Raw genomic sequence first — 56450 nt, 5'->3', positions numbered from 1 at the left:
ATTTGGGTTAGGTTTGCTTGCGAACTCAAGTATTACCTTAGGGTTACTTGCGAACTCAAGTATTTCCTATAAGTTTCCTAGGTTGGACGCAAACTAAGAACTGATAAATTATGGCTAGGTTAGGTGCAAACCATGTATCCTTATTCAGGCTGGGTGCAAACAAGGCACCCTTGCTTTCGTCAAATGTTTCTTATTGTTGACCCGTAAGCTGTAAAAAAAAAAAAAAAAATCAAATCCCATATGTACATAAATAATTTTAAGAAGAATGTCCTTAAATTTTTAATCTGAGTAATGTGCAAGGTGGACTTACCATAGTTTCAGACTTCGGGTTTTGGAGTGGCAACCTGTTAATAATTTTACATAATTGATTCAAAGAAGAGTTAGTTACCGGCTCTCTGTTTCATTTGTAAATTTTCACTTATAAGCGGCTTGGATCAATTCTCTTTTGAGTATTTTTTGATTTAATGAATGAACCTGGTGACTTCTCATTGCTTATTAAGCAAATTAAGGTCAGAAAATCACTTTGCCAAACTTTCGTCAGTAGGACAGATTGTTAGGTCCAGCCGGTCCGCACGGGATCGGCATTTTCGCAAAGACTGCGGGATCTCCGCCTCCCGCGGAGATCGGTGGCCCGACCGCTCAAGAAGAGCATTTTAGGAAGCTTTTTTGAGGGTTTTGAGAAGGAAATTTGAATGTAGGGACTGTTTAGGGATTTCCTTTTGATTTGTATGCATTAAATAGTTGGTTTTCCTAGGGTTTGAGCATCTTGAATTTGGCTGAAATTTGAGATCTCTTAGATTTAGGTTTTCTTTGGGCTCTAGCGGCGTCTAGAGATCTGGGAGAGATCGATCCTCCTCTCGAATTGAGGATCAATTGTATCTTGCTATTTTATTCATCGTCTAGTGAAATATAAGTTGTGCTTTGAGTTTTCCTTCAGTTTTCCTCTAAATTTCTGCTGTTTGACTGCTGTACACAGCAGATTGCTATGTTTTTCCTGCTGTGGACAGCCATTTGGCTGCTGTTTGTCCACCAATTTGGGTTAGGTTTGCTTGCGAACTCAAGTATTTCCTATCAATATGCATCCACAACCTTTAAAAAAAAAATTGAAAAACTTATTTGTTTGAATTGTCCTTTGGATAATTTTTTCTAGGAAAAAATTTCTTTCATTTTTAAATATTTTAATTATACCTGATTTTAAGAAGAGCCAAGAAGTAGGCAATTTTAACCCAAGGGATTATTTGTTTTCAATTTTATATGATTAAGAAAGAAGCTTTTTCCTAGAATTTTGATTTTTACAATCTGAAGGTTACAATCATATTTGTCAAAGGCAAATGGCACACTATGGCGTAAAGTTCCGCATGGAGCTACAAGGCATAGCGCACAACATGGCCCAAGTCATTTTAAACATGACGCATAATATTAAATAATTATAAATAAAATATATATTAATATTTAATACTATTAAATAAATTATAATTTTAAATTTCAAACCCTAAAAAATGGTTCATGCTATTTGGCCTTGCACCATGTGCTATTGCTCATGTGTGACGTAAATAGTGTGCACATTTTTAAACTAATATACAACGCCACACAAATGACGCCGTAGGTGCGCCACGCCACGCTGTGCATCATGGTGCATGCCATTTTGTGTCATTGACATGCATGGTTATAATTAATTGATATTATTTTATTTTATTTTTGTTGAAGTTTGTGGATGACCCATTATCAAATGTTTATAGTAAATGTTTACTTTAAAAAAGAACATTGGTTTTGAATTTATTAATGGGCTTTCGGTGTTTCTATATAAATATAAATTTCATGTGTGATGAGATTGATCTTTGCTTCTGTGCCTACCTCTTTTATGGTTGGCAAATGTTACTAATAATATTTCTGTAATCTTTTTTCATGGTTGTCAAATGTTACTAATAATTTTTCAGTAATCTTAATAATAAATGCATCCTCATTTTGAAATGACTACGGAATAATTGCTAAGACGACCCTAGTAATAAGGATACGATGGTGCTACCCCTGATTCTCAAGTTAACTTGTCCTCGTTTTCTATTAATCTTTTTGAAACTTTGGGTTTTTGCTTCCATATTGTTAATGTTGAATTTTGGAATGCCTGAATTTTAAAGTTCATGTATATTCCCTTTTTTTTTTAATAAAAAGCTGGGACCTTCTCATTAAAATGATAGATAAAAAGGATACAAGAGGATATTACAATTTATAAAAAGTACGTGAAAGACTGATAATATTAGGGAGGAAAATATAAATTTAAACATGTATATATCTAATAAAAGGCTTCTTGGGATTATATGTAAAGCCTAAATTCTTCATATTGTCCTTTGATAACTTAAGCTTTTTTTCCCTTGCAAGTATGGATCCAAAGTAGGCTAGAGGAATGGTGTTAGACCTTCTCTCATTAGTTCACAATATTGCTGAAAGAAAAATGTTTTTGAAGTAGATCTAAAGAGAAGCTTGAACATAGTTATCTTTAAGAAGTGAAGATGACATTAATAAAATCAGCTAAATTCTTGATGTCGAAAAACAGTATATTATAAATATTTGTCTGAATGAAGAATTAGTGGTTCATCCTAGTAATAAGGAGGCTTGACCGCTCTAATATTGCAGTCGTCTTTATCATCATTGCTAGCATTTTTCCATCTAATATGTTTTGGCCGTAGAAATCTTTCGCAATTTGATGTGAAGTTCATATATATTGGCTCCTTTGGAAATCAAATATTTTTGGAGTGCTGGCATCTCATTTTCTTCCACTGACTTCATCATGTATTGTCAGATTTAAGATAAGTGCAATTTTGTTTCTTTTTTTTGGTTTTTTTTCCTTCTTTGGTCAATGTCGAAGTAATTAGATTGAGGAATTTGATTTAAAAACCTTGTAATGTGCCCCATTACATTTGATTCACATGGAATTTTGCCCTAAGGTTTTACATTTACAGTAATATTATTACCATGAATTTTTTGCTGATTATCTTTTAATGAAGGAATTTTACTGTACATATTTAGCATGCAGATAATCATTATATTTGTTAGGTAACATTTTTTTCCTGATTATTTTATCATGCAAAAGAATGCCTGTTTGTCTTGTAACAGGCATGTATTGGTACAAGGGTGGTTGCTAGTGAGAGTCTATCAGCAATTAGGAAAGATGTCCTATCAAAGTGTTACGGTATAGTACAATACCTTGAGATATTCTGATGTCATTTTGCAATTTCGAATAATATATGGCCAATGTGTCTGGATGTTCGATTTAGATTTTCAATTATACGTCTTTTTGTTTGTAGGGGGCGACATTACTAGGAAAAAGAAGCTGCTTAAGAAGCAGGTCATTTGCTTTTCATGCTCAAATTACCACCTCATTCCATGCTAGTCTTATTAAATTGGTATAATCTTTGAACAGATTATCTCCAAGCTCATTGAAGTATGCAGTACTAAAAACCTTGAATCTATCTTTTCATTTTGCATTTGGAATTTAAATTAATTATAACGTCTCATTTGCAGTTTATTCTTTTGGTCACATATGGATTTTGTCCACGGTAAATTTTTTTTTTCTTTATAAGTTTATCAAATACAAGAATACTTTGTTGAAATAGTAATGACTGTCCGAGAAATAATCTATATAGTGAAATTTTCTCAGCCCCACAAAAAGGATTTATTTCATGGATTTGTCGGAGGGAGTAAGTCTTAAATTTTAATCAGTAAAGGAATAAAATCTCCAGCAGTGATAGAGAGGTGGTGGCCAAAATAAATAGTTTGGTCAATAACAGTGATAACTAAACAAATACTAAATCCGAGGACATAGAGCACAAGTCAACATAACTCTGGGACAGCACAACACTTGAATATGAGCCAAAAAAAAGAGGAAGCAAGGCAGGCGAGGACAAATCTCTAAACGGAAAGTACCATTTGCAAAGGAAATCATCATTGGCAGATGCCTGAACAATTCCCCATGCAGTGAAGGGCTCATGGGAGAGTGAAGAAAATGATTTCGACTGGAAATTTCTGTTATCAAAATTAGTTAATTGATTGCGAGCACATTTTATTGTAAAAAAAAAAGATCCATGCACTTGAATAATTGACTCTTGTGACATTTTCATAACTAAAAAAAATTTCACTTTGCAAATCCAGGTTAGTAAATTCTAAAATATTAACTAGTTAACTTGAATGAACTTATCGAATCATAAGTCATGTAATTGGAACAGAAGTATTTTCATTCGTGTTTGGAATGGAAATTATTTACAACGCTGAGGTGCTTGCAGTGTTTTTTGAAGGCTAGTTGATCAGTTTCTGTGGCATTTGGACAAGGAGAGGTGATGTAGTGTGGTCATGGCTTGACGATTAGTTTATGATGCTTTTACATTTTGGTCATGTATTAGGATAAGGTTGTCTTTTTTATTATGTTCAGTAAGCCTCTTATTATTAATAGAGTTGCCATTGGGATGAGATGGAAAATAATGATGGAATGATGATGATTTTCTCCCAAGTCTCCCTTTTTCTTTCTCTTTCCTCCATTTCCCTTTCCTCTCCTCTACAACCCAACCCCTTTCTCTTTCATTACAAGAAAATGGCTGTTTACCAGCTGAATTTCTGGGGTGGCATCCTAACCAGTGTAAATTACGCTGGAAAATAAGCGGTGGCATATCCGGCGAAAAACCGCCGTAAAATTACCAGCGGAAAAAAACGGTCAGTTTAACCACCGGAATATATGAAACCGGCGTGAAGCATCGGTGAAAAATACACCGAAGATTACCAGCGTAATTTCTAGCGAATATTTCGCTGGCTTACTTAAACCTGACGAAATGTATATGGCGTAATCCTTTAAAGTGCATAATGTTGGTCATTAAAAGAGAAGCATAAAGTTAAGTGTTAAAGAAATGAGAATTCTTAGATAAAATGGCGGCAATGACCTAATTAGAATGAGTGAATGTTTTAGAATTCTCTAGTCAATTGTTCTAAGCTTATTTAAAATGATGGGGATATTATTAGAAGAATTCAAGTTGGATGGTTGAAGTGGATGAATCCATCGTGCATATTGTGTGATAGAAAAGTATTCCTCAAACTTAAATAAAAATTGGCATTAAAAAAGTAGAGGTATTATATTTCACTTATGTTAAGAAAGGTGTAGAGGTATTAGATTTGGCTTATGTCGATTAATTCGTCGGAATATCTTTGGCGCAAACAATGTTATCATTTAGGCACCCCCTTTAAGACATATACACGTCTTTCTTGGCGTGGTAGGATTAAAGGCCATGGTCGCGGTGTCACCCGACACCAACTGTACACGCCTTTCTTGACGTGGCGGACAGGCTAAGACTCTTTGTATTTTCTCTAAACGGGGGAGACGTCGGGAGGCTGCTAGATTTTTTTTGACAGGGTACCTGTATGAAATAACACCATTCGATTTACAAATAAAATTAAAATCCATCTATTTTCCTTCAACATATTTTACAAAAATATCGAATATCTTTATATTATATATAGGTTATATTATAGATATTAAAAATCGAACAAGTTGGGTGTATAACCGATCAACGTAAGGACGAAAGACGTTAAGTCGTTAACATATGAGTTTGTTTATGGGGTAAATTTGTTCATTCAAACAGTTTGTCAACTACCCAGCTTCATCTCAGATGAAAAGTTTTGATGTCCATGTTCTAAACATAAAAATCAATTGCACTTTAGACTAGATGATGTAATTGTTGATCTATACTGCAGAGGGTTTATACCAGAATATTAGTATTGGAGTTCTCTTAGTGAGTTCGAGCTACATTTTGACTCTCGATGCAACCCATCTACAAGTTCAAATATAGCTGATAAAAAAAATATCCGACTAGATCTTGAAGACTTAGTTCATGATGCAACTGGAGCACCATTTAAACAATATACATAATATATCAAATAAGGAGACACGAATATTATATCCCCCGTGAATGTTTTAATCAATTTGTTGAGCTGCTTAAGGAAACCAACCCAGCAGATACCATAATTCCTAAGATTTATATCGAACAAAAAAGGGGTGCACCAAGGTTTCTGAAGGATTGTCGGCGGATTATCCGCCGGAAGCAGCCACACGATGAAATGGAATCGAGTTTCCGGCAAAAACTTTCCGCCGGTATTTCCGACGGATAATACGCCGGATGTTTTCGTCGTTAACTATCCGTTGAAACCATCCAGTAGATTATCCGCCAGCATTTATGGCGGAAAGTTTATGCTGAAAATTCCCGTGCAGAATACCCCGGAATTCCTTCCAAGAAAACGACGTCTTGATTTCGGTTTTTCTGCCGGTAAGTCTGCCAAAAATATTTCCGGCGGATTTTTTTCGACGGAATAAATTTTCTGACGCACAAATTATCGTCGGACAACTTTTGGCCAGAAATTTACCAGGGGGATTTTATCGGCGAAATTTCATGTTAACTGGCAAATTTATATTGTTTCCTATCCATTTATATTATTTCCTTTTCATCTCCTATCTCCTTCCTCTACTATCTCTCTATATCTCCTGGCCAATCTCTTCTTTTTCTCCTCTCATCATCAGTGCCACCACCTCATCATCACGACCACCACTCCAAGGAAAGCTCATGGGCATCCATGGGCATCCATGGGCATCCATCATCAACCAAGTGCAAGCTCACGACAAACTCCCCCTTCTCCATGTCTCCTCCATCCATTGAAGAACTTTGGTTAGGCATTAGAGCATAGGAACCCATTTGATGTGATTCCAAATCCAAACTCATGGATTATGATGGTTTCAAGAGGTTAGGCCATAACACCTTCCACAACTCACAGGCGAGTGACCTTAATAAGGTGTTTCCTAAGTGAGATAATTTCATCTAGTGCTAAGAAATTAGACTAGTGACTAGTGTATTTCCTTAATTGGAGGGGTACTTCTATATAGGATGATTAGTTATTTTTTTGTGATAATATATAAAGTGCACAGTAGTTGGAGATATAAGCAATGCATATTAGCAAACAAGTTAGATCACGGTGAAAGATGCAAGTTTGAGAGTAGTAAAACTTTGAGAAAGGAGGGTGATAAATCCAACTATGAGGAAAGAGCATAGATAATGTTGAGGATAGAATAGGAAGTAGTGAAATTAGATTGTTTCGAGGTTACCTATACTACAAACTCAAATAGTTTAATTATATATTTTTAAAATACTTTATGGGTATTTATTTGAGACAGATCTATATAGCAAGTTCTTAAATGCAATGAAATTTGAAAAAATCCAATAGATATTAACTTTTCATCATAAGCAAATAGAAGACTATTTCCTAACCCATGGCCATTTCTTGCATAAATGGATCCAAGTTCTTTTTTGGTTAATAATTATCTACTTGCAAAAATTCTGAGCATTGAAATGATATCCTCATCATTCCTAATTTACAAAAAACTTGTATCTTTGTCATCCCTCTCTCATTTCCTACTGGCATATCTTCTAAGTTAACGCAGAAGTTCTTTGAGTATATGCATGTACAAAATGCTGGAAATTCTATTAAGGCTTCATTTAGGACGGCTTTGTTTCTGCTTTGTAAAGTTGCTTTCTTGTACGAGAAAACTGCTTTTCAAAGCATAAAAAAGTCGTCCCAAACGAAGCCTAATTCTCTCATTGACAATTAAGTTGTTAAGAATTCATATTGCATTTACAAGGCTCCAAAATTTTGATCAGGCCGAAGGCAAGAAGAGAATGAAAGCAATTGGCAAGGTCGAAGTGCCCCAAGAAGCCTTCATGGCTGTCCTGAAACTTGAGAAGGAGGTGATATGATAACTGTGATCGTATTTAATCCATGGAGTTGCTTCGTTTGGTCACCGTGGAACTTCCGTTCAGGGTTTGGCTCTCTCATCATTTCACATGAAATCCTCTTCATTGATCTCCCTGTGGAAACTCACCACCATATTTTATTGACATAAGCAGTCCTATGGTGAGCATTATTTCACATTTTGTTCCCTTTTGCAAGAGTTTCTTTAGGAAACTTCTAATTATGTACTATTATTATCTTGTATTGATTGTATAAAATTTGATGGATCCACAAAAAAAAAATGTACCCAAACATTCTAATGAAACAAATTATGGGTATCTCAAACTCTTAGATTTATATTGAGATTAGTGTTCGATACTAATAAGTGTTTTGAGATTTATTCTGATGTATTTTGTATTTGAGTATGTTATAATTTTTTCTTTCAAAAAATTAAAGGGTAAGTTTTTTTTTTTTCTTAAGTTGTATAGTTTTAGTTTTAGTTGGTTAGTCTTAGGTGGTAGTTTTAGCTAATGTTAACTGCAAATCTCAAGTTTTTTTTTTTGTTTGTTTTGAGTTTTTGTGAAACAATTTTTTCGTTCATGAAAGTGGTGTTTGTTCGGTCGAGATAATGTTACTTACAAAGAAAATATGAGATTTTGTGAAAATATGGTGATTGAGTTTGTGATAAAATTTTTGGGAGGATTATATGATGTTATTTAAAAAATGTGAAGTTTTGTAAAAAGTTTGTTTTAATTTTCTTTTATTGCAAATGCACTTAAATTTAAAAAAATTTGGGTGCACGCAAGTTTTATTATTTTTAGAGAAATCAAATCTAGTCTTTGTTTAATCACTAGATGTCATTGGATGTTTTGTCAATTAGTAGAATGCAAGCATGAGCTCTGGAAGTTCTTGGATTGTTCTGATGTATGGTGGTCAGTTATGCATGGATGCTAAGTATGCACCGATGTATATTGGGGGTAGTTATTTCCCTATGCATATATCAAGTAACTCGAAGGTATAACAGCTTAAGTTGATTGTTCTCAAAAGGGCTTTAGAATGACACGTCAAAGTATATTGTAACGTTAGTGTGTCGTTGCCAGTAGGAATGAGTTTATTGCTTGTAATGTTGAGGATGATGATGTTTGCGATATGGTGCTATTGCATGCTGTTAGTCAAATTCTTATACTTTATGTGGAGGTTGCAGAGCAACCCGATTCCAATAAGTAATCTTGAGCAGAATTTGAAATCCCAATTTCTTCATTCATTTTATTCGAAGGATCATGATATGGATGGTTCTTTATTTGCATTATGTCAAGGAGGCATATTATGTTCAGTGGCGGAACCACTTTAGGTTTAGGGTGGGCAATTGCCCCCCTCAAAAAAAAAAAATTTTTATAGAGAAAAAAAATTTTTGCTCCTCCTAAAAAACTCTTTTGTTCTAATTTGTCCTAAAATGTCTATATATTTCTTTAAATTTAATTCTAATATTTTATTTTGTGTTTTTCATGACAATTTAATTATACTTTTTTTCTTTATTTTTCTTGTTTAATTTTTTTAAATAATTTATGTATTGTACTTGGCCCTCCTCAAAATTGAAGCTGGTTCCGCCCCTGATTATGTTGTAGAGGAAGGAGCAGGACCTTCTAGTCGGCAACCTTTAAGTTTGGATGAAGTGTATGAAACAATGAATAGTGGATCTAGCAAGTATAAATCAGACGATGATGATAATGAATTTATCCCTCCTTAATATGATTGAAGCAAATTTAGATGTAAATGGTGATATACATGTGGTCGTTCAAAGTTATTGTTATATGATCATTGACACTGAGGAAGGCATAATTGCGAAGAATGATTTCGTACGTATATGTAGAAGTACCCATGAATGGGATCAAGAAATAACTTTTGATGTTGGGGACTCGCAAAAATAAATAGAAGAGAATTTTCAATTTCAAAAGAATTAGTAGATGGGGATGCATTTTTAGTAAGAAAGCAAACTTAAAATTTACATTGCAAGGATAGACTATCATCAATAACATAGAGTAAACTGTTTTTTCCTCAAACAAGCAGAAGCTTATAGTTTTTTTTTTTTTTTTTTTTTTTTTGCAACATACAAGTCCAATCCTTATCGCGGATCACTGTCGGAGCACTCTATCTAGAAGGTGTCACCCCACTCTCTTCCAACTGATCAATGGAACTCGTGACATCATATTTCCTCAGTTAAAAGATAAATCGGGGCAACCTGAGTTCGAAATCTTTGCGGTGTACGGAACCCAAGTCACTTATGTTGTGGCAATGAAGTGAGGAAATAACGATTAGTATTTCAAATAAAAAACCTAATGCAATAATAAAATATAAATGAATATTAATCAATCTGTCAAGCACATCTCTATATGTGGCAATATTTTTAATCAGTAAGTGCCTTAAGCGGTCCTTGTTCCATCTGTGGACAATCTAATATTAATTTCTACAACAACCTTATAAAGTATAAATGTTATAGTTACATGGGAAAGTTTTCATACCTGGCACCTACACTTAGACCGTCAAGCTGAGATGGGTATGGAACATGAAGTGAAGGTTTGCCCACATGAACATGCTCCCACGCCCATATTTACAATAACTAAATGCTAGGGCTGCAAGCGAACCAAACGTTCGACAAGCTACTCGTTGTTCGGTTCGATTAAAGCTCGTTTAATTAGCTAAACAACCAAACTTGAATAATATTTTAAATACTCGATTCTTAAATAAACAAACTTGAACACTAACGTATTCGGCTCATTTATGTTCGCAAACAACATCATTTGAAGTTCGTGAATAAGCTTGACATTAAGCTCGATAAAAGTTTGATTCGTGTTCGATTTTAAACTCGTGAATAAGCTAGATAAAAATAATTAATATTTGACTATAAAATTAATAAATATAAATAATCATTGCCTTTATTACATAGACAATTGCTTTCATTATAAATGTGTTTGTTCATAGATATGTTCATGAAAGTATTTGTTTGATAGTTAAAAAAAATTCATTAAATATGTTCGCGAGCAAGTTAGATAAGCACTAAACGAACGAACATGAACTAAACATGAACCGAATATGAACACTCATTAATTTAAATGAACCCAACATGAACACAAACAATAAAGCTCGAACAAACATGAACCAAACTTGAACAAGCTGATATTAAATGAACACAAACATGAACACTCACATACTCGACTCGGCTCGGTTCGTTGGCAGCCCTACTAAATGCGGTATGTTATATTTTTCCTTTTGGGCCTAGTGGCTTCAATCAACTCCCTGTATAAATGGGCTAAGACAGCACCTCCAAGTAAGCAGGTCTTGAAAATTAGAATACCCTCCAGTAACAATAAGTATTGTAAATAAATCTCAGATCCTAAAGTGTCAAGTCAAAGGTGGAATCCAACCATGAATAAAATATATGCTCACAAAATTCTCAAGAAATCTATCTCTAATAGGTCAAGATATGAATCCCTCTAGAAAGTCCAGCACAGCCATCTAAGTGGAACACACGTCTGAGCATGAGCTTGACCCATTTTGAATTTTGAACTTATGTGTGTATCAATGGGGTCATAGTAAATAATATCTGGATTTATGAGAAGACCTAATAAGTCATCACAGTAGTCAGGACATGTGCTCCACCATCTACATGTACCAATCATGTTGTATCCAACAAGAGTTGGGCCGTCTAGCTGAATACCCAAAATCATAGAGACATCCTGCAATGTGATTGTCATCTCTCCAACTGGCAAGAGGAATGTGTTGGCCTACGGTGATCATCTTTCTACCAAAGTTGTCCATGAATGGTGATCCATTTGTACGTACCTCATCTGACTGATGCAATCTACTCCAACAACTCGTAATGCATTCATGAATCTTGGACAGTTAACTAGCTAATTTAGCACAATATGTAGATAGGAAGTGGCATCAAGTATCGTGCCATGGAATTCATATTTTAACTTAGCAGTCAGAACAAATAAATATATTGACTAAAGTAAAAATCATTTCTTCCATGCCTCATATGGATGAGAAACTTGGTGGCTACCACGGAGTGAAGCGATATTCGGATGTATGTTATGTATAATTGGTTGTGTGAGCTATTTCACATGAGTTTTGCACCTTCTGAGGCGTCGTGATGCTCTATCAAGAGTGGTTGTTATGATGCCTGAGAGAAAATAAGGTTAAGCATTTAATAATATTGTAATTATGGAATACTAAAAAATAAAAAAAATGAAATATATGATATGATGAAACAAACGAAAATAAATAATACACAATAGTGCATAATTTGACACATTTAATGTTATGCAAGAAAAGAAGTTATCTAATCAAACACGTAGAGTTGTTGTGTCCCACTGAGTTGCACAAACCACATTTTTAGCTGCTTGTTTCTATAGCGATTAACTCGTGGTCTACCAGATCATCTCCTGAAATTTGGTGGGAGCAATGGGTGAACCCCAAGGTACAGGTTGTGAGATGTCCATGTATCTCGATCAGAAATGTTGTGAAATTCACCACTATAAGTTTTTTTGTAGTTAGTTAAGGTACAATACTCTACATCCATAAACAAATTGAATGTTTTATATGACTCCTACCAACTACCAAAGATAGCCTTAACATCCTTACGTCTTGCATCTCATGCTTTCATGTAAAACACTTTGATATTAAACTTAGCTTCAAAACGACTTATAATCAAGGTTTTATGTCCATCAAATTTCTAAAACTTGATAGTATAAAGTAGCTTAAGAAGTGAGAATTAGTCGTCATATCATATAGACTTGTTATTTCCCACTGAGTTGCACAAACCACATTTCATACCGCTTATTTTACTTGATTCATCCATAGTATTCTTATAGCGATTAACTCGTGGTCTACTAGATTCTCCTGAAATTTGGTGGAGCAATTGGTGTACCCCAAGGTACGTGTTGTGAGACGTCCATGTATCTCGATTAGGAATGTTGTGAAATTCACCACTATAAGTTTTTTTGTAGTTAGTTAAGGTCTTATACTCTGCATCTATAAACAATTTGACCGTTCGATATGACTCCTCCCAGCTACCAAAGATAGCCTTAATAGCCTTACGTCTTGCATCCCATGCTTTCATGTAAAACACTTTCATATTAAACTTAACTTCAATACGACTTATAATCTCTTTAGGTTTTATGTCCATCTGATTTCTAAAACTTGATAGTATAAAGTAGCTTAAGAAGTGAGAATTAGTTGCCATATCATATAGACTTGTAATTTCCCACTGAGTTGCACAAACCACATTTCATATTACTTGTTTTACTTGATTAATCCATAGTATTTTTATAGCGATTAACTCGTGGTCTACTCGACTGTCTCCTGAAATTTGGTGGAGCAATGGGTGTACCCCAAGGTACGTGTTGTGAGACATCCATGTATCTCGATTAGGAATGTTGTGAAATTCACCACAACAAGTTTTTTTGTAGTTAGTTAAGGTCATATACTCTACATCTATAAACAAATTGACCGTTCGATATGACTCCTCCCAGCTATCAAAGACAGCCTTAATAGCCTTACGTCTTGCATCCCATGCTTTCATGTAGAACACTTCCATATTAAACTTAACTTCAATACGACTTATAATCTCTTTAGGTTTTATGTCCATCTGATTTCTAAAACTTGATATTGATGATTTTAGAATCATTTTTATTTAAATTGATGCGAAATTTTTTATTTTTGTTATTATTTTTTGTTTTGGTGTTTTTAATAATTTTAGTGGTAACTCGAAGGTTTTGGTGAAAATTTAGATGAGATTTAAAGAGATTCAACCTAAATTGTAATTTGAATGAGATTGTATTAAAATTTGAGGGATCTTACAAATTTTAGAATTTTATTATTGATAGTGTACCAATTTGTTTATTTTTTATTTGCGTTAATGTCATTTAGATAATTTGTTTTGTTCATGGTAATAATGTGTATCTTCAAGAGGAAAATAAACTTTATGGAAATATAATATTATTTTAGGATGGATTTTAAGTTTAATTTGCATTAAAATTGATTTTTTTTAATTTTTAAACATAATTAATAATTTTAAATCCCATCTTTGGCCATTGGTGCAAGAAACATCACATCTATCTATTATCATCATCTTAGGATCTATTTGAGATGAATGTAATACATTGTAAATGTAATTGTGAAGTGTTTCAATAATTTTTTTTTTTTTTAACTATTGTGATATTATAAATATATTCCTTTTGAAAAAAAATGTATGATGGCTATATTCTTATAGGTATCACATATTAACAGATTTGATTGTAAAAAGTTATTTGCAAGAGTGAATAAGCTGTTGGACCTAATGATATTCCAATAGAAGTGTGGAAATGCTTAGGAGATGAAGGAACTTATTGGCATACTAAACTTTTTAATATTATTTTTGAAGACTAAAAAGATGTGAGATGAGTGTGTTGATTCATATTTTTAAAAATAAAGTTGATGCACAAAATTGTGCGAATTATAGAGGAATTAAGTTAATGTATTAGATATGGAGAGAGTTATGGAGCATATGTTGCAGCGTGACATTAATGTTTCTCAAAATTAATTTGGATTTATGCCAAGCAGGTCTACTATGGAAGCTATACATTTTTTAAGAGGTTTGATGGAGAAGTATAGAGTAAATAATGAGGATAAACATATGATTTTAATTGATTTAGAGAAAGCATATGATAAAGTTCATAGAGAAGTGCTATGGAGAGTTCTGCATAAGAAAGTGGTTAATAATGCTTATATTCAAGTCATTAAGGATATGTATGCATAAGCTATTACTTGTGTTCAAACACAAGGTGGTTTGACCAAGTATTTTCCTATTTAGTTGGATTACATCAAGGATCATTCTTAATCCCATATCTTTTTGGTTTAGCCATGGATGTTCTACCTAGGCATGCAAGAGGTTGTACCCTGGTGTATGCTTTTTGTTGATGATTATCTTCTTATTGATAAGACTGGAGAGGGAGTTGAAGGTAAACTTGAATTATGGAGGTCAACCTTAGAGTCTAAAGGCTTTCGTTTGAGTATATCTAAAATTAAATATATGTAGTGTAATTTTAGTCATAATAAATCTAGTAGAGGGATTGTGACTTTGGGCAACCAAATTATTAATAAAAGCACATGTTTTAAATATCTTGGGTCAATTGTTCAGGTGATGGTGAAATAGATTAAAATACTATTAGTATAATTCAAGTTGGATGGTTGAAGTGGAGGAATGCATCGGGCTTGTTATGCGATAGAAAAGTTTCTCTCAAAATTAAGGGAAAATTCCATAATATGGTAGTGAGACCTACAATGCTTTATGGTGCAGAATGTTGTCCATTAAAAGAGAGGAATAATATTTAAGTTAAGTGTGCAGAGATGAGGATGCTTGGGTGGATGAGTGGCTTTACTCTTAAAGACAGGATATGAAATGAGCATGTACGTAAAAAGGTTGGAGTAGCTCAAGATGGTTTGGCCACATAAAACGACAGCCTTTCGATGAACCGATTAGGAAAGTAGATGTATTAGATTTGACTTATATTAAGAAAGGTTGAGGTAGACCTACAAAAACTTGGTTAGAAAATATTAGATATGACCTTTCTTTATTAAATTTAGATGAGAATTTTATCATTAACATGACACAATGGTAAAAAAAGATTCATGTAGCCAACCCCATAGTGGGATAAAGGCTTTTTGTTGTCGTTGTATCAAATAAAATGATTCATGAAACACAAAATTGTAATCAGAAGCAAAGTGTTGTGGCATTATAAGAATTAGTGGATGATATTGATTTCTCAGTATATGAGTTTTAAGCTATTTGATGATTTTCACAACAATAAGTGAAGCCAATACATTGTTTGTTTCATTAATATTTCAAGCGACTCTTGTTCTATCAGTGCCTGAGCCGCACTCACTTGATGAGCACTAGCCCATGCATATTCATGTTAAGTCAATTTTAGGCATATACGAACCCGATTCACCAACCCGAATTGACTCCTCTAGGGTCAAATCATAATATGAATATTGCACAAATTTTATTTCAACTATGCATGAGCTTGTATTAGAATAAAAATGTATGTTTCAAATAAAATTCAAACTTCAAACAATATTATAATATGGCTCAAAATTGTCTCATATTATCTCTATCTAATTTGTTTGAGCTTTATTAAAATCATGTTTAAATAAATTTAGGTAATGTCTGATTTTAATAAGTACTTCAAAGCTGGATTATTTAATAAAAAAGAAACTTTCCGATAGATAGGTATATAATAATAATAATAATAATAATAATAATAATAATAATAATAAGAGGAAGGTATATTTATTCGAATTTATATATTATTTGGAATATTTTAATATTAAAAAAAATCAAACCAAATTGAATCAGTAGACGAGAACGTACACGGAGTTTCGAGAGAGGGTTAAATCCTCTTCGTTTTCCTTTTCTGCCTGTTCTGCTTCGCGTAAAATTATATATAAAGTTATATTAATTAAGCTAATTATATTAATATTAATTACTAATTATACAATTAAGTTAAATCTAGATAATTAATTTATGCAATAACTATACAATTAGTTATTTAATTAATTTACTTAATTATTAATAATTTAAATTATGTTAATTAAATTAAGTTAATCAATAATAACACAAGGCGTCTAGGTTTGCCTTTCATCCTCTGTTTTCGTCCTTGCTGCTCGGCTTCGTTGCTTTGCAGGAGGTGTATAGATTGCACGCGTCGCTTCTTCGGCTCCTTCCTTGCTATTCGACTTCGCTCCTTCTACGACTTTCCCTCCTGTCCGATCGGAAGTTACGACATTTTGATCGGAAGCAAGAACAGGAGCTCGCTAGCTGTGAAGGTAACTTTCTCTCTTTCGCGCGCTTATTCGGCTAAATCCCGTTAAATCCACCGAACCGAGGGATTTAGTAAATCCGGGATTTAAGCCGTAAATCCCTAAATTCGGGATTTCTGAAATCCCGAGATTTAACGCGCGCACAAAAACCGTTTGGCTGGATTTAGCGTAAATCCGACTTAAATCCCAACATAAATCCGATACCAAACAGCCCCTTTAACTTTGTATTTTTTGGCGTTTGGCAGGATTTAGTTCAAATATTGCCTAAATCTGGCCTAAATCCCGCATCCAAACAGACCCTAAGTCCGTCATCCATTGCTTCGTTCTTCCGAAATCCGCACCTTGATCGGTTTATTCTAATGGCGGACGACAGCAGCTCATCGGCCCCTACGAAGACCGAGAAGAAGTCCTGGGCTGACGAGGAATCCGACGAAGAAGTCACATCACCTGCCGATCCGCCCCTAGGCGGCAGTAAAGATGTGGAGCAGTTGGAGCTCAACAAGATCGCCCTAGGCGGCAGTAAAGATGTGGAGCAGTCGGAGCTCAACAAGATCGCCCTAGGCAGTAGTAAAGATGTGGAGCAGTCGGAGCTCAACAAGATCGAGTCCCTCTCCATATCCGAGGATAAGGGCAAAGAAAAGGATGAGGATAGGGATGGCGGGGATGGGCTGCTTGACAACCCGGAGGATTCAAACATCAAAGCTGTAACAAGAAAATTAAATTCAAGATAGCTTCTCTTATTGCTTGATTTTATGGTTTTGATTCAAACTTATTGGCCTTTAAAATTTTCATACAGGTTACGACTGGGGATTCAGTTTATTCATCGGCCACGCGTTTTGAAGATCTGAATCTGTCAAAGGACTTGCTTAAGGGAATATATACGGAGATGAGATTTCACAGGCCTAGCAAGATTCAGGCCATAAGCCTTCCAATGATCCTCACCCCACCGTATAAGGATTTAGTTGCTCAGGCTCATAATGGTTCAGGAAAGACTACATGTTTTGTGCTTGGTATGTTGAGTCGGGTTGATCCCAACAAAAAATTGCCTCAGGCTATGTGTATTTGTCCTACGAGGGAACTAGCCCAGCAGGTTTGAGTATAATAGATTTTGATTTTTGTGTTTCATTCATATTAGCGAGTTTTTTTTTTTCCTAACTTGTTTGCAATGTCGAGCAGAATCAAGCTGTTCTTTTAAAGATGGGAAGGTTCACAGGCATAACATCTTTTCTGGCTATCCCTGCTGATTCTGCTAATTATGTCCCAATCTCTAAATTGCCACCTGTGACTGATCAAGTGGTGATTGGCACTCCGGGTACCATCAAGAAGTGGACATCGGCTAAAAAGCTGAGCACTAGAGAAATTAAGATTCTTGTTTTTGATGAGGCAGATCACATGCTAGCTGAGGTATCAATTTCATCCTGCTATCTTTTCCTAACATACCAGCATGTTCATCACAGAACTTAATATAATTAAAAAGGTTCATCACAGGTCTCCTTATTTATTTTCTTGGTTATTGTGGGAATTGCATGATTGGTCCGGTGTAACAGTACCTTAACACTACTTTATTTTTTTGGCCCAATCACAACTTGTTTGTTAGTTCTGTAGGAACTATTCGTTGGACGTGCCACTTTGAAGTTCTAGGACCTTTAATTGATTAGGAAAAATATCCCTTTTTATAGCTTTTCCATTGCATTTTGTATGAGATAGTTTCTTGTTAGGATGAGGATTCTTATTATATCTGAATTTTATGATGTTTTTTATGTGTTACTATTAGTTTTTTAATAAGTTTTGTTATTTTCAATGAAGTTTTCTTATGGTCTTTAATAGTTTTATTATTTCCCTTCTAAGGAACTAGCATTTTAAAGTTTTAGACCAAATTATGGGAGCATCACTCATTTTGCATTGCCAGTTAATCTCACTTTCATGTGGCTTTTCTCTTGGTTTGCTTATAGTTTGGCTAATCCCGTTTACAAGATCAAAAAAGTTGTGGTTATGATTACAAGGAAGGCTAGTAGTTGTAGTGAGGAAGTGAACAAATTACCATTGTAGTTTTAGGCATGCTTGGATAGAGTTTTTTATTAGGATAGATGCATCCAAGATAGAGTTTTTTATCTGTTGTTTTTCAAATTTTATGCATATGACGTGAATTCTTATTGTTCACTTCACAGTTTTTTAAAAAATATTCTACGCTGAATTTATTTTTGAGTCAGGTGTTTGCCAAAATCATAGTCTTGGTATTTAATGGTTCAAAGTCAGATTTTAGCTCTTTTCTTTGGCTACTATAATTGCTGTTTTTTCAATACTTAGTTGGGCTTTCCAAGGAATATAATTAAGTGTTAACCTGCTTTTAGGATTATACATTTAGCACCTGAAGAAGAACAGTTCATGCTAATCCATTCAACCGCACTACAGTATTTAATGCATATTATTCACTCAGTTTCTTAACATCGATATTTTTTCATTCCGATACAATCACTAAGGTCCATTTTGCAATGTGTTGAGCTCTGTTGTGCTTTTTTGTATGGGGTTGCACTGTGATGTTAGCTAAAGTAGATGAATGTTTAATAAAACCACATTTAAGATTTAGAATTAAATTGTTGTTAGAGCTTAAGCTGTTTGGTAAATGGTGCTATACTATCTGAGTTGTTTAAATGATCAAAATGAGTATGATTAATTATTGTATATATTATTGACCTGTTTAATTTATATTATCATTATTTACCTGGCTGATTAAATACCTTAAAGTACTACTTAATACCTATAAAAATATTTTCATCAATTAATTAATGTATGCTTGATTATAATAATCTATTATTATAAAGATTATCCTAATAAATTCTTAATTTAATTTATAAATCTGCTGTCATATTTATGAATTAGTACTCAATTAGTTTGGCTATTTATTTTTCTGTTAATTAATTTGGAAATAATAAGGGATTCTTTTGATCTTAATAATTATATAATAATTAATTTGACTAAATTATCCTTAAGTACCTTAATTAATTAAATAATAATTGTCAGCTGGGACATTTTCATAAAAAGCAATAAAAGATGAAATCAGAATGACATTTTTTATGAAGCCAATCTAACATCGTTTCAAAGAGGGCTGTTCTTGGCTTCATAAAGCTAGGATTTTTATTGAAACAATTGGTCAAACACCCAAAAACGGCTTTTGATGTTCTAAATAGCATAAGAAGAAATATAAAAAGCATAAACAATCAGTTCCCATGTCTATCGGGTTATTTCTCTCTAAGCATTCATAATATTTTCCTTGAAACACTGATTTTAAAGATGGTAGAAGCTTAAATGCACTTTGTACGGAGTTATACACTTAAAATTTTCTTTCTTGCATAAACCTACATGTATTCTTAATACATTTTTGTTGTTGTAGTTTCTCTATAAGTCTAAATTGATACAGTTCTATTAGTTATAGTGGACATTTGGCTTTTCTTTAGGGGAATTTACATAAATAAACACCTTTTTTTCTCTATTTACTTAATACATAATGATTAATACTTACTAATATAATACTCATTTCTTTTAAGTAACATAGAAACATTGCTTTTACTCACCATCATCACTAAACCGTTTTTCTAGCCTAAGCAACTCACAGTTTTAAGAAACAAAAGCTCCTCTCATTCTAGTCCCACTTCTGGCTCTTTGCCATTACCATCCAGGCATCCTCTGTTCCATTCCATTCTCTTCCTGTCACTGTGATAGGAAGTACTTGAGTTCGCAAGTAATCCTATCGGATTTACTTGAGTTCGCAAACAAACCTAATCAATAATTAGTAAAACAGTGAGAAAAACAAAAGAAACGTGGTGGAAGAACAAACAAACGATAGCAAACTCTTATAACAATCAACGGGAAACAAAAACAAAGCAAGATACAAGAGATCCTCAATTCGAGAGGAGGATCGTCTCTCCCAAATCTCTAGACAAGGTTGTCTAGAGCCCAAGCCTCCAAGAAACCCTAATTGCAATCAATCAAAACATACCCCCTCCATAATTCCCTCATGCACTTTAATACCCAAACCTTCCTAAACTGAATTCCCTCCTAAACTCCTAAACTCCTAGCCGCTCACCCTCTATTCCAATTTCAAAATTATTTAGATGGGGCGGGCCCCACCTGTTTGGCGGAACCCAGGGAGGAGGCGGAACAATTCCGCCTCCTATAGTAATATTGAGCCGGCCAATGGGTCTGCTGGGCCGGCTCTATGTGAAACAGCGTAACACACTGTATGCAATTGGGACTTGGGAGATAGTTGTGAGGTCGGTGCTGCATCCAACATTTCTTGCTGCATACCAATTAGAAAATTATTATAGGAGGAAAATATTTTGTTTTTTAAACTTGAAAATAATTATTATTTCTTATAGGAGTGTCAATAGAAGCCAGCACTTCATGCTGGAGGTACTGTAACTTGCATACCGCTCTGTTAATAAAATAAACAATGAATTAGTTTGCAATCTAAAATTAGAAAGATGCAAAACTGCGGACAAAGATCTGGTGGCACCTATTGCATTCTACTCTGCTATCTAGAAAGAATGAAACCACAGAGATGCTATAACATAGGGGAAGAAGAGAAAGAAGTGAGAGGAAATAAGTTTTTAGTTCATTAATTTAAGCTCGAGCGTGAAGAATGGGACAAGAAGAAATAGTGGTGGATGGATGGACAATGAATATTGGTTTGTTTTAGCCATGGTGGTTAGGAAGAATGGTAATTTTTATGTTATTTTACTAATTGAGTGACCCTCAAGTAAATATGAAGTAATCGGTTTTAGATTTATATATTAATTGTTAGTCACTAAAAATAATTTTATACCATTCACATTATCCTAATCAGAATTTTTTAGTGTCTGCATCATTGCAGTACAAAATATAATTAATATCCTAGTGGTGACAAAAGAAATCACAAGAAAGGTGTTTTTAGTTATTTTGTTTCTTTTTGAGTGCTTACAGCTAATGCTATTTGGTTTATGCCTGCTTGAGATTATTTTGATAATATATATGGGGGGATGCATTAAAACTTTTTGCGAACTCCAGCAATTGTTGAAACTTATTTTTTGCTTAAGACAAAGGAAAGTTTTTTAAGGACATTTATTTGAATGAGTTTTCTTGATGTAGGATGGTTTCAGGGATGATTCTTTGAGGATTATGAAAGAGATACAAAGTAGCAGCACAGCAGGCTGTCAGGTATGTCTTATTAGCCAAGGCTTCCTTCCCTTTCAAGTTCAATCTTCATTTGCCTAAGGAAGTTGATTTCATTACACTTTGTTAGCTAAGGTTCCTTCACTTTGAAGAATCACAAGTTGATTTCCTTCACTTTATTAGCTAAGGTTTTAATAGGCCACAATAAGCACCAATTCTGAACCAGATTTCCAATATTTGTTACCCGTCCCATGGTTTGTACCAAATCTCAATTTAATTTCTATCAATTACAAGCTTGTAAGTACTAGTAGCATTGGTAACTACTAACTATGCTTCAATTATAGCTGTATTGGTTGTTCATTTCTACAACTTTGAAGTTTTCAAATCATAATTTCATTTATCTTGTTAGGGTTTTTGTTGGGAAGCAATTTCCAAATAGTTGAAGTGTCAACTTGTAATTGGCAGATTATTAGGTTCGATACTTGTTGGAGGCTAGTCGATAGTGAAATTGAGTTTTTTAAGTTTTGCTTAGGTTTCATATGTGTTGGAAATAGAGAAAAAGCTAAAATAAAATCCCTTGGCTATTTGTTTGATTATACAAAATGAATCTCAAAATGATCTCTTATGTAGAAATTGATGGAAAATGAGATACAAAGTTTATCCCTATTTAGTTTCCGATTATGCAAAATTGATCCCAATTTATTTCATGAGGGATCATTTGAGATCAGTTTTGTATAGTCGATGGATTAAATTGGAAAAATATGATACTTTGAAACTAAATTGACAACATATGAATACTTAGACATATTTTGAGCTTTTTTCCCATTGGAATATTAGGATTATGAAGTATTACTTATCGCACTAGTTTCAGGAGCTTTCAGTAGTCATTGCCACCTGTCATCTCTAGAGTTGGATGTGGTATTGTTCTTATGTATCTAACTAATCTACAAACATAACCCCTCTTTCTGGTTTTTGTTCCCATATGTGTGATTTGATGAGTTTGAACTAAACATTTTTGTCCCTCTTCTGCTAATCATCATCAGGTACTTCTGTTTTCTGCCACATTTAATGATGCAGTCAAGGAATTTGCATTAAGGGTTGTTAAGAATGGAAATCAGTTGTTTGTGAAGAAAGAAGAGCTCACACTTGATAAAGTGAAGCAATATAAAGTTTACTGTCCTGATGAACTTGCCAAAATTGATGTCATAAAAGATAAGATATTTGAGTTTGGGCAAAAGGTGGGGCAAACTATAATATTTGCGCATACAAGGAATAGTGCCAGAATGTTACATCAGACATTATCCAAAGATGGGTACGAGTGTACAGCAGTTCAGGGCGCCTTGAGTCAAGAACTTAGGGACAAGATTGTCAAGGAATTCAAAGATGGATTGACAAAAGTCCTCATAACAACAGATCTCCTTGCTCGAGGCTTTGATCAAGCACAGGTATCCATCTCATACTCTTTTTTTTATAATAATCTGGTTAATTTTTGCACGGTTATTTTATGATCCACGCTGCCTACTCCAGGTTAATTTGGTTATCAACTTTGATCTTCCTGTTAAGCATGATTTCCCGTCAGAGCCTGATTATGAAGTTTATTTGCATAGAATTGGTAGAGCTGGACGTTTTGGACGCAAAGGTAATCTTCATACCCTGTTTCCTTCTTTACAGCTTGTTTTGTTGCCATATTTGCAAACTTTTTGCTTGCAATATATGAATTTAATGTATCCCTTTATTCTGTTTACTGCATATTTCATTACGTAGCCTGCAATAATACCTTCCGTAAAGTCGCCATTGATTTCTTGTTGCTCTGCATCCATTGTACTGCAGAAATGTGATATATTTATACATTGCGTGAATTTGCTGTGGATATATTTTTATTATGTTCATTTTTTACTGTCATTATTTTATTTTCTTAAATTGAATTGAATAAATGTTGGAGATATCTGCTAAATTTGTGTTTTCCTATAGTTGGCAACTTGGCATCAAATTTGTGTGTTCTCATTGTTAAACCAGACTTTAAGGCTCCTATATTGTACACAGTGAAGTGACCTGAAAATAGTTACCAACAAAATTTCAATTAGTAATGCGAGAGATCCTATGCATTGTGAAGATAACTAATATATACGTAAATAAAATCAAGAATTTGAGTCCAAATTTTCTCTTCATTGTTCCTGCCTTGTCTTATTGTCCACAAAAGAGTACACAATATGTATTTCTTTTTGCGAACTAGAATTTTTTTTTTAGGTTCCAAATTGCAAACATTAAAGTTAAAAAAGAATAACATGGGCACCACATTACTAAGTAAAATCTATTTTCTAATCATTTGAATGTTAAATAATATGGGCACCACATAAACTTCAAAATAAGTATTTAAACAAGAATACAAGAAGTTTGTGGCTACAAAGCTCGTTGTAGTAGAGTAAAAGTAATGTGATCTATAGCTATAGAAGCCAACTATGGGGCAAGAATTAGTAGCTCGATAACCTCAAGTGCTAAGGGGAATTCCAAAGTGCCCTCTTCTTTTGACTGATAGAAAATTTTTTGGTTATAGTAGAAAGTGGGGAGTGAAAACACCTATCTAGAAGAGAAAGCATATTACATCATGAATGGTTGAAAAGAGAATTTAATCTTCTGAATTGACTTAAAATTTAGCAAATAAGAACAAAAGAATATATGGAAAGATGGAAATGACAATTGGGAAAGATGATAATAAGAGTAGAATCCGATGAGGTTGGATTCTACTGGCTCCTGGTCATGCTTCGAAGTTGTAACAAGTGAGGACTTCTCGTCTAAAGGTCTTTTTTTTTATGAATAAAAATTTAAAGAGTATTCCAATAACTACGCATCTTTTTATTATAACATGGATGAGCATAAAAATAATAAAATGCCCTACTAGTCTAGAATTAAACTAAAATTTTTAATTTTCAAACCAGCTAGAACATACCTCTTAAGTTCATAGCAACATAATATAATGGGAACTCCATCATACCTTGTATTATGATATTAAGTGGAAGGCTCATTTTAGGAGTCTTAGCTTGTGTTATTCAATTTCGAATCTTACATTAAACCTGTTTTAAGGTAGCTCAAGCATACTCAAGATGAAGATCTGGGGCTGCAAGTGTGTGATATGTGGAGGTTTGTTGTAAGATATATCATCAAATGATGATACCCAAGTCCAATACAAGTCTAACTTTGTCCTTTGTTCTTTATGTAAAGATGCATAGAACAAAACAATGGGTACTAATGCATTAAATTTATGATGAGTCATGTGTTAATCTTAATAGATTTAGCTTGAATGTTTATTGCTCAACAATGAACATTAATGTCTATCTTTGAAATTCAATTAAATTAAAATTACTCAAAACATATAGAAACCTGATGTGAAACAAACATGCGAATGTAGTTACTTTAAGAAATTAAAGAGAGCAATTTTAACAAAATAATCCAAAATAAAATTATCACTTATAACAAAGATTGATCCTTGGAGTTCTCAGTTTTTAACTTGCTTAGGCAAAGAAGAGCGGAGACTAACTATTACATGAGAAAATGGCCTTAAAAATAGGCCTCAAAATGACAAAGAAGCAAAAGACTAAAATGCCCCTTGGGCTACAATAGCTACCAAATACCCATGAGGGCAAAAACGGAAAAACATAAAATAAAAATAAACTACATAAAATGATGAAAATACAGATCATGATCGTGGTCGTCGATCTCCGACATCTCCTGAAGGTACATGTGTCGAAATCGCTGCTGATGTCCCCGTCAAAACCTCTCTATAAAGCAGTTAAATAAAGTAGGGATGCAATGCGAATATATTGAATTTGATCATTTAGACTTTAAGCTTCACATTGATTCTACTTGGCTTGAAAGAATCCGGCTATATTCTAAGGTAGGTTAGACTTTCTCAAATAAAAATCTGGGATTGCAACAAAATATGTGATATATGGAGTTTTGTTGTAAGGTATATCTTCAAACTATGATACCCAAGTTCAATCCAAGTCTAATTTTATCCTTTGTTCTTTACGTGAAGATGCATAGTTCAAAATAATGGGTGCCTGGAATATTAAATTTATGATGAATCATGTGTTAGGCTCAATAGATCTAGGTTGAATGTTTATTACTCAGCAATGTGCATTAATGACTACCTTTGCAATTCAACTAAATTAAAATCACTCAAAAACATATAGAAAAACTCGCTAAATCAGTGAATTAACATAGGGATGCTATGCAAATATGTTCAATTTGATCATTGTAGACATTAAGCTTCACAAGTGATTCTATTTAGCTTGAAAGAATCTGACTCTACTTTATGATAAAGATCTGGGATGGCAACAAAGTGTGTGATATATGGAGATTTGTTGTAAGGTATATTGTCAAACGATGATACCCCCCAAGTTCGATTCAAATCTAACTTCATCCTTTGTTCTTTATGTGAAGATGCATAGTTCAAAACATGGTTTAAAATTGCGCAATAAGAGGCGCGCCTCAACGCAATTTCATCTCTTTAAGCCTCAAAGCCTACGCAATGAGTTCGGGATATGAGGCGTACACCTCAAGTTTACTAAGGCGCACCTCGCCTCACGGCTGAGAGGACGCCTCTAAAAATTAAAAAAAAAAAAAAAAAAGCTAATGTACATGCTCGGTACCGCTAGGTACATGCTCGGTGCCGCTCAGTACATGCTCGGTACCGCAGGGGCGTTGCCCTTGACCTTGCGACATATAGAATGTACACGCAAGGTCGAACCCCGCGAGGGGGTAGCGCCCCCTTGGACCCCCGACAGATCGGGGATATTTTGATTTCACTTCGTATCTTGTACATTTTTATGTTTTATATATTATTTACTTATTAGTATATACAAAATTTATCATTTTATGTTTACACAATTTTTTGGTTTTGAGGTTTACGCTTCAAAACACCTTTGAGGCTTACGCCTCAAAACGCCTTTGAGGCTTGCGCCTCACCTCACGAACGAAAAACACACCCGATTGCGCAATTTTAAACATTGGTACAAAACAATGGATTCTAGTACATTAAATTTATGATGAATCATGTGCTAGGCTCAATAAAAATTAGATTGCATGTTTTTTTTTTACCCAGAAATGGGCATTAATGACCATCTTTGCAATTCAACTAAATCAAAATTACTCTAAACATATAGAAAGCCTTGCTAATTTTATAGAAAACCTTGCTATAAATTAGTTAAATAAAATAGGGTTGCAATGCAAATCTATTGAATTTGATCACTGTAGACTTTATATGCTTCACATGGACTCTACTTGGCGAGTTGGCGTGAAAGAATTCGGCTCCAATGAATTTCGTTGTTGATAGTCCTCCAATATGTTAGGACATAGGCATTGTAGTTCCTTCATAAATACTAGAGTCCAGAAGTTTGAGTTGATAATGTACATTGGTAACAAATCCCATTGATGGTGGTGATCATTACTTCATCTAGAATTTCTGCTGGCTAAAGATCAAACTACAATTTGTATCATTCCTTTATAACCATAGAAGTATTGATGAAATAATGAATAGGAAGCTAGTTAATGGACAGGTCATTACTTTGATTGGTGATTCAGGATTAAAATTTCATATTTGTCTTATTGAAAATGACTAATGATTATCCTTTTAGATTTCTAACTCGTATACTCTGACTCCAAAACATCACAAAACATTTTATGAACTTGTCCATTACAGCGATAACTTATTTGGAGGTCCTTGAGAAAATATCTATTTGAGTGTAGGTGAAGCTTCACCAGACCACCTCCCCTGTTTTCATGATACCTTCAATCTATGTTTGTAGCAGCTTTTTTTATTTAGTGTTGATGTATTGTAAAATATATATTCAACACTCAATCATAAGTCATTGTGTTTATCAATTTAATCTTTTTTCGATTGTCATTTCATGTATTTTATCATAGTTATAGTTTCTAGTGATACTTGATTTAATCATTATTACTCCAGATATTTTGGGTGACCACTGAATTACACATCCAGACCACTCATTCAATCTAGCTGAACTACATTGTACAATAAACAAAATAATTTACCCTTTCTCAAAACATAACCAGCTTTCATTTCCTAAGTTGTTTATACCACTTTAACACATCACTTTAAAAGCTCCCATCACTTCCGATCCCCACAGTCCATGCCTTAGCCAATGGAAGAAGTTTTTTAGTTGCTTTCCACTTCCTAAGCCTCCATATTCATCCCTATATTCTCTAAAGTATATTTTATACATTATTTTCATGTTTTCTTTATAGCTGGAATATTTTTTGAATCTAACTCCATATATTGCTTTGACTTATTTACATTTTATCATTTTCAATTCATTTGTTTCCTAAATCATCCTTAATTAAATCTTCTAGATCATTGGCCTCATATCCAAAGAGGCTCTGCCATTACACTCGTGGTGAGACCATTAATGTTGGACAACCTCCCATCCAACTGTTAATCAAGCTACTATTAATATTCAACGTTTCATGTAGCCTACAATCAATTTTGTTTGACAGATTTTCCATGTTTTCGAAAGTTACGGCCTGCTCATTTAATTTAAATGTGCTTTCTCATTTCATTTTGATTTCATCGGGATCTTTTATAATGAGATTAGATAAAAACTATGACTATTGTGTCACTTCTCGTATTCATTCATGACTTTCCTCGTGTAGCAAACTTTAATAATCTATGACAAGTTTGGATTTGACAAAAATATTATTTTGCATCAAACTCCATCGATATATCATATTCTTAGTTCAAATTTCATCTCTCTTCGGGGATGATATGTTCAATGCATTATATTCCATATAAAGCTAGATGTTCCTAGCATCTTAACCCAACTCTTTCTCTCGCCACCTATTATGTGCTTACTCGCATGCCTTTGAAGTTTTAATATTTTTGGTGATCATTTTTCTATTATGAGAAGGTTTCTAAAACTTCAAAATCCAGCTTATAATTTCTCCCTTAATTTGAGCTTATTAATGAGTGTCTTGATCTCAAAGTATCTTTATCTAAATCTATCTTGATATCCTTTGAACAATTTTCCTCATTCATTCAATCACATTGATTTCCATAGGTTATATCATCATGTGAAACTCGGTTTATCATGCCCATTCTTCTATTCAATGCAAAGAGGATTATATGAGATTCTCAAAATTGTTAGCATGATCTATCGCAGACAAGCATTGATGGTTTATCACTAATAACGAGTAACCGCTTGATGACAATGATGTAAATCTCATACCTTTTTTTATGATGTTGAGGATTTTTATTTGTCTATCATAATCCTTATGAGTACGATGATGATGTTATTTATTTATTCTTAACTTGTTTTGGTGTATTGTTGGTACCCCCTTATTATTATTTTGTTGATGGAAAAAAGGGAAAGAAATGGAGGAGAGGAAGAAAATAAATTTTGAGCAATGTGTGGCTTTGATTAATTATCATGTTTAACTTCATTGTAGTTATTTTGAGCATTTATGTCTATTATTTTTTTGTAGAACTGTTTTAAATTTTATGTGCAATATCTCGAGGGGCCGGTTAACCATACAATTATTATTTTTTTTTAATTTTTACGTAGGTTTATCATAAAAAAATAAAGAGATTGTTGACCCCATGAGTTCACCTAGTGGAGTACTCAATTTTGATCATAACAAATACATGTTAGAAATGTCTAACAGCTTCTTTTAGTTTCATGTCATAATACAAGATTAAGTCTCTTGGAGCCCATGCTTGAATATGCGCTATAGAAATTAGGATAAATGTAATTTTCTCTTTTTATATAAGGCTCGAATGTCTTTTGACAGATCAAGCTCAAGCCAAAAGAGTCAACTTAAAAATGAATGCTAAATGCTATTTTGAAACATATATGTATAGGCTTTTTATTAAATTAAATCCTATTTTGATCCAATTCATGCATATATTTTGAAAATATAGAGGTTAAAAAAGAATATCAAAAATTACTTCAAATTTATATTGGGCTTTATGGGTTGCCAATAAAGTTATCAGCTCGCCATTAAATTAACGATTCGACATAAATCGAATCACTCATCTTGTAAACATTTAGTTTTTTATTTAACTATTAATGAGCTGTCACAAAGTTTATTGGGCCGATTTTAGGGCTTTATCAGCTCATCATTAGCTCTTTGTAGGCCACCGATAAACTGATAAGTAAAGCAATAATTATTTCAAAACTCTAATAAGTCGTTCTGCGATTTATTGTTTTTCCTATTAATCTAGCCTACCTAACCAATAATTCGTATCTTGTGATTTCAAAAAATAATAATAATAAATAGGACACCTGTTTCACTTATTTTTGTTGATCATCCCATTATATTTCAGAAATTTCACTTTGGTTCTCAAAATCCAAAAGAGAAGAAGAAAAGCTTGAGATCTTATTTGCTTGCCAAAGTCACACTTGTTGTTCTTTGATCTACACGTGTCCAAAATCTAAAGGGAAGAAGAGGCTTGATATCTTATTAACTTGAGGGTCAAAATCGTATTTCTTGTTTTAGATATGTGCATACTCTGATTTTCAAATTTATATTGGGGCTTTAAGGGTCACCAATAAAGTTATCAATTTGCTATTAAATTAACATCTCAACTTAAATCAAATCAGTCATCTCGTAAACACACTTAACTTTTAAGCTGTTAGTGAGTTTTCATTAAGTTTATTGGGTCATCAATAACTTGATAAGTCAGGTAGCAACTATTTCAAATTAATCATTATGCGATTTATTATTTGTTCTATTAGGCTAATCCACTTTACCGATAATTTACTTCAAATGGTCTATATGTCAAAATTTTCAATTAATTTTCAAAATGAGATAAGGATCAAAATAGTCGCCGAAGGCCCTAACTCATTATGAAGAATCAGAATGGTACCCTATTATTTAAATGTCCCATTTTAGTACGTTGACTATTTGTATAGAGACCAAAATGATCCAACGAAAGCACTCGTTTTGTTCCTATTTAAAGAGTCAATGGACCAAATTTTATACTTTTTTATAGTTAGGGATTATTTTTGGTCCTTTAGAAAAAGTTAGGGGATCAATTCGGTCCTCTTTTCAAAATTTAAAAGAAAAGAAGGCTTGAGATCTTAATTGTGTGAAGGTATAAACTAAATTTGTTGTTATATGTTGTAGACGTATTCAATACAAATATGTATGACATTTTAATCTTACTATCCCATTTTCTTTTTTAAAAGACTTAGCGGGGATTCTATTGATCATAACAAGGTGAGGGTGCAGTCATCTTGTGAAGAAGAGATTGTGAGGGTTTCGTTACCTACAAGGAGCTCAGGAGTGAGTGATTGAATTGTGAAATCTTGAGTAATCTGTAGGCATAGTTGCAGGCTATTGAGAACCGGGCTTCATAAAAACATTTAACATTTAATTCCTGCATATGGTTTAATTTTGAATGCACTCATTATTATTTGATATGTGATTTGTTTCTTTATTCAGCTGTAAATTTATTTCAAGCCATTCCATCTTCAAATTACTTTTTTCATGATTGTAACATGCCATTAATAACGTCTAGTCGATTTTAATTATACATATATGAGCAACACACATCAAGGAATTTTATTTTGAATATTCTTAATAAACATCTTCATAACTAATATAAAATGATGTCCCCTAATTTTCCCCCCAAAAAATATAAAATGATGTGGATTAAATATCAATCATTATAGTCTTGCTTTAATTATATTATTAAAAACTATTTGGTTGTTCCACAATTAATTTTAATGCCAATTGTTGCTCCTTAACACCTATTTTAATTATTTTAACATACTTTTTTCTCCTAATGCACACCAACTTAATTCTCATGGTTGCTTGATGAACTTCGTTCATGTCAGTAAAAATATGAAGATCCTTACTCTAGTATTTTTACTTTTTCATTAGTTGTATGAACACAAAAAAATGCTTTTATAATAGATTTGTCTAACATAAACTTTATGATTATTTTTTAAAAATTGAATGTATGCCCTGTGATTATCTCCCATATTATTATTATATGTCTTATAAGTTTGATTCCTCTATAATTATTAGTATCTTAAGCATATCATTGGCTCTTAAATATGACTACTAAAATATTTTGCTCCCGATTGTTTAACTTCTTATTAGTTGGAGAGAAAGATCCGGCTCTCCCAAATCTCTAACTGGTGGCTAGATCCCTCACAACCTAAGAACAAATTAAATTCAGCAAACACATAACATATCCTAACCCTAGGGCAAATCAACTATTTAAAGCAAACAATAAACAATAAAATACCAAAACAGCCCTCCCCTAACTCCCTCCCAAATCAGCCCCAACTATGTCATATTTTCTTAATTATTTCTCTCACAAATAAGCCCCCAAATTTATCTTCTTCAATTATGAAATAATTCCTAATAAATCCCCTCCAAATCAGCCCCCAAATATGTACTCTTCAATTAGGAAATATCTCCTAATTAATTTCATCTAAATCAGCCCCAAACCAGCCTCTTTCCCTTAATAAAATCTTCCTAATTCCCTCCCAAATGTAATTCAAACAACCATCTTTTTCTAAATAAACTTTCCTAATAATTTCTCCCATGATTTCTCCTCCTTTTATAGTGAATATTAACTCCCCTGAGCCCCACAAGGTGGGGCACCCCTTGGCATATAAAAAACATCGGCCTTCCGATGACTTTGTTAGGAGAGTAGATGTATTAGAATTTGCTTATGTTAAGAAATAATGAAATATAGAGGTAGACATAAAAAGTCTTGTTTAGAAATTGTAGGACAGGACCTTTCTTTATTAGATTTAAATAAGAATTTGATTCTTAATAGAACACAATGTAGAAAAAAAGATTCATGTAACCAACCCCATGTAGTGGGTTAAAGGCTTGATATCGTTGTTGTTGTTTAAAAATTTAATTAAATTTTTAATTTCATATTAATTGAATATGCTATCTCATAGGAAGCTTTATTATTATGTATTTTACCTAACTCCCATTCATTTTTTTAATCAATCTATAATATACTTTATTATTTTATGCATAGCTCTCTTTTAAAATAATATATCCTTAAAATTCTCTTTTAATAATCTATTAATCTCTTGTAGTTGCATTTTAAGTCTCTTGAAAATTGAAACGTCCTCTCTTTGTAAAAAATGCTAATTATGTATTTAGTTTTCTTATGTCCAAACCTATCCACTTGTATTCCAAATCATACCCCGACTGACTTGATCAAACCAATAGGTTTAACTACTGATGAATTTATAGTCACTTTTCCAGTGAATATTTAACTGCTGACGATTTTTTAGTCACTTTTTTGTTCTGAATCTAAGGCTTTGTTTGGGATGGCTTTCATATTGTTTCCTAAAACAGCTTTCTAGTACAAAAGTTAAATGTTTTGTACTTGAAAGTTGCTTGAAGAAAGAGTTTAAAAGCCATCCCAAACGAAGCCTAAATGTTTGTTATCTATCATCATCACTGATCTATTGATAAAATTGGATTTCTTAGTTGAATCGAGCAATCACACTTGTTATCTTTGAAGTTATCTGATCTAAGGCAGGTTTACCTTGTCATTTTCTCGTGTGGATCATTGGGAAAGAAAGATTTCTTATTTCATTATCAGTTGAACAGAAGCATTAACAGATACTAAAGATGATTGGAATGATAGTAAAAGAAACTAATTGAATGCTATCTTAATTTGTTGGGCAACAGGTGCTGCATTCAACTTGATGTGCAGTGAAAGGGACCGGATGCTCATGGAGAAAATTGAGCGCCATTTTAACCACACTATACCAGAGGTAATATTGCTTGGAGTTTTATGCTCTTTTTTTTCTGTAATGTCAATTGCTTGTGCCATTTCCAGGTAGATAACTGGCGAAGCGAGGAAGATTTTGAAAAAGCTCTCAAAGACGCTGGTTTGCTATAGAACTTTTTGTAAAAAAAAAGTCTACGTTGCTACAACTGGAATGCTTTTCTACTTACTATATCATCTTTGTGGATAGTTTGCATCAATTTTGACCTTAAGATTAAGAGGGAATAAGGGGGGAAACAGACTTATTTATGTAAAATTTAGGTTATCCAATATGTGTTACATCAACTATTATTCCTTTTGTCGCCAAGGGGTCTATTTCCTTGGGCTTTAGACTCGCTGTTCTTTTCCTTAGTTCTTTGAGGTTTCATGGCCTGAATCACGTTGTACATTGAAAGAAGTGGTATTCACTCATTATCAGAAGTGAGCTTTGTTGAATTTGAATTTGTTTGTAGATGATGTTTGATTTTGCTAGCAGGGCAACTTGGTAAGTTAGAAGATGTATGTAAGAATGGTGAGTATACGGAGAGCAGAGAGAGTTGAGAAAAAGAATTATAGAGTTCAAACAGGCAGAGTATTCACTATTAGAGAAAATTCATATTCTCTCAATTGTGTTATAATTCTTTATTTATAGGACTTTGAGGGTTATATGAAAAAGATATGCTGATAAAAAGTATATTATCACAAGCTACATAGGCGAGCTCTCAGTAATCTAAAGACGAGGGTTATATGAACACTTGTACAATGCTGCATGTAATCTAAAGACGTGTCATCTCTTGATAGGCGAGCTCGGTTGCGGTAAGTTCTTGGTGAGCATGCAAGTGAGTCTTTGCTAGGAGAAATTGTTTTGTGGATGTCGAATGTCGTCCAGAGACCAAATAAAATGAGCCAAGTCGGTACCGCTCTCAGTTTTGCCGACATTGTTCATTCTGGTTGTCTCTAGATGTAGAGTTGCGTTTAGCGTCCGCACAAAATAATCTCTTTTGCCAGAGGCCTGATGTGACTAATGACTTATGACTTGTGTATAAGATCTTGGGTTGGCTTGAGGAAAAATGCTGGTGAGATGTGTAGGAATGCAGAGTTTTAGGTTGAATTGTAATGGTTGAATGGTGAGTTTTTTTAGTAGGATTTTTTTATAGCTAAGCTGGGCAAGTTTTAATGTTTGGAGAGAGGGCTAGTGAGGAATAATTATTAGGTGTGGAGTGCAGACGGGGAGAGCACCGTCTGCACAGACACAGGGTATTAAGCGGTACCGAATAGTACCTAGCTGGATTTTATACTAGTGTGCAAACGGTTCTCCCCGTCTGCACTCCGCACCTAATAATCTCTCGCTAGTGAGAGAGGTAGCGGCGAGTGGCAGTTTGTCGAGAAATCTCTTATTCGCCTTGTGCAGGGCGAACTCATTAGTGGATTTGGGCGAGTAGAGCCATTGATCTCATCTGGCGAATTCCTTTTTCAGTCCTAGATGAGTGCTCCAAAAGAAGTCCTCTTGAAACTTTCAAAATAAAGCAAATCCTCTTGAGGGTGAATATCTTCAACATGACTTTTTTGTTAGGGGAAATATTTGTGATATCATTTATGATGGTAGAAGCCCAGTCTTACATATAGCAATTGGAATGATCTTTCAAATATTAATAGTCGAGATAAAAGACATCTTAGGAGTTGCTAAAAATATGAAGTCAGTCATTCTTCATGAATTTCAATTGCTATAAATTCTGAATCTTAAATATTTTTAATAAACAAATATTGTTGCAATATATTATAAGATACTAAATTTTAACTGATAATTTAACTCATAATTATGACTAAACATCTATTGGTATTAGGTCAGCTCAATATTAGAAAATCATCTGTTCAACCTTTCAATATGAATATCGGTATAAATAATAACAATCATGTTGATGACACCATAGCAATGGAGCATAGAGGAAGTTGGTACTTTGAGAGAACATGTATTATATTTAAAGAGATTTTTCTGAGGAGATTTCGTACTTGAATTATTCTTCTTTCACATTCTCATTGTTGATGTGGGTTTATAAATCGTACCACTTAAATTCTTTATCTTTTTTTTTAGTGAGTATTAAAAGATATGAAAGATGAAACATAAAATCATGAGGCTTAAGAGAGTTTCATTTTGTGCTATTTGGTTGGGGTTAGGGGATTAAAGCTGCTTAAATCAAACATAAGTTTTGTTCGGGACAACTTTTTTACTGATTCTTGAAGTAGCATTGTAGTATAAAATTTAAATTTTTTGTATTAAAAAGCTGCTTCAAGAAACTTGAAAGCAACCTTCCCAAACGAAACCTTAAGTTTTATTTGGGACAACTCTCTCAATGTTTTTAAAAGTAATTTTTTATACAAAATTTTAAATTCAAAAAATTTTATATTAAAAAGTTGCTTTAAAAATAATAAAAAAATTATCTCAAATGAAATTTTAGCCATGCACAAATAAATCTACCAACCTTAAGAATACATTGGCTTCTTTTTAAGATCAACAAAGTATATATATAAATGTTAGAATATGTTTTATTCATTCAAGAGATATTTGATTTGAAATAAAATGGGCATAATGTAATTCAAATCAAGATTCATCAGCTCGACGTCTCCAACGCCTTTCTGCACGGCAAACTTTCGGACACCGTTTACATGCAACAACCCCAAGGATTTCAAGATGCTCTTCATCCCACCTACGTCTGCAAGCTCAATAAGGCGCTCTATGGCCTCAAACAATCTCCACGGGAATGGTATGCCACTCTCTCTACTCACCTTCAAGCTTTCGGATTTCTTATAAGCTCGGCTGACCCCTCACTTCTTACTTACAAATCGAAATCAACTCGGCTCTACATCCTCATCTACGTCGACAATATCCTTCTAACCGGAAACTCACCTACCGAAATTGACCGTCTTCTTACAAGCTTACACAAGCAATTCCAGATGCGGAATCTAGGTTCTCTTGCTCACTTCCTAGGAATCCAGACCGTTCACACCAAATATGGAATTCTGCTTCATCAGCAACAGTATGCCCATCGCATATTGGCTAAAGCCGGCATGCAGAACGCTAAGCCAGTAGCCAATCCTTCGTCGGGAAAATCCTCCATCAACAGCAATCCAACCAACAAATTTGCAAATCCTCATCTTTATTGTCAACTAATTGGATCGTTACAGTACCTCACTCTCACCCGACCAGACATACAATACGCTGTTCACCAACTCAGCCAAGCAATGCACAAGCCGCTCAACAGCAACTTCCATGCTCTAACACATCTACTCAGGTATATTCAAGGTACAACCGATCATGGTCTTCCTCTTTATCGCGATGAACTAACCTTGCAGGGATACTCGGACGCCGACTGGGCAAACAATATTCAAGACCGGAAATCAATTTCCGGGTACTGCAACTTTCTAGGCAAATCGCTGATTTCCTGGCGCGTTAAGAAACAAGCAACAGTTGCTCGCTCCTCCACCGAAGCCGAGTATCGTGCATTGGCCGCTGAAGCTGCTGAAGTGCTGTGGCTTCGTCAACTACTTGAAGAACTTCACATTCCACAAATGGCTCCTACCACCGTATATTGCGACAATACCTCCGCTATTGCTCTATCCAACAACCCGATCTATCACGCTCGAACCAAACACATTGACGTCGACTGCCACTTCATTCGTGATAGCATCAAGTCCAAGCATCTCACCGTTCATCACATCTCCACCAACGATCAACTTGCCGACATCTTCACCAAGCCTCTACCCACACGACGATTCAAACTTTTATGCAACAAACTGATCGTCGCTCCCCCTCCATCAGTTTGACGGGGGCTGTTAGCAAACAGAAATATATTATATTTACTGCGTTCATTAGACGCTGTACTTTCTTGTAATTAGTTACTCTTCTTGTTATTCCCTACTCTATAAATACTTCACTGTAGTCCGGCATCACATAATGGAAAATACATTTTCTCTTTTACCTTCTCTGTTCTCTGTTGTCTTGCTCTTTCCTAACATGGTATCAGAGCACTGATTCCTTCCCTCCTCCCGTTCTTGCGACTTCTTCACCGTTAGGCTCCTTCTTGCCGCTCATGGCTAACTCATCCAATACCTCCTCCCCCAGCCTCTCCTCTGCGGAAGAAACACCACCGTCCAACCCACCTTCAATTCCGGCATCATTAAAATTCTTAATGAGCCACCTCAAAAGCGTTGTCGCCCAACCACTCAACGCCGACAATCACCCCTTATGGCGCTCACAGGTACTCAAACTATTCAAAGCTAACGGCTATCAAGGATTCTTGGACGGCACCTCCCCTCCGCCTTCCCAAACGACGACTGCCGATGGCACCACCGCTCCTAATCCCCATTATGAAGCCTGGCTCTTACAAGACCAGAATCTTGCTGCTGCCATGTACTCCATCATCTCACCCACAATTCTGCCATACGTTCTCTCCGCCGACCATTGTGCAGAAATCTGGGCCATTCTCGATAGACGTCTTCAATCGAGCACAAGATCAAGAATCATTCAACTCCGGCACGAACTTCACTATCTCACCATGAAAGACAAAACGATGTCCCAATACCTTCTTGACATCAAGGCCAAGGTTGACGCTCTTGCTGCCGCCGGCGCAACCATACCTATTGAAGAAGTCATCCACTACACCTTGGACGGCCTTCCCCAAACATATCAAGCTTTCAAAACGGCGATACGTACCAATCGTCAACCTCTCGATCTTGACGAACTCTATACTCTCCTCTGCAGCGAGGAGCTTAATCTTGCTCACGAAGCCACCCGGGAGCTTCAATCCCTTCAACTCGCTGGGAACACTACGGCGCTCGCAGCCACTCGCGGTCGCGGTCGTGGCCGATCCTCCAATCGCGGACGAAATTCCTCCAATACCAGATCCAACCCGAGCAACAACCGCGACTCAAGAACCGCAAGATCAGCCATAACTTGCCAAATTTGCGGCAAGACTGGTCACTCCGCAGTCAAATGTTGGCATCGACACGACGACAACTACCATTCCGAACAGCCTACCGCTGCCTTATTCACCTCCCCGGCGACAAATTCCTCCACCGAATGGTTTCTTGATAGCGGGGCGTCCTCGCACCTTACCTCCAACCCGAACAATCTTCAAACATCTCAACCGTACAGAGGCAACACTCAAGTCACTCTAGGTAACGGTCACCAAATTCCCATTCAAAACATTGGTAATGGCCTCCTCCCTACCCCGCAAGGTAGCCTTCGACTCACTCACCTAAATCTGGTTCCAAACTTATCCTTTAATCTGATTTCTGTTTACAAACTCACGCATGACAATGATTGCCTTATTACCTTCTCCTCTCATGGTTATGAACTCAAGGATCGGAAGACCCGCCGAACTCTTCTCAAGGGTCCGTCTATTAACGGTCTCTATCCAATTCGAGCCCCGCACCAATCCGCCAACGACACCTCGCATCTGGCTCTCGTCTCTATTCAGTCCGTCCCTGACCTATGGCATCGCCGTCTTGGACATCCGTCAACCGCCACGCTCTCTCATCTTGCAAATCAAGATCCGAATATCTGTATTTCTTCTTTTAAATTTCTTTGCAATTCATGTAAAATGGCTAAGAGCCATCGCTTACCATTCAATAAATCTCAGTCCATTAGCTCGGCTCCATTTTATATAATTCATTCGGACGTCTGGGGACCCTCCCCATTCATCTCTAACAATGGCTATAAATACTATGTCAGCTTTATAGATGATCACTCCAAATTCACCTGGGTGTATCCGCTAAAACAAAAATCTGAAGTATTTGCCAAATTCTTAGAATTTCAACACATGATCTCCCGCCAATTTCAAGCTCATATCAAAATTTTTCGCACCGACGGCGGAGGCGAATACATTAATAAATATTTCCAAACTCATCTAACAAATCAAGGCATCATTCACCAATTTACATGCCCGTACTCCCCACCGCAGAACGGCGTCGCCGAAAGAAAACATCGGCACATCGCCGAAACCGTTCGCACTCTCATTTTCACTGCCTCCATCCCTAATCACCTATGGGTCGACACTCTTCTCACCGCCGTCTACCTCCTTAATCGTCTACCATCTCCTAATACTCACAATAAATCTCCTTACACAATTCTCTACAAAGCCAATCCGAATTTAAGTCACCTCAAAGTTTTTGGATGTCTTTGCTATCCCTGGCTCAAACCGTATGCGGATCACAAACTCTCGCCCCTCTCTCAACCGTGTGTATTCATTGGGTACGCTCCCAACCAGAAAGGCTACAGATGCCTTGATATCAAGACCAACAAAATTTATGTGTCACCACATGTAGTCTTCAACGAAACCATTTTTCCCTTCTCCCAATCTACTGATTCCACTATCACCACTTCTCGTCAGAACCTCCACTTACCACCTCTTCTGCTCGTTCCCTCCTCCAGTTTACCCATCTCCACTCATCCTCAACCACACTTGCCTTCACACCACCTGGACCGTCCTCACACAACTCCTACGACTGCTTCTAGCAATTCGCAAACAACACAACATTCCTCTTCACCTGCCTCTCAGCACTCTACTTCCACAAATGCCCAGACTATCACCTATCAACCTGTTCCACCTGTCACTCATCCTATGCTAACCCGGTCCAAGACTGGGCACAACAAACCCAAAACCATCTTCAATCTATCTCACATAATTCATACCGAGCCAACTACCTATAATCAAGCCGTCAAAAGCGAACATTGGCGCGCCGCCATGTCTCAAGAATTTCAAGCACTTCAAATGCAGGGTACCTGGGATCTTGTACCACCAAATCCCAACCAAAATGTAGTCGGCTGCAAATGGACATACCGAACAAAACTCAACTCCGATGGCTCGATTGCTCGGTACAAGGCCCGACTCGTCGCCAAAGGATTTCATCAAGAACACGGGCTCGATTACACAGAAACCTTTAGCCCGGTCGCTAAAATACCAACCATTCGGGTTCTTATTCTCCTAGCCCTGCACTACAACTGGCCAATTCATCAGCTCGACGTCTCCAACGCCTTTCTGCACGGCAAACTTTCGGACACCGTTTACATGCAACAACCCCAAGGATTTCAAGATGCTCTTCATCCCACCTACGTCTGCAAGCTCAATAAGGCGCTCTATGGCCTCAAACAATCTCCACGGGAATGGTATGCCACTCTCTCTACTCACCTTCAAGCTTTCGGATTTCTTATAAGCTCGGCTGACCCCTCACTTCTTACTTACAAATCGAAATCAACTCGGCTCTACATCCTCATCTACGTCGACAATATCCTTCTAACCGGAAACTCACCTACCGAAATTGACCGTCTTCTTACAAGCTTACACAAGCAATTCCAGATGCGGAATCTAGGTTCTCTTGCTCACTTCCTAGGAATCCAGACCGTTCACACCAAATATGGAATTCTGCTTCATCAGCAACAGTATGCCCATCGCATATTGGCTAAAGCCGGCATGCAGAACGCTAAGCCAGTAGCCAATCCATCATCCGGAAAATCCTCCATCAACAGCAATCCAACCAACAAATTTGCAAATCCTCATCTTTACTGTCAATTAATTGGATCGTTACAGTACCTCACTCTCACCCGACCGGAATAATTTTTTAGAACTAAGTTGATACATATCTCGGAATAAAAACTCCTGTTCCTTTCCTCCCAGTAGCCAGCGCGCTCCTTCTCACCTTCTCCAGCTCATGCGTTAACCATGCGCGCCTCTGACAATTCTCACAAACAAAGGGTGCTTGCCATTGTCTCATCCCCGTATCAAACGTTCCATAACGGCTCGCATCAACAAATGAACCAAACATTGGAATAAACTGTGGTCTTTCTCCATTAATGGAGAGCGGAGGAGCTCCGTTTTTCCTCTTTTGTTCTTCTTCCTCGTCGTCATCCGAAATGAGTCGAATGATCCGCTCTTCAATCTCCCTGTAGAAATTTTCGTTGTCTTTTTCACTTACGTTTCTCTCCATGCTGGAAAACGGATTGAGGGGAGAGAATGATTAAGGGAGTATTATATAAGCCGAATGCAGAGAACTTTTCTCCTTCGAAATTCATTATCTATCATTAGTTAAGTCGGTTCAGGCAATGGAGGAGAATGAGTGGATTTAGGAGCCATAGGAGTTTGTAAGACCGGGCCTTTGCTTCTCTCCATTCATATTTTCTTTGCGCAAAAATTTAGGGCCCAAATCTGAGGCGTTCCTGTCTTTGCTATTATTATATATTTGAATGGTGAAAAGGGGGTTTAAAAGCTGACATTTATTATTTTAATGATTTTTTAATGGCTTAAATTGCTATTTTAGTTCTAAAGTTATACTCTAATGCCCTTTTAACATAGAAAACTACAACAGAATTGTTAATTTTATTTTATTTGATTTATTATAATTTAAATTAACGTGTAAAACGTGAGGAACAAAATAATCATAATAATTCAGCAGAGAGATATGAAGACGGATGTGATATATGTGTTCAAAAATTTTGAAATAAAATTCCAAGTCTTGAATTAAATGAGCCCAAATAAAATAATTGATACATAATTATAAACTTTATATTATTAATTAAGGGGCTTAAATAATATCTGAATCTTACATACTTAAAATCAAATCAAAAGCCTCAGTATGAAGACTCAAATGAGTCCAAGATCATTTAATTTTGAGGTCATTAAAACACTCAAGTATTGAACATTTGATATGTGATTAAAGTTGCTAATATAAGTAGTTCAATTACTTGTTTTGAATTTTATGCAAAATTTATCAAAATGATATTCTTACAAAATTATAGATGTACTATAGACATGTAGAAGAGAGTTTAGACATCTAAGAAAATCTAGACTTTTACCCAACATTTAATGTGGACGATCATCATAAGCAAGTGCTATCACCATTGCTCGACTTGTGTTATCCAATTGCCATCGCTTGATTTCTATCGTTCAACTTTCATTACCTATCTACCAATATTTCTTATCTCCGAATAACTAATATTTAATGTGGCGCTCTGCTCTGTTGATCAATGCTGGGGTGCTTGGGAACACAACACCGGGGTGCTCAGGTATACAGTACCGGGACGTCATAAATTTTTTTTGTTTTATTTCGGGTGCAAAGCACCCGAAACCAAGCAGTGGGGTAACCCCCCGCACCCCTAACAAACATGACAAATTTAAGGTTCGAGGTAACAAAATAATTTTATTGATTAACTCAATCAGATTCCACACATAACGTAGTCCTGTTATAAATTCTATGTAGAACATTTAACGATCAAAATATGAAAATAAAAAATAAAAATAAAAACTCTCTCTACCCTATTTGTCTACAATGAGAAGTAAATTTGATATGTCTATAAATTTTTTTATATGATCCTCATGAAACATGAGATAATATTTAAAATAATAGTTTTTTCTATTAATGTAGGATTATTAGAACTCTTATTGCAACAAATTTATAGTTGAACAAATCATATTGACAAGGTGAATCTATTGACAATACAATTGAGCTCAAATCAAACGCACAAAATATATCTAAAAATTTCTGAACATTAATAAGAACCAAACAAACTTTAGTTATTACATGCTTATAGAGTTATAGTCAAATCAATTGGCTCGACGAGACAAATTTAATATGCCAAGATCACGACATTGTAACATCATTAACACATTCAAGTATTTAATAAATGATCTATAATCAAGGGAATTAATTTGGATAGTGTAATCGAGTGCTTTGAATTTTGATCAAATTTATTAAAATGCCTATATTAAGAAGCTTATAAACAAAGCGTCATTCTCTACCAAAAAAGGAGATTAAAGAACTGAGAGAACTAAAGAATTGTTTTCCATTTTCCACCTATCACTATGAATGACCATAACCATACAAACACCATCTCCATTGACTTCTATCAAAATTTAATCATGTTGTTAAGTTTTAATTCTCTAGCCGTGAACACTTGATTTTGTAATTTATAAAAGACAAATTAGATTATTTTTCATAATTGTAAACGATATCATTTTTTTTAACTATTTCAAATGGAGAATTCTTGCTTCTCCTATTCTATAGTGGATTGTTATGACTAAGCCACGTCTCATGAGTTTTTCTTTTTTTTGTGTACTAAATTTTTGTTAAAAGTTAAGATATATTAAACACACACTCTGTTAGCATAAGTTTTTTAGCAACAACAAAAACAACAAAGCCTTTATCCCACTACGTGGAGTTGACTAAATGAATCATTTTTCTTCATTGTGCACAGTTAAGAATCAAATTCTCATTTAAATCAAATAAAAAATGTCATTTCTAATAATTTATAACTATATTTTTTAGGTTTACCTCTACCGTCTTGTAAACATGGACCAAAATCTAATACATCTACTGTCCTAGTCGAGTCATTAGAAGGCCGATGGTTTTTGTGCCCAAACCATTTAAGGCGACTCTCTCTAATCTTATCTATCATTAGAACTACTAATCTTTACATGTATATACTCATTTCACATTCTATCTTTAAACTTAAATTTATGCTTAGACCTTTTTATTGGCTAACATTATACACTTAAAGCATTACAGATCTCACAACTATGAAATATAATTTTCTCAAAAGTATACGGGATACTTTCTATCACACAACAGGCCTGATACATTCCTTCACTTCAGCCAACAAACTTGAATTCTAGTTATTAATAACATCCCTATCTATTTCTCTATTATTTTGAACAATAGATCTGAGATATCTAAAATACGTGATATTATTAATGACATGACTAGTGTCTTAAAAATATGATCGGATTGGCAGGTCCAACCGGTCACTTCAACCATGAACCAATCTTGAGGTCGATATGTCCATTCTGAAAATCGTTTATGCATCAAATTGGGCTAAATTTGCTACAACTGCTGGTTCAACTGGCGAACTGGTCCCAATTCTATTGGACCGGCTGTTTTAATTTCTAAATTATTAAAATAATTAAATAAATTAATTTAATACATTAAGAATAAAAATATTATGTAATGTTTATAATTTCATAAATTAATTTATACTTAAAATGCTTATTTTTTTTTAAATAAAAATTTTCGACCAAACATTTTACATGGCTTATATCACTCTATTTGAGTTCTTATCTCATATAAACTCAAAAAGTGATATAAACATTAACAAGAGGAACTTCCCAGGTGATATGACGCTAAAAAATTATATAAGATATTATTAATATGCAAATTCAATTTATTTTTTATTAAAAAATTTATATTATTACGTTATTATTCTGATATTTAAATTTTATTTAAATAGTTTTCATATTTATTACATCATCATATTTGACTCCAGTCGAACCACCGAATCCTTATTCTTTAGTTCTTCTGGTTCTATGCATGTCTCGTTCAATTTTCACAACCTCAGACTTACGCTCAAACTGACAATCCTCTTAAGAGATATATTACTACTAAAATTATAATTAATATATTCAGCTTTAGATCTACTCGAACAAAAATATTTGAACTCTAAAGTTGACCTCTATAATTCCAATTTTCTTTCAACTCGCTCTTTAATCTTTATCAACAAGAATAATGTCATCAACAAAAAGCATACAATCAAATAAATTTGTTAGCATGCGCCAAAAAAAAAAAAAAAAAATTAAATGCTGCCACTTTATTTTCAGGTGTTTTAATTTCTAAATTCATGCTATCAAATAAATTCAAAACACTCATAAAGTATGAAATTTAAAATTCCTCAACGTTTTTTTTTTTTTATTTCTATTTCCATTTTTTCAAATCAAATGCTTAACAACACTGGTTTCCTCATGCCTTAAAGGTAATACACATCACAACAAGCAACCACTGTTCAATTACAAAATATTCACACACAAAGGCTAAAAAAAACCAAACAATAAACAATAATTAAAATATAATATTACTCAGCTCCTCCATTATTATTGAATAGCGATCATTTGCGACGAATCAAAATGCGCAACTCCATCAAATACACAATGGTACACATCACCAGCATGACGTGGCGCATACTGATTTGCCTCGGGACACGTCCACTGACCGCATGGAATAAATTTTTAGAACTAAGTGGATACATATCTTGGAATAAAAATTCATGTTCATTTCCTCTTAGAAGCTAGCACCTTCCTCACCTTCTCCAGCTCATACGCTAACCATGCGCTCCTCTGATAATTCCCACAAACAAAGGGTGCTTGTCATTGCCTCATCCCCTTATCAAACGTTCCATAACAGCTTGCATCAACAAATGAATCAGACATTGAAAAAGGCTGTAGTCTTTCTCCATTTATGGAGAGCGGAGGAGCTCCGTTTTCCCTATTTAGTTCTTCTTCGTCCTCGTCATCCGAAATGAGGCGCATGATCCGCTCTTCAATCTCCCTGTAGAAACTTTCGTTGTCTTCTTCACTTACGTTTCTCTCCATGCCAGGAAAATGGATTGAAGGCAGATAGTACTGGATAGGATAACAACACGGGCCAAACTCGACTATTATGGGAGCAAAACGGAGCAGCACCGGTATATAATTGTTGGGGACTCTGAAAGGGTGAGAAGGGGTGCGATGTGGATGAAACGACCAGTAAAACATTTTTCAAGGAAATTAATTAACGACAAATGTGTGACGAAGGCAGAGGAGCAATTGAAAAGGAAGATAAGATGCTTCATGGATGGAGACCTTCAGGAATTATGGGGAGAGAATGATTAAGGAACTATTAAATATGTCGAATGCAGAGAACTTTTCTCCTTTGGAATTCATTATCGATCATTAGTTAAGTCGGTCCAGGCAATGGAGGAGAATGAGGGGATTTAGGAGCCATTCATATTTTCTTATCGCCAAAATTTACGGCCCAAATATGAGGCTTTCCTGTCTTTACTATTATTATATATTTGAATTAAAAGCTGACAAATATTATTTTAATGATTTTTTAATGGCTTAAATTACTATTTTAGTTCGGAAGTTATACTCTAATGGCCTTTTAACATAGAAAACTACAACGGAATTGTTGTTGAATAATTTATTTTATTTGATTTGATTTATTATAATTTAAATTAATGTGTAAAACGTGAATAACAAAATAATGTATTTATGTATTTTTTTAATGTGATATTAAGTGCACGGCTTAAAAAAAAATAAAAAATAAAAAAAAGTGTAAGGTACATTATTAATAATTCAGCAGAGAGGTATGAAGATGGATGTGATATATATGTTCACAAATTTTAAAATAAAATTAGAAGTCATTGGAACATCGATTTCAACAAATGTATAATTAAATTGAACGTTTCGAATTAAATGAGCTCAAATAAAGCACTTGATACATAATTATAAACATTAGATTATTAATTAAGGGGCTTAAATAATATATGAAAGTTACATACTTAAAATCAAATCAAAAGCCTTAGTATGAAGACTCAAATGAGTCCAAGATCATTTAATTTTGAGGTCATTAAAACACTCAAGTATTAAACATTTGATATGTGATTAAAGTCGTTAAGATAAGTAGTTCAATTAATTGTTTTGAAATTTTGGCAAAATTTATCAAAATGATATTCTTACAAAATTATAGATGTACTAAATGTCAACACTGGGGCACTCAGGTATACAGCGTCGGGACGTCGTAATTTTTTTTTTTCGGGTGCAAAGCACCCGAAACCAAGCAATGGGGTAACCCCGCACCCCTAACAAACATGACAAATTTAAGGTTCGAGGTAACAAAATAACCTTATTGATCAACTCAATCAGATTCCACACATAACAAATTATTTTAGTTGAGCTAAATTGTTTGAAATTTTTTTCTAGTTTTTAAGTAAAAAATAGTTGGTCTCTTATAAATTATGTGCTCCTCTTACCAGGCTACTAAATAAAAGTTTCTCTATATTGACTATTCTCTTATATTTTCTAGCAAGCAATTGCAACAAAAAGAAGTCATAATGAGTCCAATAAGTCATTGAACAAAACTAGTTTTAATATAATCATGCATGTACTCAAATCTTATTTACTAAACACTATTCCATAGTCACCTTAATGAAGAAGCTGCTCAGAGTTACATCACTAAAAGCATCCTAAAAGCGTTAGTCTTAACACAATCATTATTCTTGATCATCTATTCAAATCACTATCAACTTATCCTGGATCTCTCTCATATTTACTGACCATGTCTCTATCAAAAAACTATAAATATATCCCTCATTTCTCATAGAAAGGGGACTCATGAGAGAGAAACTATAATTCTCATCGCTTGACTTCCCTTATCCGGGGTTTCCACGTAAAAAATATTGTGTTCTCTGTTTGTGTGCTAGATATCTGTAGAACGCTAAGACGTAAAATTTTTAACTCTATCGTCGCTTATATTCTAGCCCGCAACACACATTTATAGTACAATATTTTCCTTCTCGCTTGGAATAACCCTCAACTCACCTTATGAACTCCCTTTCTTCACAAATAAATTAAGTCAGTCTATTATTTTTTATTTTTAAATGTGTTAATTAAGTGATAAATTATGTATTACATGCCATGTTCTTCTTCAATATAGAAAGCTTTAGATGATATATGCTAGCAGACATTGAATTGAGATATCTCTCTTTTTTTAAATTGTGTTTCTTCAACTCGTTTATGATGGACTTTCTTCAGTTAAAAGGATTGGCTTGTTTGCCTATTTCTTTTACTCTTCTTTTTCATGTGATTAATTTCTCATGTAAAATTTAATTTATCTTTCATCAAACAACTTTGGATCCGATAGGTAATAGGAAAATATATATTTTTTATAATTAATGTTAATATTAAAATCTAAGCTTTCAAGAAAAAAATCATATATTACTAGATAAAAAAGAATGTTATAAGAGACATTAAATATCTCATGTGAAAAACTAGAAATGTTAAAAAAAAAAAAAAAAAAAAAACTTGAAGTAGGGGTGGTTAGTCTGAGATGAGCAACATTTTTCTGGAAAGAGGATAATAAAAAGGATAAAGAAACCACTGATCTCTTGCAGTGAAGCTTGCTCCCGCTCTCAAGGCAAATCCTACTCCCACTCTCGCTCTCGCGGTGAAGCCTACTGCCGCGACCCTCTCTCAAGGCGAAGCTAGCTCTTGCTCTCACGGCGAAGCCCACTGCCACGACCTGCGACCCGCTCTCTCAACGAAGCCCACTACCGTGCCCCTCTTTCACGGCGAAGCCCGCTCCTGCTCTTGCGGCGAAGCCCGCTGTTGCGACCCGCTCTCACAGCGAAGCCCACTGCCGCACCCCGCTTTCGCGGCGAAGCCCGTTCACGCTCCAGCTCTTGCAGCAAAGCCTGCTGTCGCGACCCGCTCTCACGGCGAAGTCCACTCCCGCTCTCGTGTTCGAGCTGCTCGACTAGCTATAGAGTCGAGCAATCGAGTGTTCGAGCTCGAGCTCGATAAGCTCAACTCGTCGAGCCCGAACCATCTCTCGAGCCGGCTCTACTCGGTTGCACCCCTACCCGTGACAGATATTTATGTCTTCTAATCTCTAAAGGTCATGTTATTTGCATTATTAATTTTAATCTTATAGCTCCTCTTTACACCGGGAATTAATGAGACGACAAACATAACAATTTTAATTTAAAAGGATAAAAAAACCACTGATCTCTTGCAGCGAAGCTTGCTTCCGCTCTCAAGGCAAATCCCACTCCCGCTCTTGCTCTCGCAGTGAAGCCTGCTGCCGCGACCCTCTCTCGAGGTGAAGCCCGCTCCTGCTCACGACCTGCGACCCGCTCTCACAACGAAGCCCACTAACGTGACCTTCTTTCGCGGCGAAGCCCGCTCCTGCTCTTGCGGCGAAGCCCGCTGCCGCGACCCGCTCTCGTAGCAAAGCCCACTGCCGCGCCCTACTTTCGCGGCGAAGCCTGTTCACACTCACGGTTCAACTAGGGAATTGGTCCTGATTCTATTGAACCGGCTAGTTTAATTTCTGAATTATTTAAATAATTAAATAAATTAATTTAATACATTAAGAATAAAATATTATGTAATATTTATAGTTTAATAAATTAATTTATACTTAAAACACTTAATTTTTTATAAAAAATTTTCAACCAAATATTTTTCATGGCTATATCACTCTATATGAGTTCTTATCTCATCTAAACTCAAAAAGTATAAGCATTAACAAGAATAACTTCTCAAGTTTACAACATAAATTATATATTTTAAAACAATTTTTAAAATAAACTTTCCATGATGTAAATAACATTTATTTTTAATTAATAATGTTAAATAAACTATATTGAGAATAATAAATAATCTAATCTTAATAATTTAAAATTGTATATTTATAATATGACTTTAATATATAAATTATAGGTGTAAATTATATCAAAACATATATTATAAATTAATAATAATTTATATCAAATATATAAATTTATATGTAAGCTAATTTTTTTAAATTTAAAGATCGACTATATATATTTAAATTTAAAATTATATAAGATATTATTAATGTGCAAATTCAATTTATTTTTTTATTAAAAAATTATATTATTACATGATTATTCTGTCATTTAAATTTTATTAAAATAATTTTCATATTTATTACATTATCCAATTTAACTCAAGTCAATCCGATGAACCCTTATCTCTCTTCTTGTTCTATGCATGTCCAGTTCAATTTTAACAACTTAGGACTTGCAGATTGCTCAAAGTCATAATCCTCTTATTAGATCTATTACAATTAAAATTATACTTAATATATTCAACTTTAGATCTACTAAAACAAAAATCTTTAAACTCTAAAATTGACCTCCATAATTCAAATTTTCTTTCAACTCGCTCTTTAGTCTTTAATTATCAACAAGAAGAATGACATCAACAAAAAAGCATACAATCAAATAAATTTGTTAGCACTTGCCAAAAATAAATAAATAAATAAATAAATGCTGCCACTTTCTTTTTTCAAATGTTTTCTAAATTCCTCCAATCAAATAAATTCAAAACACACATAAAATATGAAAATTTTAAATTCCTCAATGGTTTGTTTTTTTTTCATTTACATTTTTCAAATCAAATGCTTAACAACTAAAACGTAGTAACACACACTGGTTTTTTCAAGCCTTAAAGGCTAAAACACATCACAACAACTAGCCACTCTTGAATTACAAAATATTCACACACAAAGGTTTAAAAAAGCCAAACAATAAACAATAATTAAAATATAATAATAACAGCACCTCCATTATTATTGAATAGCGATCATTTGCAGTGAATTAGAATGCGCCATGTCAACGAGTACACAGCGGTACACCGCACCGGTACAGAGTAAGAAATTACGTGGCACATACTAATTCGTCTCTGGACGTCGTCCAATGACCGCGTTGATTTTTTTTTTTTTTTTGGTGACGAGGAACCCCTCCGCTTTGATGCGAGTAAACCCCGGTCAACCTAGCAGGCAACCCACACCATTTACCCGGGACAACAATTAAAACTATCACGATCGCCCAATGGGAATCGAACCAGGGACTTGGGCTTTGCCCAGCCGAGTTCCCCCCACATGAGCTAAGCCACAGTGGGTGGAATAATTGTTTAGAACTAAGTTGATACATATCTCGGAATAAAAACTCCTGTTCCTTTCCTTCCAGTAGCCAGCGCGCTCCTTCTCACCTTCTCCAGCTCATGCGCTAACCATGCGCGCCTCTGACAATTCTCACAAACAAAGGGTGATTGCCATGGCCTCATCCCCGTATCAAACGTTCCATAATGGCTTGCATCAACCAATGAACCAGACATTGGAAAAAGCTGTGGTCTTTCTCCATTAATGGAGAGCGGAGGAGCTCCATTTTTCCTCTTTTGTTCTTCTTCCTCGTCGTCATCCGAAATGAGTCGAATGATCCGCTCTTCAATCTCCCTGTAGAAACTTTCATTGTCTTCTTCACTTGCGTTTCTCTCCATGCTGAAAAACGGATTGTGGGGAGAGAATGATTAAGGGACAATTATATAAGCCGAATGCAGAGAACTTTTATCCTTCGGAATTCATTATCTATCATTAGTTAAGTCGGTCCATGCAATGGAGGAGAATGAGGGGATTTAGGAGCCATTCATATTTTCTTTGCACCAAAATTTATGGCCCAAATCTGAGGCATTCCTATCTTTACTATTATTATATATTTGAATTAAAAGCTGACAAATATTATTTAATAATTTTTTAATGGCTTAAATTGCTATTTTGGTTCTGAAGTTATACTCTAATGACCTTTTAACACAGAAAACTACAACGGAATTGTTGTTGGAATGACTTATTTTATTTTATTTTATTTATTATAATTTAAATTAATATGTAAAACGTGAGGAACAAAATAATGTATTGTATGTATTTTTTTAATGTGTACGCTTAAAATTTTTTTTGAAATAAAATTCAAAGTCATTCGAGCTTCGATTTCAACAAATGTATAATTAAACTGAACATCTCGAATTAAATGAGCAAAGCACTTGATCTATAATTATAAACTTTAGATTATTAATTAAGGGGCTTAAATAATATCTGAATCTTACATACTTAAAATCGAATCAAAAGCCTCAGTATGAAGACTCAAATGAGTCCAAGATCATTTAATTTTGAGGTCATTAAAACACTCAAGTATTGAACATTTGATATTTGATTAAAGTCGTTAATATAAGTAGTTCAATTAATTGCTTTGAATTTTTGGAAAAATTTATCAAAATGATATTCTTACAAAATTATAGATGTACTACAGACATGTAGAAGAGAGCTTAGATATCTAAGAAAATCTAGATTTTTACCCAACATTTAATGTGGACGATCATCGTAACCAAGTGCTATCACCATTGTCCGTCTTGTGTCATCCAATTGTCATCGCTTGACTTCTATCGTTCAAATTTTATTACCTATCTACCAATATTTCTTATCTCCGAATAACTAATATTTAATGTGGTGTTCTACTCTGTTGATCAACGCTGGGGTGCTTGGGAACATAACACCAGGGCGCTCAGGTATATAGCGCTGGGACGTCATAAAAATTTTTGGTTCTTTTTTTATTTCGGGTGCAAAGCCCCCGAAACCAAACAAGCGGGTAAATCCCCCGCACCCCTAACAAACATGACAAATTTGAGGTCCAAGGCAACAAAACAACCTGATTGATCAACACAATTATATTCCACACATAACATATATATTATTTCAGTTGATCTAAATTGCGCGAAATTTTTTTCTAGTTTTTACGTAAAAAATAGTTCGTCTCTTATAAATGATGTGTGTAGGTTCCTCTTACAAAGCTACTAGATAAAAGTTTCTCTCTATCGACTATTATCATATATTTTCTAGCATGCAATTGCAACAATGAGAATTCCTAATGGGTCCAATAAGTCATTGAACAAAACTAGTTTGAATATAATCATGCATATACTCAAATCTTATTTACTGAATACTATTCCATAGTCTACATAATCAAGAAGCAGCCCAGAGTTACATCACTAAAAGCATCCTAAAAGCGCTAATCTTAACACAATAATTAACGCTTAGCTACTAAACTCAGATGACATCCAAGAAGTTGTTCGCTTGTTGATAGTACTAGCTTGAAGTACAAGTGAACTTCTTAAATGCACAAGATTTTAGTGCTTGAAGAACTTGCCTATAGCACTACCAAGAATACACATTGATATATCATCAAAAAATTATCTCAAGGAAAAATTAGGTTGGAAACTTTCAAAATTAAATATTGGATCATCCGAACTTTGATTTCAGCAAACTTATAGTTTAATAGAACATCTCAGAAATACAATCCCAACAACACCAAATTCGGCTCAGTCCAAGCCCAAATGAGTCCAAACATGACATGCTTATAGTTGAATCAAGCGGCTCGACGAGGCAAATCCAACGAGTCCAAGATCATCAAATTCTGATGTTATTAAGACATTTAAATGCCAATAAATGGTCCATGACCAAGGGAATTAATGAACATTGACCGTCCTTTCAAATCACTCCAAATTTAGCCTTGATCTCTCTCCTATTTACTGGTCATGTTACTCTTAAAAAACTATTAAGTATATCCCTTATTCCTCATGGAAAGGGGACTCAAGCAAGGAAGAGAGAGAAATTATAGTTCTCTTGCCACCAAACTCCTTCTCGACCACCGCCAGACTTCTGCAGGCCACTAACTGATGTCGAACTTCCACCCGGCCACCGACAAATGCCAGACTTCCGCCCGGCCACTGACTGATGCCGGACTTCCACCCGCCCGCTAACTAATGCCGCATTTTCGCCCGACCATCGAACATTGTCGGATTTTCATTCGATCTTCACTCGTCATTAGATTTCTACACGGCAGTTGGTTGTTGTAATATGATCGTCCTCAATAGGACAAATCGGTCTCTTGTAATCCATTTAAATACTAGTGGAATCATTCCAACTAGGCGTGACCCCGTAGTTTTTTCCTTTTCTAGGGTTTTCCACGAAAAAAATATTGTGTTCTATATTTGTGTGCTAGATATTCGTACAACGCTAAGAAGTAAAATTTTTAACTTTTTTGTCCCGTATATTCAAGCCCCCAACACACATCTATAGTACAAAATTTTCCTTCTCGCATGGAATAACCCTCAACTCACCTTATGGACTCCCTTTCTTCACAAATAAATTATAAGTCATTCTATTTTTTTAATGTGTTAATTAAGTGGTAAATTATGTATTACATGCCATGTTCTTCTTCAATATAGAAAGTGTTAGATGATATATGTGAGCAGACATTGAATTGAGATATCTCTCTTTCTTTAAATTGTATTTCTTCAACTCGCTTCAGATGGACTTTCTTCACTTTAAAGGACTGGCTTGTTTCATGGTAAACGAATTCCTTAAGAGATTCTCTGAGTTTACCTATTTCTTTTACTCTTCTTTTTCATGTGATTCATTTCTCATGCAAAATTTAATTTATCTTTCATTAAAAAAGTTTGGATCCGATAGATAATAGGAAAATACTTTTTTTGTAATTAATGTTAATATTAACATCTCAACTTTCAAGAAAAATTCATATATCACATAGATAAAAAAAGAATGTTATAAGAGACATTAAATTTATAAAAACTAGAAATGTTTAAAAAAAAAAACTATAGGGTGCGGCCCTGCATTAATTGGATTAAAGGCTTTGAAGTAGCAGTGGTTAGTCTGAGACGAGCAACATTTTTCTGGAAAGGAGAGAATAAGAAGGATAAAGAAATTAGGAGATTGGGAAGAGGAGATAAATGTAGCCCGTAACACACAGGAATTCTGAGAAGTGGCGAGCAAAGCGGTTGAGGGACAATGCTCCTGTAATATTATTAGCAATTCAATGTAGAACATATTTAACGATCAAAATATGAAAAAAATAAAAATAAAAAATCTCTACCCTATTTGTCTAGAATGGGAAGGTAATTTGATATGTCTATAATTTTTTTTTATATGATCCGCATGAAACATGAGATAGTATTTAAATTCAAAGGTTTTTATATTAAATTAATGTAGGAATATTATAACTCTGATTGCAACAAATTAATAGTTGAACTAATCATATTGACCATGTGAATCTATTGATAGTACAATTGAGCTCAAATCAAACGCACAAAATATTTCTAAAAATTTCTAAACATTAATAAGGACCAAACGATATTTAGTTATTACATGCATGGGCGGATCCACCATGGGCTTAGGGTGGCCAAATGCCCACCCTCAATTTTTTTTAAAAAAATATTTAGAGGGAATAATTTTTCTTTTGTTGAGCTTTCACGTAAAAAAAATTATTTTACAAATTTTTCTGTGTACTAAATTTTTGTTAAAAGTTAAGATATTAAACACAACTACTTTTAGCATAAGTTTTTTAGCAACAACAAAAACAACAAAGCCTTTATCTCACTACGTGGAGTCGGCTACATGAATCATTTTTCTTCATTGTGCACAATTAAGAATAAAATTCATTTAAATCAAATAAAAAGAGTCATTTCTAATATTTTATAATTATATTTTTTAGGTTTACCTCTACGGTCTTGTAAACATGGATCAAAATCTAATACATCTACTGTCCTAGTCAAGTCATTAGAAGGCCGATGGTTTATGTGCCCAAACCATTTAAGGTTACTCTCTCTAATATTATCTGTCATTAGAACTACTCCAACCTTTACATGTATATACTCATTTCACATTCTATCTCTAAGTTTGAAACCACTTATTCACCTGAGCACCCTCATCTTTGCGGCAATTAACTTAAATTTATGCTTAGACTTTTTTATTGGCTAACATTCTACACTTAAAGCATTACAAAATCTCACAACTATCAGATATAATTTTCTCAAAAGTTTGAGGGATACTTTCTGTCACACAACAGGCCTGATTCATTCATTCACTTCAGCCAAAAAACTTGAATTCTAGCTATTTATAATATCCATATCTATTTCTCTATTATTTTGAACAATATAACTGAGATATCTAAAAGATGTACTTTTATTAATGACTTGACTAGTTTTTTAAAAATATGGTTGGATTAGCAGTCCAACTAGTCCAAACTGCATGAACTGATCTTAAGGCTGCGTCTGTTCATTCTGAAAATCGTTTATGCATCAAATTGGACTGAATTGGCTAGAACTGCTAGTTCAACCGGCGAACCGGTCCCAATTCTATTGAACCGGCTGATTTAATTCCTAAATTATTAAAATAATTAATTAAATTAATTTAATACATTAAGAATAAAAATATTATGTAATATTTATAATTTAATAAATTAATTTATACTTAAAATGCTTAATTTTATTAAATAAAAATTTTCAACCAAACATTTTACATGGCTATATCACTCTATATGAGTTCTTATCTCATATAAACTTGTTGTGTCCAGGAGTATTCGCGGCGATGGAGAAATATAAAGTCTATCGTCTTAGCGTTATACGAAAATCTGGTACGCAATCAGATAAGAGAGAGGGTCTAGCATTTATGAGACACCAAGATTTTT

General features: G+C 34.5%; 2 protein-coding genes and 1 long non-coding RNA gene across 4 annotated transcripts; all 3 read left to right on the top strand.

Annotated features, from left to right (window-relative positions):
* Positions 1-3107: 3107 nt before the first annotated feature.
* LOC110102009 lies at positions 3108-8024 on the top strand. The gene is made up of 3 exons (XR_002303767.2): positions 3108-3187; positions 3303-3343; positions 7686-8024. It is a non-coding gene; the product is annotated as an uncharacterized LOC110102009 (long non-coding RNA).
* An 8398-nt stretch (positions 8025-16422) lies between these two features.
* On the top strand, positions 16423-33991 carry LOC110102006 (DEAD-box ATP-dependent RNA helicase 38). Of its 2 annotated transcripts, none has more exons than XM_028698817.1 (9): positions 16423-16620; positions 16911-17318; positions 17411-17704; positions 17791-18018; positions 21739-21807; positions 22806-23207; positions 23290-23401; positions 33451-33536; positions 33602-33991. In XM_028698817.1, exons 2-9 carry the CDS (start codon positions 16974-16976, stop codon positions 33662-33664), a joined length of 1599 nt encoding a protein of 532 aa, XP_028554650.1. In that variant the 5' UTR covers positions 16423-16620; positions 16911-16973; the 3' UTR covers positions 33665-33991. The 2 variants fall into 2 exon arrangements, with proteins under 2 accessions (XP_028554650.1, XP_020685798.1); XM_020830139.2 differs by having other exon boundaries at positions 16860-17318.
* A 2202-nt stretch (positions 33992-36193) lies between these two features.
* On the top strand, positions 36194-37351 carry LOC110102004 (uncharacterized mitochondrial protein AtMg00810-like). Its single transcript, XM_020830133.1, has one exon. It carries the CDS (start codon positions 36194-36196, stop codon positions 37349-37351), a length of 1158 nt encoding a protein of 385 aa, XP_020685792.1.
* The last annotated feature ends 19099 nt before the right edge of the window (positions 37352-56450 follow it).

This window comes from Dendrobium catenatum, unplaced genomic scaffold (assembly GCF_001605985.2).
Source record: "Dendrobium catenatum unplaced genomic scaffold, ASM160598v2 fragScaff_scaffold_1148, whole genome shotgun sequence".
NCBI classification, from domain to species: Eukaryota; Viridiplantae; Streptophyta; class Magnoliopsida; order Asparagales; family Orchidaceae; genus Dendrobium; species Dendrobium catenatum.
Note: the sequence above shows the minus strand (reverse complement) of the source record. Positions and strands in the feature narration are given on the sequence as shown.

Excerpts from the sequence above, each read along its gene's own strand:
- LOC110102006 (XM_028698817.1), top strand. The coding sequence starts at position 16,974 with ATGGCGGACGACAGCAGCTCATCGGCCCCTACGAAGACCGAGAAGAAG. Across the intron at positions 21,808-22,805 it reads GCAGCACAGCAGGCTGTCAG|GTACTTCTGTTTTCTGCCAC; the intron begins GTATGTCTTATT and ends AATCATCATCAG. Across the intron at positions 33,537-33,601 it reads TTAACCACACTATACCAGAG|GTAGATAACTGGCGAAGCGA; the intron begins GTAATATTGCTT and ends TGCCATTTCCAG.
- LOC110102004 (XM_020830133.1), top strand. The coding sequence starts at position 36,194 with ATGCAACAACCCCAAGGATTTCAAGATGCTCTTCATCCCACCTACGTC.